The 66275-nt window shown below is 43.1% G+C and overlaps 1 protein-coding gene across 1 annotated transcript; it reads left to right on the forward strand.

Moving 5' to 3' along the window:
* Positions 1–4762: 4762 nt before the first annotated feature.
* LOC147678540 (extracellular calcium-sensing receptor-like) lies at positions 4763–35351 on the forward strand. Its single transcript, XM_086945683.1, has 4 exons — positions 4763–5028; positions 6622–7447; positions 34240–34363; positions 34447–35351. The coding sequence occupies exons 1-4, from the start codon at positions 4835–4837 to the stop codon at positions 35349–35351; spliced, it is 2049 nt and encodes a 682-aa protein (XP_086801809.1). The 5' UTR covers positions 4763–4834.
* The last annotated feature ends 30924 nt before the right edge of the window (positions 35352–66275 follow it).

Raw genomic sequence — 66275 nt, forward strand, 5'->3', positions numbered from 1 at the left:
TTCCGGTCCGGGCACCGGGCTGTCTGCTGGGGACGCTGGGACCACCGGAACATCCATAGGGACCGGGGCCTCGCTAGGACCCCTTTTCTCTCTCTTTTTCTTCCCCTTATTCCCCCCCGGGGTAACGTTCGGCAAGGCAGGCCCCACGACCTTCTTTGGTCTCCCTGAGGGCCCTGCCTGGGCCTCTACCTTCTTCTGGAGGGCCGCTACGCTGCGGCCCAGTTGGTCCATTTTACCAAACTTTCTGTCCATCGCCGACACTCGGTTCACCAGTGTACGGAGCATTCGTTCCATCTCAGAGCTCTTTTCACTCTTCTTTCCAGGCATATCCTCGATCTGTCCTCCTCTCTGCCGAATTCCAGCAGCTCCTCGAATCCCCAGATACGCCTTGCCAACTGAAAGAGAAAGACAACGATTATCACGTTCAAAAAACTGCTGCTTGTTCCCTTGAGGGCTCAGGAGCGACGAGTGGTGCAGCCTTCAGAGCGCAGGAACAAGAGGACGCCTACCTGGACCCCGCGCCTTTTTAACCTGGAGCGAGTAGGCGGGGCGGCGTCCTCCTCCCGCCCAAAGTGCTCGGACTTCCGGGCGGGCGTTTAGGACAACCCTCCTAGGCGGCGGGGGCGTGCTCCAGCCGCGCCACTTTGGGCATACCGGCCAGGGACACGCCCCCCGCCTGCAAAGGCTTCCAGGGCGGGTGGGGCACCCGGCCATAAGTTCGGAGTGACCAAAAGGTCCCCCCTTTCCAAAATCAGTGCTGTTAAAGATGTTCACCTGGGACGTGTCCTGCCCCCTACCCTAATCCTTCTTTTTTTAATAATGGTTATATTAGTTTTTTGTTTAATTGTGAACACAATGCGCCAACTCTACCTGGGCGGCAAGTTCTGGCGCAACTCTTTGCTGACAACAACTGGCTCATTTCTAAATCCCACCACGACAAACCCTGCCTTATAGATTTTCTACTTAATGTGATTCACATGGGCTGGTGAGTTGTTAGATATTGGATTTCTGGTTGCAGAGGTAAACACCCTGATGAAGCAGGAACCACCATCCTAATCAGGGCAACTCAAAAACACACATTAAATTAGCCTGTGCTCACCCTCTGGTAGCTTGGCACAGAGCAGGCAGGCTTACCTTAAGAGGAAAGGTGTAAAGTATTTGTGCACCAATTTAAACATTATGAACGACAAGACAATTGGATGGCTAATATGTGAATACCTGATGCTGAAAAGCTAGTGTGAAGATTCCTGTGATTGTACAGTAATGTCACCTTCCTGGCATTGGATCATTGCCCAGTCCTGACCCCACTAAGGAGACAACAGAAGATGTTCTGCTTTTGGCTGTGATGGACACCTGACTTATCTGGTAGTTCAGGCCAAGACACACTTTCCCTTCCCAACTGCACATCTGTGAGCTGTGGAAGGCACCCCAGTCACCTACACCGCCCGCACCCTCCCAGCAGACAAGAAAGTAGTCCCAGGTCTCTGGGCATTTACCACAGATTGGGTCAATTAACCCTGTGACTAATTATGCAAGATGTCATTGCTACAATGATTCCCACTCTCCCAATGGCATCATGTGTGGTATAAATGAGGCGCGCTAACAATGCAAAGATAGCCAACAGCAGTGTGCACCGACATCACTGCAAGAGGAGGAAATTACAGACGAATGCAAAATTAAAGGAATAGTTTCTCAATTCTGATCCATAAAATCTCTTCACTTTTCTGAGTCCCTATCTATACAATACTGAGTCACTAGCAGCTTTATGTAACATAATCCCTAGTAACTGGGTAGCAATTATGCAACTGTACAACAGTGCCGGGCACTTTGGAGCACTGGGGCTCGGTATACCTGGATCTAGAGGACACAGATGATTGGACAGTGATGAAGTAATGTAAGCCATGGCTTAAGGAATGCAAGAGTATTCCATATCTACAGACCTCTGAGGTGGTAAACAACACACATCATTGACACAGCTTGTGTGACCTTGAGCAAATCTCTCTATTTCATCACCAAAAATGTTTTGATTCACATTTCTCTCTATCAAAATCCACATTCACATAAGGATGCATTTACAGAATTGTTCTGAGCCTGCGTTATGCTAATGTTTCATGCGGTGGGCACACCATAGAAGAATGTCTTGTTACTTAATTTAACAATCAGCACATCCAGGCTTTCCAGATCTTTGTAGCACACATGTCAACACGACGGCCCCAGCCCACCTTCCACAAAGTGCATGTGCAATTCAACACCAGTCACCTCCTAGAGATCTCGGAAGTTCGACCCCGGGAAAGGACCACCTCGGTGATGGAAAGGAGCCGTCTTCAGGCCAGGGCTCTGCCTCTCTGCATCATTGTTTCCTGCCTGATGCCTACTTTTGTTGGCCAACCATCAGGTGACACGTGTCGGCTCCAAGTACCCAGCGTGACAGGAAGCACGAGCGCTGGGGATGTCCTGATTGGTGGCATCTTCCCCATCCACGCTGACCGGCTCTACCCGGAAGTCGTGGCTGCACCCTTCACAGAAAATCCTGCCGCCATCATCTGCCAAGAGTAAGAAATGAGTTGCTTCGGTGAATGTTTTATATGGTTGACCTCATTCAGTGATGTATGTCCAAACATTAGGGTGTGAGATTGTGTGTTCTGCTCCCTGACTTTCCATAAGTGACAATATGAATTAGAAAGGGGCTGAAACTGACATTTTTGGGGGATATTGGCAAACTGATTTAGAGTGTAAAGAAAGTTTCCTCTAAAAACTTGCAAAGTTGTACATTTTCAACAAACGCGAAAACTGGAATTGATAGCTGTCGTTTTCTCTATAGAGATTAAAAGTAATTAACTAAAAGTGTGATATGAACATCCATTAAAAAGATACCACATGCAAGAAAGATGAGAATCAAATATCCTGCAGAATCCCAGCAGAGTGCGACCATCAGTTTCTCCCTGGAACTTATGGGAGGAAAGAAGTTGGTTGTAAAGTGATGTTCTTATGATGCAATGACTGAAACTCATCTCTAAGTAGAAGGCCAGCGCAAACTTGCTCAGGCTGCACCAGGCAGTCTTGAATCAACATCTAATGTTCTTGAGAAAGGTCACACGTGACTGAAAAGTCGGCGTGCCGGGTTGCCTTCCACCACCTCCTTGCACGTTATGTTTCATACTTTCGCATTTGGATAAATAGGAGCTCATTTTAACATCGCTCATCTGATAGTCATGATAAAGACCCCCCCCCCCCGCCTCCTCGGAGAGGGGGGGGGAGCTCATTTGATTAAAGATGGATCTTTGGCATTCTCAGCTTTTTTATTCGGAGCTAGGTCGACAATTTTAGTTGCTTTATCTTGGGCTGTTAAACGTTGGAATGACGTATAGACTAGAAATTGACGAAATTGTACACTCTCTATGACATTCTTTTTACTCTCACAAGGATTTGTAGTTTGTGCACTTTTCTAACTTCTCCTGCATGCAAAGTTAAATTCTCACAGTAAAAGCTATTTACTTTATTTTTATTTGTAGTGCAACTAATTTTTTCCTATGAGTTTTTGACTCACTTCGTAATTAAAATCTCGGGAGATTTTGCGACATTCACAAATTCTTTGAAGAAAAAAAAAACCAAAAACTTTGTACAATTCTACTAAGATAAATTTCTCAAGTCTTTGTGTCTTTACCATGCAGAGATCAGATTGTCAAATTAATGGACAGCTTCATCGTGGTGCTTTATTGACTTATAATGCAAAACATAACAAAATGTCGTTGTCTTAGAAAGGCGTCATAGAAGAGAGTTTTGACAGAAAATGTAATTCTGAGATGCACTTCCGGGTCATTTAAGAGTAGTTTAAATAAATGCATCAGTCCGGCACAAACCCTATTTACTCCTGCACGTGCATGTGAGCTGATGTGTCTCTGAAGTACCAGTCTAAAAAATGCTGGTTCATGCTTCCTCCCAAATAAATAATGCAGAATTTAGTTTATGACACATCGACCATCCGCACCAGTAAAAGAAAACCCTGAAAGGGACATTGGTCAATGGTCTCATGGTGTGTATAGTATAAAAGTGGCATTTGCAAGGAAGTGGCAATGCAAGACGAAATTATGCACCTGGGTGAACTTAATTATTTGCCAAAAATTGGCAAAATATGCATTGTATAGCAGCACACTATTTTGTCATTCTAACACAATATACTCCTGTTTTGTCAAATGTTTCATCCCATTAGTACCAATGTCACACTAAATAGATAATTATCAACAGAAAGGTGACCAACTTAGCTTCGTACAGCATTTGCCTCAGTAACACCATGTGTGGCACCTTTTTGTTATTTTGGTACCATTGGATCGATTTGAGCTAGAGACAGTTTTCTTTAGAGAAATTCGCAAATTAGGCTGTAGACAGCATTGTATGGGGCAAGAGAGGTAAATTGATAATTATGTGGAAAATGCCTTAGGTGCCGAATCACATAATTCTATGCTGTGCCAAATGGCTAAAACCATTGGCAAAGCCAATAGGTCCCAAATGACAGACCAATTGGCTTTGCCAGTGCCTGTTTCAATGGATGCTCCCCAGAAATAAATATATTGAAATAAAAATGCATATTAATTCAACAGCATGAACTATTTTAGTGTATATTTTGCATTCACAGTTTTTTGGCTGCATCTAAGCTTCTCTTTCTTGGCCGCCATGTTATGGCCATGTCTGCCTGACTCCTCCCACTCTATGTTCCAGATTCAGCGCACAGAACTACCAGTGGCTTCGGGCCATGACCTTCGCCATCGAGGAGATTAACAAGAGCCCGAACCTCCTTCCAAACGTCACCCTGGGCTTCTGGATCTATGACTCGTGCATGATGCGCCAGCGGGCGCTGCAAGGCACCTTCTGGCTGCTGGCCGGGCAGAAGGAACCCGTTCCCAACTATCGCTGCCTGCACCACCCGCCACTGGCTGGCATCGTTGGGGATGGAGGTTCCTCCAATTCCATGCTCATAGCACGTGTCCTGGGTCTCATGCGTATGCCCCAATGTAATAATGCACTTTTATCGTATGATGATGTTAATATTATTGACTGTATGTATTGCATTCATTGACTTTTTAAGAATCGTAGAGTCAGAGAGACCAAAAATGATCACGTTTTGATACAAGATAGGAGGCATCTCCCACAGTTGAGAAGAATCATGCAACACAATGCTGTGGAAAAACCTGCAGTGCTGTGCGTAGGAGAAAAGTGTGTTACCTTCTATATACAATGCATCGCATGCTGATGATGTCATCCGCCGTGCACACTCTAATAAAGTTGTGTTGGTGTAACTCTAGGCATGATTTAGCGTTGTGATGAGAAAACGGTGTCTGCAGTAAATTTATACTTGCAGCACATATTCCAGTACAACTGTATTCAGGCAAACAACTGCCCAGGCATCATGCATGTCAAACGTATTAGGCATGGGAAACCCACACAATATCCCTTTGCCCTACTTGCCCCTCTGTTTTCATTTGACAGGAGTATTGCCTGCAAAGCAAAGAGACGCTGATTCGGGTGACTTCAATTGGTCTTGATTTTCGAGGCCTTTCAAGGATGACTGCTGTGTAACCGCCCCGTCGCTCCATCCTTGCATTCATTTTCAAGAGTTTTGCAGTATTCAGCATCATTTCGTTTTACGTTGTGCTTGCATTAACTTTCGATGCACTCGAAAGTTGATTGAAGCCATTGAATGCAATTCTTACTGTTGCATTCCATTGCATTGCGTAGCGTAGGTGACCACACAGCCCATAAATTAATCTGACCCTAAAGCCCCACTCAAACTCCATACAATTGAATCATAGCCCTGAAAACTTGCTACAAATTCTGATCTGAAGGTCTATGCTGACCTCTGCTGTTAAGGTGAAAGTCAAAAGTACTTTGGACCTCTGGAGCCTCATTTATGAGAAATGACGCATCACTGTTTGAAAGCAGCAATGCGTCACTTCTCAGTGCACACTCCTTGCGCCATGATTGATGCGTCATATTTACAGTATGACGCATCATGTTGCAAGGAGTTACAGATACGTCAGTATTTCTGACGTATCTGTAGGCGCAAAAGTGACGCATTGCTGGAGTGTGCCACAAAAGTGAAGCAACTCTAGCAATGTGTACTTTCACATGGGCAAGTCCCATGTCGTTAGTGCCTGCGTCAGTCTTAAGCCTGCCATGAAGCAGCCGTAAGATTTTGACGCATTAGCGGCCAAGTAATGGCACCTTGAACTCTTATAGATTTCACTGCGTCACTTCCATGACCCTTTCTTGCGTCAAAACGCCCCCTTGCATACATTATACCTGGTGCAGGTATAATGTGGCGCAGGGGTTTACAAAGTGATGCATTTACCTATATGCATCACTTTGTAAATATGGCGCAACAAGGCGCAATTGTTACGCCACTGGTGCGTCACAAAAAGTGACGCACCGGCGGCGTAAAAGTGACGCACAGCCTCATAAATGAAGCTCCCGGTATCTGAGACTTAGGGTTCGACATTTTTCAAATCTGGATGTTGATTAATACTCAATTAGTTAAAGACTTTGACCTTAGAGATTATATGCATGTGTTTTGCTGAACTAATAAAAGTAATACATATGAACTATTTTTTGTTTTGGACAGATCAGTTATTTGTCAACAAATGCCCTCCTGAGTGACAGGACTCAATTCCCTTCTTTCTTCCGGACCATCCCTAGCGATGACTTCCAGTCCCGGGGACTGGCCCGGATGGTGTTGCACTTTGGTTGGAACTGGGTGGGTCTCGTGGCTGATGACAATGACTATGGCCAACAGGGCATTCAAGTTGTGAAGCAGGAACTCCTCAATTCTGGGGCTTGTATCGCCTTCTCTGAGAACATTATCCTCAACCAAGCAGACAGGAATGCCTTACACATTGTTCAGGTCATTAGAACCTCCACTGCTGACGCAGTTGTCATCTTCGCTCTTGACACAGGTCTGGCACCACTGCTGAATGAGTTAGCATGGCAGAATGTCACCCGGAAGGTGTGGGTCGCCAGTGAGGGCTGGTCAACATCTACCTTGTTTTCCGTAGAGAAGTACAGAGAGCTCCTTACCGGCACAGTTGGCTTTGCAGTCCACCATGGAGAAATGCCTGGCTTCCAAGAATATTTTACCAGCCTCAATCCTGAAGCATCTCCAGATGACATGTTCATCAGAATGTTTTGGGAAGAAGTGTTTGGGTGCAAGTGGGTCGACTCAAAAGCATCAGAGGCTTCCTTGTGGTTGAACAACTCTCGAAGGTGCACAGGAACCGAAACGCTGAGTGGACTTCCTAGGATCTTCGATGAGACCAATTTACGGATCACCTACAACTCCTACAATGCAGCATATGCACTGGCAATGGCACTGCAAGATCTAAGTTCCTGCAGACAGGAGCACGGCCCCTTCCATCAGGGGACTTGTGCAGATATCATAAATGTACAACCCTGGCAGGTGAGCTCTGCATACAATGTATGGAAAGTCCTTTTTTCCCTCAAAATGTGGCAGTGCATTTTGTTTATTTTTTTATACTATGAAAATGATTTCAATATTGTACCAAAAAATTCCTACATTGTCATATCTGTGTTTTCCTCTGAAAACATCTTTAGCCACAGTGTCTCCTGACACAACAATGCAACCAGAATTACATCTGAGATTGGAATGACTAATTACGCACTGCAAGGATCCCTGTATTAGGTGGATGACATCCTCTTCCTCAATGGTCATTTCATGTCTGGCCATAGGCAGAGTCCAGACTACTCTAACACAACATTGGACTTTGTTTAAGAAAAGTATCCTTGAGAAAAGTGGCCAATCGCAAGGCCAAGCCTTGCCTCTGAGTCTGGACCACAGAATAGTTCTCGACATTCACCAGTAGGTTGCAAGAACTCACCAGCCAGTCATTCAGATATGGGTAGGTAGTCATTTCCTTTGGTCTCAGAAGCAGCCACCTCTATCACCTCCATGATGAAACCCCTGGATGCTGATCCCAGGCCATATATGACAGAACTTTGTACTGGAAATATCTGGTACCCACCAGAAATATGCAAAACCAGCTTTGAGGGAAGCAAATTGGAATGTGAAAAGGAGTCCTTGAGACCTGAGTGCACACACACGGGGCAGCTTTAATAAAGGTTCACGCAACGCAGCAAGACAAGTTGTTTTTCTGCGTTGCTTCAATGGGAGAGAGCACAACTCCATTAAAAAACATGTTCTGATACTGAGTGGAGGTAGAGGTGGAAAGAGGGGGGACTGGCAAAGAGAAATCTGAAATACGTTTCCAGTCACTGAAAGCACCTGCACATTTTCATACATCACTTTTTTAACACCTTAAGAGCGTCGAACATTCAGCGCCCAGTGCTGAACGTTCGAAGAACGAATGCTGGCCCGTCGGCCAACGGTCGTGCTCAGCACTGACAAGGTAGTGCTCGCGACGACCGTTGGCCGACGGCAGCACTTAAGGTGTTAAAATGTGGCCTAAAACTCAACCGCTATCTAGAGCACATTCTCCCTCCATCATGCCGATTGGGACGAATGAGTATATTTTCATTCTTTTACTCTGTATTAGGCATGTAGGTGAAGAGTCCTTTAGAGGAATCTACAGAGCATCTTGCTGGAATTAATGAGAAATGAGTTAGGCAAGATCATCTGTTAGTTCTGGCAGGCTTTATCCCAACCCCTGCATCACAGGGACAGCCAAGCACTATTAACCCCTCCCGTGCTCATGACGAGCTGAGCTCGTCATGACCCGCGCGGTGCTCACACGCAGGGATAATTCCCCTGCTGTGCTGAGCGTTCCACAAAAACAGGCGTGGTCATGACGAGCTCAGCTCATCATGAGCACAGCGCCACTGTGCAGCGTGATGAGTTGAGCTCGTCGCAAGCACTGTGATGCTGCGCGTGCCCCCTCCCCCCAGCACCGTGGGGGGAATTAGCCCCGAGCGAAGTGGTTAACCAGTGACTACAAGTGCATGTCATGTGGGGGTAAAGGTGAACTGCTATGCCTCCTTCACTCTCCAGATAGTATGAGACTTTAAGGCCAAGAACAATGGAAGTAGTGCAGCCTCTGCAGACCCAGTGGCACAGAGGGCCCTCAACCTTTCAGGACCCCTAATTCAGCCACAAGTTAATTAATACTTGTGAAATATGGGACACTTAGGGAATTATTTATGAGGAGGTTTGTTTTGTGTTTGCACCAAGCAAGATGGTACACATGCAACTCAACCCTTAAATTTGATTTCTGAAGCCATGCAAAGCCACTTTGCATGGCCCTGAGTGGCTTCATAAATTGGAGTAATGGAATGCAGCGCAAAGGGCTGCATTGTGTTGGTTACTCTGCCCTGGAAAGGTATCCCATGGACCTGCGTGGGTGTTTCCTCACAAATCCCATGGTTTTTGACCCAGGAATACACCAAAAAGTTACGTAACGAGGAGAAATATCTCCATTTCTCCTTGTTTCTTCCTCCTTCTGTGTGTGCTGCATTTTCCAGCAAACATAAAAAGAAGAATATAGTTCCCAGGATTATTTTTGTGAGGGAGGCGGTACCATACAGGCAGCTGCTCATGGGAAAGGACAGGAATGCGCTGTATTGTCTTAAACACTGCGCATTCCTGTTCTTTCCCTATCATGCAGCGCAGAGCAGCAAGGTGGGTTGCTGAGCTAGCTGCACTGCGTGACTTCTTCATAAATCAGCCCCTCTTCACATTCTGTAGTGGGGCCCCATCGCATCGCGATATGCCACTGAGTGCAGGTGTAGTACAACACAATTATTACTGTCGAAATAAAGGTGTGCATGCCCAGCCTGTGCTGTTAGATCACAACAACATAAGAATACATCAAATGATAAACATAAAACATCAGAGTTGCTTTGTTCTGTTGTGTATTGGTATTTTCTTCTGCCACCTGAAGCGCTGGGACGCCCCTTCGCTGGGGCAGCTGTGCGCTATAAAAATCACAATAACATAACATAACATAACATAACATAACATAACAAAAATCATACAAGCTAAATGAAAAAGAAATGTAAAACAACACAGTGATAAAATGGGTCCCATTTACTTCAATGCATTAAAGGATGTTTGAATTCCTTAAATGACAACAAACCCCAGGATAATTCTGAAAACGAAAAGACTGCAGCATAGCAATGCTTTTGCTAAAATGACTGTCTCTGGACCTCTTGGTCTGGTGGAGGTTTTCATGAGGGTAAGGCAGGGAGGAAGAGCTTAATTAGTGAGTATGTCAGACCACAGCAATAAGTCATTTTGGAATGCAGAGTTACCTTCGAAATGCAGGGTAACCCCTACGGAATTAGGCAGTTCCCGGAAATTGGAGTTACCACACTCATTTCTGTAAGTAATTTGGTGGTAATGGCCATTATCCAGAGGCTTAGGGGTATATATACAATTAAATGACACAGTATGGCGCCACAAGCACTTTTCCTGCACCAAGCTGCATCATTTAAAAAACACAGGGATGCTGCGTATTTAGTGCACCCCTGTCTCTCCCCTGCGCCGGTGCACAAACAGCAGACATGCACCAATTCAGGAACCCATGCACCATATTTTGTAGATCAGAGATTGGAACTAGAGAGGTAGACTGGGGTCGAAATCGTGAATGTCTAAGAAAATATTGACAGACAGAAAATCGACCTACAAAATTATCGACACAGAAATATCGAAGTACAAAATATCGAAGTCCTATCTACATAAAGGTAAGTACAAAAATATCGAAAAAAGATATCCTTGTCAAAAACATCGATGTTAAAAATATTGTTTTTTAAAATGTTTTAATAATAATGTAAAAATAATTAAATAATTAAATAATACATGCAGTTAAAAAATACATAGATATAAATATTAAAACATATTTAAAAAGTAATAACGAATACATATAATGTTAACGTTACATATAAATTAATATATATACTTACTCCACATATTGCAACACTAGGGAAAGCGCTGGATAGTGTCAGGGTAAAAATTACTATTCCCACTCCAGAGAGTGCAACAGTAGGAAAAGCATTGGATAGGATAGGGGTAAAAATGACTATTCCCACTCCAATGAGTGCAATAGTAGGGAAAGCGATGGATAGTGTAGGGGTAAAAAGTACTATTCCCACTCCAGAGAGTGCAACAGTAGGAAAAGCGCTGGATAGCGTAGGGGTAAAAATTACTAATCCCACTCCAGAGAGTGCAACAGTAGGGAAAGAGTTGGATAGCGTAGGGGTAAAAATTACTATTCCATCTCCAGAGAGTGCAACAGGAGGGAAAGCGCTGGATAGCATAGGGGTTAAATTAATATACTTATCAATGAAATAATTTTTTATAAAAAAATAACATATAAATAATTAATTTACAAAAACATTAATAAATACCAATACATTAAAATAAATATTTTCTAAAATACAATTAAATTACATCCCACACTATTCCCCCTTTAACACACAACACACTACACATACAAAAATAGACAATAATTTTAACAATCTATTAATCAATAAATAACAATTAATAATAAATGAATTATAAGTAATATAATAATAAATTAACTAATAATACATATTATTTACCCATTATTAATTAATCACCAATTAATTAATAATTAACAATAAATTAATTAACAATAACAAAAAATAAATATTATTAATACATTAATACAAGTTAATTAACAATAATAATGAATTAAGAATGGATTACTAACAAATACCAATAAATAAAAACAATCTCATTAATTAATTCATTACTTCCCACCCTATTCCCCTATAAATCCACAATCCACTATGCATAAAAATCACATCATAAATTTAATTATCAATTAATCACTTAATACAAATTAATCACCAATTAATTATTAATTAACACTAAATTAATTAACAATAACAATTAATAATACATTAATTATAATTAATACAATTGACTAATTAATAAAAATTAATTAACACTTAATAATTAATTAACAATTATTTAATAATCAATACCAAATAATAAAAACATATTAATTTATGTATTTTTAATTAAATTACTTCCCACCCTATTCTCCTATAAACCGACAACACGCTCTGATACTAAAGCGCAACATTTACTTTAACAAAATTACTAATTTCTAAACATTTATTTTAAAATCTATGAAAATACATAAAAAAATATTTAACATACATATAAAATACTTACTAAAATACATAACATTAAAAGAAAATTCGATATTATTGACAACAATATTTTTGCTTACAATATTATTTACTTTGATATTACTTACTTCGATATTAAAAAACAATATTACTTACCTTGGGGTCGATAGTCTGGTCCACAATATTCTTGACTTCGATATTCTGTCCCTACGATATTAAAAACTCGATATTAATGTAGGTCGATATGTAAAAATTGATATTGTGACTGACCCCCAGAAATCATGGCATTGACAGTAACGTCACCAAAAGGTGCATGAAGAATAACTAAATGATGCAACTCCTATACTCACAATAAAGTACTCAAGATGACAATACAGGAAAACTGAGAAAATGAGGTGAAACTAGGTAGGGATAGAGTTGAAGTGGGATGCGTGGCACCCTAGCACCTTGATCCGTGGTGCAAGGGTGCCTGTGTTGCAGGGATGATTGTGTTTGTGTAGGAAGGGACACCTTCCTACACAAAAACAATCATTGACGGATCCTTGTAAGTCTGGGGCAGTATCAAAATCCATGGGGGTCTAGGGGGAACACCTAAAGCAACAGCGATGACACGCCCCTTCGCTGCAGAGTACTGCATGAAAGAGGTCCATATTTACAAGGCTGTATAAGACCATGCAAAGTGGCTTTGTGTGGCCTTGTAAATATGGGCCAGCACACAGTGCCACCGGAGCGTCAAAAAAAGTGACGCTCCAGTGGCAATATGGGTTTGTAAATTTGCCCCTAGACCTGGTAAAAATGTTTTGTAAAAAACAACGGCTGTGATAATTTTAAATATTACTGTCCAAGTCAGACTTCTGTCTATACCTTCTACTGTCAGACATGCAGAATAAGGTTCCTCCAGGCTTTTAGCAAGGTGGAGGGAGGTTCCAGACCATGCTTGCAAAAGGTTGTGGCTGAAGAGCAGCAGTGCATTCCACAAAAAATAAAATAGAGCTAATCAGGTGGTTACGTGTTTCCCCCCTGAACTGGGTACTGGGAAAGGCATGCCATGCCTTATGCCAGAATACTTTGTAGAAGCTGCTGCCTATGTGCACCTGGATACAAAGTCCTGCTCTGGAAGTCAACTTTAGAGCCAGGCATGACACACCACAAATTTAAAAGTAAGAAGAATGGTGGCAAACTGTCTTTCTTGTCCTTTGTGGACAACATTCACCCTCCATCTTGCAAACACCATGCTTACAAACATTCAGTTGCAATTGATCAGCTGATAGAACATTAATGACAGTGCACCAGCACTGTTTATGAAATATCTCCCTTGCACACACATTGTGGGTAGTATTTATTGTTCCAAAACCAATTTAGATATTGCTCGCACACATGTTAAACATGAAGGGGGCCTCACCTGGCCGAAGCCACTGCACCTTAGTTTACATAGTAAAGTAAGTGTAATCTTCCCTGAGTGCAGTTACAGCATCCCAATATCTACAAAGTGCTGCACCTCTTTGGAACTGCATATAAACTATGGGTCTCCAAACCGGTCCTGGAGGGCCGGATCCATGCCAGATTTTCAAAATCACTACATGTATCTCAATGGGGGTATCCAAAAAATCTGGCATGGATCCGGCCCTCCAGGACCGGTTTGGAGACCCCTGAATAAACGATGAAAGAGACTAACATTTCGACAATTGAGAGTGGAGACTAGGTCCCGCCTCTCTGAGCAAACAAACGTGGGAAACTGGGGAACACCAGTTTCCTAGTTATTAGTACCAGACAAACTGCTAAAAGGAAGAAAAAAAACAGAAAAGCCTTTAGGAAAAAGGATCATGCCACTCGGCGAGAAAAAACAAATCAAGAAAATGTCCTTATCAAACAGATAGTCCTAGACTTTTCCTGTGCAAGACACAGATAGAGATGCTTTCTGGAATTAGAATTGAGCAGTTAAACATTATAGGTAATACAGCATACATGACAGGCAATCAAATATGCAGCAGCTCATCAGAAAAAATCTGCAAAAAACATGAACCAACCATCCATAAGCAACAATCCCTTAGAAAGGACTCATGATAGAGAAAAGCATCAACTCAATGAAGGTGATTCCCAATTCCCCAAACTGAGTCCAAAGACATGTCCCTCATTCAACAGCGATGGGAAGCAAGTAAGTCCAGAATGGTTCCCATGAGTCATCAGGTCTGAAGCTCTGGAAAGAGCAGCAAAGTAAGTATCCAAACATTCTTCACATAAAGTTATATCCTTAACCAATCCTGAAATTTGGGAGCCCGCCAGACCCCCATACCATGGCAACTCTATGTTTACCCACTACAATTCCAGTTGAGATGAGCTTGAGATGAGCTTTTGTAAGGTCTTTGGAATATTTTTAACATGACCTAATTGCACAGTGCCAACAGAAAGCCGGATTCCACGTTGGGTTATGGTCTCCACAGCTTGCAAGAATTGGTCGCAGAATAAGGCAAAGCCCAGACAGTTCCACGTGAAACGTATGAAATCTGCATCCCTTACACCACATCTTTTATCCTTAGTGTCCTCAGTATTCGCAGTATTAGCCTGCTGCAGAAACATATTGTGGTTTAACCTATACCTACGGTTGGGGAAGACCTCTGCAGTCTGCTGACAGCAATATTTCCACATCACATCCGTGACCTCAATGGTTAGGTCCTCAGCCCATTGCATTTACGCCGGGGTGATTTCCCGTCTATCATGGACATAACCACGGAGTACAAGCGCAAGATTAATTTAATGGGACGTGGAGTGGGAAAAAGGAGGAACATTACCAACAATTCCTGTAGTTCCTTAGGAAATGTTTGATAAAGGCTACGGGCAGCATGATAAAGCGTGAAATATGTATTGGTGTCCATGAGTGCGTGCTCTGTGTTCTCCAATTACTCCCATACTGTTTAAAATAATGATTCTAGTCACCCAATATAGTTATATGTTTCTTGAGGGGATCAGTCATCATAGCCAAAGAGCGGTCTATGCAAAGAGGGCCACAGGGTTTGATAAGGATGAATGGGAAGTATATCACTGTAACACTCCACAGTGTACCCAATCTAGACAAAGCCTATGTCATGCATCTCACCGTGTGGATCTCCTGCACTGGTTTTGCAAACCGAAAATAGGGGGCTTCTGGGATAGAAAGTGGGTGTATGTGTACATTACCCAAAGCAATGTGTGGGCCATGCATGCAATTATCAATCCGGAGGTGCAGGAATTGAACCTGGGCTGCAAAACCATCCCTATCATATGGCAGACGGATCACTGAAATAATATCGAGGGACAAAATATCGACTTGCAAAAATATCGTGGACAAAATATCGACAGACAGAATATCGAGTTTGTATCTACAAACAGGTAAGTACAAAAATATCGAGTCCAAAATATCGTTTACAAAAATATAGTTTTAAAAAAAATCGACTTTATTAAAAACAGTGTTAAATTAAATTAATATTACAATTTAATTACTAAAATATACTTAAAATACTTAAATTAACTTATAATAATTAAATAATAAATGAAATTAATAAAAATAAATTTTTACAATCATATTTCTTAAAACTATATATATAGTAACATACTATAATTAAATAAGATACTATTATATTACCGTACGATAGCAAAAGTGTAAAAAATACTATTCCCACTCCAAAGAGTGCAAGCGTAGGGAAATCATTGGATAGCGTAGGGGTTAAAATTACTATTCCCACTCCAGTGGGTGCAACAGTAGGGAAAGCGTTGGATAGCGTAGGGGTTAAAATTACTATTCCCACTCCAGTGAGTGCAACAGTAGGGAAAGTGTTGGATAGCGTAGGGGTTTAAATTACTATTCCCACTCCAGTGGGTGCAACAGTAGGGAAAGCGTTGGATAGCGTAGGGGTTAAAATTTCTATTCCCACTCCAGTGAGTGCAACAGTAGGGAAAGGGTTGGATAGCGTAGGGGTTTAAATTACTATTCCCACTCCAGTGGGTGCAACAGTAGGGAAAGCGTTGGATAGCGTCGGGGTTAAAATTACTATTCCCACTCCAAAGAGTGCAACAGTAGGGAAAGCGTTGGATAGCGCAGGGGTAAAAATTACTATTCCCACTCCAGTGGGTGCAACAGTAGGGAAAGCGTTGGATAGCGTAGGGGTTTAAATTACTATTCCCACTCCAGTGGGTGCAACAGTAGGGAAAGTGTTGGATAGCGTAGGGGTTAAAATTACTATTCCCACTCCAGAGAATACAACAATAGGGAAAGTAAATACTTCATAAATAATTAAAAAATGTATTATTGAATATCTATTAATAATTAATTAAAAATAAATAATATTTGTATACAATATAATAATTAATATTTTATAATTTACTAATTAACAATAATTATTTCTATTGATCACCTATTAATACTAATTAATAAATATATTTACAATTACTTATTTAATAATGAAAAAGTATTTAACAATTATTTGAAATTAAATACATATAAATAAATGTAATTAATTAATTATTTATAATTTAATCACTTCCCACCCAATTTCCCTATAAACTCACAACCCGCTACAAAAATAATTTGTTAAAATGTACATAATTACCAATTAATCAATTAATAAAAATTAATAACCAATTAAAATTTAATTAATTAACTATTATAAATTAATTAACTATTAATTTAAATTTACTATCAATAAATAAATGTACATATTTAATTAATTATAATTAAAATACTTCCCACCCTATTCCCCTATAAACCCACAACCCGCTACAGAATTAAATTACGCAATAATTATAAAAACAAAAATCATTAATAAAAATTAATTATAACATAAATACACACTTTTCACACATATTATACCATAAAAATACACTATAAAAAATTAGATATTATTAAAAAATCGATATTTTTTACTATCTATATTTTTAACAGTCGATATTATATCACTTACCTTAAAAACGATATTTTGGTCATCTATATTCTGTCCTGTCGATATTTTGTCCAGTCTATATTTAAAAGTCGATATTTTGGAGTCGATATTATGTCTGTGCACCACGGCAGACATAACCGACTTCAGCTCAGACGACGATACTTGCCGGTCAAGGTCAATCGAGTCATAAGTGAGTTCAACTGGTTAAAAAAGAACTTACTCAGTGGAATAGGTATTTTCTGAAACATGTTGAGCAGTTTAGGGAGTATTATCATTTTCATCAGGTCTATCTGCAGCCCAAAGAGAGAGGAATATGATCCAATATTCTACTCATCCATGTAGCCCTCAGCTTATGTCCCATAATTCTCTAGAGGACCGTCTGTGGATCTACGAGGTATAGGATGCCTAAGTAGTGGACCGGTCCCATCTGCCACTGTAGCGGGTATGACAAGGAGGTCTATGTGGTAGCTCTCATAAGTGGAACTAGAGTGGACTTTGACCAGTTAATTTGAAAGCCCGCAAGGTGACCAAATTGTATTATCTCACCTTTAATCGGGCCCAGATTAAAGCCAGGATCCTGCACCACCAATAAGGCATCATCTGCATACATGGATAATAATGTATACTATTAGCCCAGATGAATCCCACATTTACAAATGAACTCCCGAAGGAGACATGCCAGGGGCTCAATTTTCAGGGAAAATAGTAGGAGGAAGAGGGGCAGCCCTGACGTGTGCCTCTAATAATCATAAAAGTGGGGGATAGCCCTCCATTGACCCACACTACGGGTCAGTCTAGTGGAGCTGAACTTATCTTGTTATGGACCCACCCAGTCCCATCCTAATCAGCACCCCCAGGGGGAAGGGCCATTCTACAGTTCCAAATGCCTTTGCAGCATCATAAAATGCTGCACAACTTTGAGACTAGGGTCCAGTTGATGCATGAGAGCAAACAATGATCTAAGGTTATTAGCGGTGGAGAGACCTGGAATAAAACCAGATTGATCCGGTCGTACCAGGTGTGTCATAAGGGTCAGCGATCTGTTTGTCCGTATTTTAGCTAAAATCATACTGCCTACATTTATAAGGGAAAGAGGGCAATAGGAATCACATTGCTCCAGGGGCTCGTCAGGCTTAAGAAGCATGATATAATGCTCCTGCCTCGTGGACTGTGGGAGTGTTCCTGCCCTATATGCCTCCTCCTAGACAGCCAGAAGCAAAAGAATGAGTTACTTATTAGCAAATTCTGTATACAATTCAGCAGGGAGTCCATCACTTCCAGGAGCACTCTCACTCCTAAGCTGCTGAATCATGGATGTTATCTCTTCTACTGTGAATGTTTGATTCAGTGTAGTGCATTCCTTGAGCCAAAACATGCCAACTTAGCCCTCTCTAGGTGGGTGTGAATAGCAGGGGCATCACCCTGCAATTTGGAGGTTTATAAATCTATATAGAATGCAGCAAACATGTATTCAATGACATCTGGTGTGTGCAGGTCATGGCCTTCAGATGCCTGTATGTGAGTGATATGACAAGCAGCCCTGTTAGGTCTGAGCAGCGATGCTAGTGTATGCCCCAATCTATATCGCTCTCTGTCTGCCTCAAGAATCGCTTCCATTTTTAATACAAAATCGTCAAGTCTTTTTCTAGAGGTGCTGAGCCCTCTGCCATGGAAAATCTGACCCTCATTAAGACAACAAGAAATATGATTGTACTGAGACTTAGGGAATACAATTGTCCTGTGACACAGGGGGACAAATTAACGAAGACCTCTAAAGCAGAGTGAGACATCTGCCGACATTATTAGCCACACTGACATGGCTTCTTATAACACTAGAAAGAAGATTGAGTCTGTTGATTATATTGCATGTGAGATAAAGGTTTCTCAAGGTCAAGGAAACCCTATTCATTTGGAACTAGCTCTCATCCCAGCCGCCATCCTGTGAAGTGATATCTATGTCTAGAAATGTGTTCTATGTCTAGAAATGTGTTTAAGGCGGAAGCTGCTTTTACGTTGGTGTACATGGTGTGTCACTGGAATGCCTATCTGTGGAAGAGGGAGATGGATCAACCTTAGGCATCATGAGAAGAGAAGAAGAGTTTTGGCCAAGACAGTGGAAAGGAAAAGGTGTAAAGGAATGCACTTGTTTGGGAAGGTGGAACACAGTTTAGCAAAAGGATTTCTAGTATCAGCAGAACAATTATACCCATATTTAGTAGATCAGAGATTGGAACTGGAGGGTGAACAGACAAAATATCGACTCCAAAATATCGACTGGACATAATATCGAGTTTTAAATATAGACTGGACAAAATATCGACTGGACATAATATCGACTACAAAAATATCGTTTTTCAGGTAAGTGAAGTAATATCGACTGTATAAAATATAGATAGCAAAAATATCGAATTTTTAATAATATATAATATTTTATAGTGTATTTTTATGTAATAATATGTGTGAAAAGTGTGCATTAATGTTATAAAATATTTTATTAAATGGATTTTGTTTTTTTAATAATTGTGTTATGTAATTCTGTAGCGGGTTGTGGGTTTATAGGGGAATAGGGTGGGAAGTAATTTAATAATAATTAATTAATTAATATATCTTTGTAAATATTTATAATTAATAATTAATTGATAATTAATAATAATTAGTTAATTAATTAATATAATTTTGTACATATTTTGAATTAGTAATTAATTGGTAATTGATTAATTGTAATTAGTTAATTACATTACTTAGAGTACATTTAAATATATATAATTTTGTGTTATTGTTAAGTAATTAATTGGGAAAAAATAATATTAATTATTAAAATAATTACAGCTAATGTGCTAATATATTTACTTTATTGTTATTGTTAATTAATAATTATTTGGTAATTAAATAATATTGATAAATTTTGGGTAAAGGAGTATTTTTAGGGTTCGGGGTCAGTTTTTAGTTTTTGGGTAAAGGGGCATTTTTAGGGTTCAGGGTCAGTTTTCAGTTTTTGGGTAAAGGGGCATTTTTAGGGTTCAGGGTCAGTTTTCAGTTTTTGGGTAAAGGGGCATTTTTAGGGTTCAGGGTCAGTTTTCAGTTTTTGGGTAAAGGGGCATTTTTAGGGTTCAGGGTCAGTTTTCAGTTTTTGGGTAAAGGGGCATTTTTAGGGTTCAAGGTCAGTTTTCAGTTTTTGGGTAAAGGGGCATTTTTAGGGTTCAGGGTCAGTTTTCAGTTTTTGGGTAAAGGGGCATTTTTAGGGTTCAGGGTCAGTTTTTAGTTTTTGGGTAAAGGGGTATTTTTAGGGTTCAGGGTCAGTTTTGGGTTTTTGGGTAAAGGGGTATATTTTAGGGTTCAGGGTCAACAAATAAGATTGTAAAAAATTATTTTTATTATTTTCATTTATTATTTAATTATTATAATTTAATTTAAGTATTTTTAAGTATATTTTAGTAATTAAAATTTAATATTAATTTAATTTAACACTGTTTTTAATAAAGTCGATATTTTTTACATCTATATTATTGTTAACGATATTTTGTACTCGATATTTTTGTACTTACCTGTTTGTAGATAGAAAGTCGATATTTTGTCTGTCGATATTTTGGCAACAATATTTTTGCAGGTCGATATTTTGGCAGTCTATATTATTTCAGTGATCCGAACTGGAGAGATGGACTGGGGCAAAAATTGAGACACTGACTGTAACGTCACAAAAAGCTGTGTGAAGAATAAATATATGATACAAATTGTATACCCCCGATAAAGTACTCCAGATGCCAATAGATTTGAGCAAATAAGGTAAAGCTAGGTAGGGATCCAGAGTTGAAGTGGGATGTGTGCTGCTCAAGGAACCTGGATCTAAGAAACAGAATCAAACTGAATGTCCAATATTTCCCATAACTTGATATTAGGTGCAAGGAACTTTGAAGCTTGAGAATAGCTGCACTAACGAGGGCATGCACACAGTAGATGTCCATAAAGGGTGACTCCTCTGATAGGTTAGAGGGGGATATCTCTGATTAGGCTAAGGGAAGAATCTGGTTCCAATCCAATTAATTCTGATTCTTTCCTATGCTTTGCAAAACATTAACCAATATGTACTTGAGGGATGGATATAAAGAGGTGTACAGTTTTTTAATCCAGAATCTGGTTCACAATGGAAGTCAAAATTGTTACTTGGTGCCCTGTCTCCAGGAAAACCCACTGAAGTAGAACTCTCAAATAGGCAATCACGGCAGACTTTTTACACCTCAGCGCCTTCTCTGTTGAGCTCAATTGAAGTCAGACAATCTCTCACATCATAACCTGCCAAACTTCTTGCTTTGCTTCTGGGGATTTCACTGCTGCCAACATTGAACACCAATGTGCCTCTTGCACACCCAGCTTTGAGAGCATCAGCTTACCATGAGAAGACCTTGCAAGGAAGGGATGATGGAGTGTGAGAGCTCCTTAAGGGAAGCGGGTGAAAGACTGGCAATGGTCGCACATACTAAAACCATATCTCATCAAGCTCAAATCTTACAAATATTTAGCTATGATCCCATCAATGATCCCTTCCGTTAGTCTTTCTGGGTGTTTTTGTGTAAGCCCCTAGTATAGAGATCTGGGCCTAAACGCATTGTTTAGGGAAGCAGGTTTAAGACTGATTTGCATATGGCTGAGTACAAACTGGAATGGCATGGTGAGCCAAAAAAAAGATGGATTTAAGACCTGATCTCTCTACTGGGGGTGAGTGTTTGACATTGTTCAATGTTCTTTGTGCATGGAGCATTGTGTCAGTCCTTAAGGCTGCCTTCAGGCGAAGAGGGGAATATCACAAATTGGTTGACTCCCCATCTTTCTGTCTACACCTACTTTTGCTCTAACTTGCATTGCTTATTTGTAGAGCTGGTGCACAGGACCTGTTTGCATGGCCAAACTTTGGCAGTGAGAGATGAGGTATTTACAGGCAGGATTTTTAGAGCATTGCAAGGTCCCGTGTCAAGGATGCATCATGAAGCAATGGTTCTGAGGAAGCTGTGAGGCTGGGATACAGAATCATTCATTGCCATCAATGTGGGGCTTGCAACGCTGACCCCAGCGTTGAGGATGTGTAGTGCAGAGGTGGTTCCGAAGAAGCTGTGAGGCTGCAATGCAAAGTTTTGCATCATCTCTTGTGATGCGAAGACCTGCACTCAATCAATCAATCACAGACATTTATAGAGCGCACTACTCAAGGCGCTTGGGGGGGGGGGGGGGGAGTGCTGCTATTGCTCGAATAGCCAGCTTCTTCCTGAAGGAGAGGTGGTCTTGGGTCAGGCGCAGGTCGGGAGGGAGGGAGTTCCAGGTCTTGGCGGCCAGGTAGGAGAAGGACCTTCCTCCTGTTGTCGTTCTTCGGATGCGGGGGACGGCGGCGAGGGCGTGGCTGGCTGATCGGAGATGTCGTTTGGGAGCGTAGAAGTTGATGCGGTTGTTGAGGTAGCTCGGGCCTTGATCGTGTAGGGCTTTGTGTGCGTGGGTGAGGAGGCGGAAGGTGATTCTTTTGTTGACGGGGAGCCAATGCAGGTCTCTCAGATGTCCGGAGATGTGGCTGTGTCGTGGGATGTCGAGGATGAGTCTGGCTGAGGCATTCTGGATCCGCTGGAGTCTCTTCTGGAGCTTGGCGGTGGTTCCGGCGTAGAGGGCGTTGCCGTAGTCCAGTCGGCTGGTGACGAGGGCCTGGGTGACCGTCTTCCTGGTCTCGGTGGGGATCCACCGGAAGATCTTCCGTAGCATGCGCAGGATGTTGAAGCATGACGAGGAGATGGCGTTGACTTGTCTGGTCATGGTGAGGGAGGAGTCCAAGATGAAGCCCAGGTTGCGTGCGTGGTCTGTCGGTTTGGGTGCGCTGCCCAGGGCGGGGGGCCACCAGGAGTCGTCCCAGGCGGAGTATACTTTGGGCGAAGGCAGTTCTGAGGAGACTATGGGCTGTGATGGGATGTCTGGTGTCTGGGATGTGTTGCACTGTGGCAGTTCTGAAGTGAAGCTATGAGGAGATGCATCACACTGAGTCAGTGTTGACCATAGCTGGGCTGGCACAGGACCTTGAGGCCCACTTTTAAAGGTCTGTATTTGGGATTGCACCATTTGGGGGTAGGACTCACAGGATGCAGAGTCCAGGTGCTGGGGCCAAAGTGGTTGAAGCATTTTCTGGCTATGAGTAACTTATCAGAAGGCCAGTCAACTAGTCCATGGAAGAACTCTGGTGGCCCTGGGTTCAAGATGCAAGTCCAGGCCTTTTCTCTCAGGCAGTAGGGCAGCATGGCTGCAGGGCATCAGAGTACCATTCCTTCTTGAAGATCCGCCCAGTAGTCAATCTGAGTCTTCCACAGGTCCAGCAGTTTACTGAAGAGTTGGATTGGAGGGTGTGCTCTCTTTGAAGTAGAAGAAGGTTCTGTAGGTTCCCTTCAAAATGTCCTACCTCCCTGCCTTGGCCCAGCTTGTCGTGGGTCACAAAAGACTAGTGTCAAACCCTTTGTGAGTGTGGTCAGGCAGAGCCTTTGTGATGTGCAACTATGACAGATGACACGTTCTCTGCCTCATCAAGTAATAGATGGCCCATCCTGCCAACACCTATTCCTCTTTGCTTCACTGTCTTGGAGCAATACACAAAAAATATCTGCCAGCTACACAGTCATCTGATTCAGGATACAGTCTGCAGGAACCAAATGGGAAGGACAAGTAAATGTCATATTTCTAAAAGTGGTATTTTCATAACGGTGACTCAAAATCTGACTTTACCATTACACAGGGTTTTGAATGACAATTGTTTTGGACGCCAAACTCAACATTTCTATCTAATCCCAATTGAAAGTTATCATCTAATAAATATAATTAGTTAAACCAATTTTAGCCTATAGGAGAGGCACCCGTAGCAGTAGTGAAACATTATTTTAAGGGTTTTTCACTACCAGAACATGTCAAAGTTAAACATACTGCAGTCTTCCCTATGGTCTGTTTAGGGCCCACATTAGGGGTGACACATATATATTAATATGGAAAGTTTAGGCTAAAGTGGCAGCCTAAGACTGCAGATACAGGCTGCATTAGCAATGTTTGTAAAGGATGTGGAAGGGGTAGCACAAACAGTGCTGCTGGCCATGGATACCTATAGTACCACTTTACTAGTGACTTACAAGTAAATTAAATGTTCCAATTGGGTCTAAGTTAGTTTTTCTATCTTTAAAGCAAAGGCCATAAGCACTTTAGCACTGGTCAGCTACGGTAAAGTGCACAGATTCCTGTGGCCAACAAAAAAGAGATTAGCAAAAATGGAGGTGTAAGTCCAGAAATTTGGGGGAAGATCACCCTAAGGCTGACAGGTCTAACACATATGTACATACGAATATGAGTCATAGTGGTGAGGGGAATACTCCTTCACCACCTCCTCATTATGCTACTCTCAATGGAACTCAATTTGCGCCTTTTGATACATAATGGTAATTATGAATTGCAGGGCAATTTTGTAGTGGAATTTGACTTTGTGTTGCAAAGTCAGTTTCACCGGTTTTAAGAATGCAAAGTCTTTTGTGTGTTAGACCCAAGCCTTACTAGCACATTTTTCTTGGTTGACAATATTTTTATAACAGAGTTTGCGAAATAACAATGCCTAGGCTGAACTTCATTTATTCTACTTCTCGTGGCTTCAGCTCTCATGTCTTTCCGCTAATGCCACCACCTTCTTCTGCTGCCAACCCCAGTTTATTGGGTCCTAGTGTTGATTATTTTCATTTAGACATTGGTATCTCTCTGTAAGCCCGCACATGATAAATATAGGTACTTGCTATTTTTCTGCAGGTTTTCCACTACCTTGACAACATCCGACTTCAATCCAAAGATGGTAAAGCAATCTTTATGGAAGGCAGCAGAAGCCCCTCTGTGCAGTATGACATCATAAACTGGCAGCTGAGCCCTCGGGGCACCCTGAGGCACAAGAAAGTGGGAAGCTATGACTCCAATGCCCCTACACAGCAGACACTTACTGTCAAAAACAGTGATATCCAGTGGTCAACAGGGAAGATCCAGGTATACCATTCAATGGCATTTCTTACTGCTGCATGTTTGCTAAAAGACAAAGTCTTTCACAGTTGTTGATTTAAAATGTGTCCTTGCTTTACATCCTTTACATCTCAAGAAGATAAATATCAAGTCCAAAAGGAATTTCACTTGTCATTGTTTTCTAGGTAGAACTTGAAAAGACTGTGACATAAATCCATCTACTAGACTTCAGACGGTGACCTTGCTGTGTTAATCAGATATCAGACTGCAAGTTCACTCTGCAAACCTAGGATCAGAATTTGACATCAGTCCACATAGCAGACCATAGACTGTGGTGTAATTCACCACTCTATTGATGGACTGTGACATCAATCAAGTCATCAACGTTTATACTGCAATATCACTTAAAGAAACATAACTTCACAAAATGACATCACTTAAGGAAGCAGACAATACTGTGGAACCATTCCAGGCATCAGCCCATAGAGAATGTAACATCTCTCAAGGCACCAGACCACAGTCTACGAAACAGTTTAAGATTGTGATATGCCATTCCAACACCAGACCTCAGACTGTGTCTTTTCTCCAGAGATAATACTCTACAATATTGTCTCAAACTGGGAACCTAATGCCATAATAAGACATCACCCAAGGCACTAGAGATGGTGACACCACCAGACAACAGACCTCAGAGTGTGTCCTGAAAATTCATGGCAGTCTGTGGAATCAATTTCATTTCCAGGCCTCAGACTATCAACATTCCTGGCACTCTGGGAACCTGATGTAAGACTGTGGTATCACTTGTATTTGTCAGTGTGAAGACTGGAATCACGTCAGGCACCAGAGAACCGACTGTGGCATGACCTCTGATATAAAGCACATACTGTGACAACACTCCAGGTTCCAGACCTGAGACACTGATATCATTGTAATAATTTTACAGCAGATTGAGAATTCACTCCTCGAGCCACAGATCAGGACATGACATTGCTAGATGAATCAAATATGAGACTGCAACATCACCACAGAAACAGACATCAGAATAGACCATGAATCTATGAACCTCACCCTACACTGTGGCATCAGTCGAGAATCTTGGCACATTGAGATGGTATGTGTGAAAAAAGCACACAGCTTCTAAGTGGTGTCCAGAAAGTTAGCTATTTCCCTCTTATTTCTCTTTCCTTAATTTATCAAATCGAAGTTCCTCTGTTATTCTAAATGTCTCACAATAAATGAACATAGAGAATAAATGTGCTTTTACTAAAACAACACTACCTGGCACCAACAGTAATTACCTTGAGCTCCTAAAGGACACTAGATAATTTCTGAGGCTATTGTCAGAAACAGGATGGCAAGAAGGATACCTACTTGTAACTATTGATGTAGTCTACCTTTATAGATCAATAAGGCATTAATTGGGCCTGGATGCAACCAGATATTTCATAAAACAGAGAAACATCAAAGAATTGCAGCACTCCTACATGCTGATGGAAATGACCACATTGTGTCCAAGAAATAACTTATTTCTTTTTAATTATCAGAAATACTCCCACATTTGCAGGACAGCCATAGGAGTTTCCTTCTCACTAAGCTATTCCAACCTTACAATGGACAGGTGGGAGAAAACCATAGCTTGGAGAGCGGGGAATGAACAACAAACCACAAAAACAACACCATGGTTAAGAATAATAGACCAACTATTCCTGATATGGAATTGAATGGAACGATACTTTTTGGAGTACTTTGAGATATTATACGACAATAATGTGGGAATCAAATTCATGTGTAACATTAGCAAAATGGATACACAATTCCTAGATGTAACAGTGTATACAGAGGACAAACAAATACAAACCACTCTATATTGAAAGCCAACATCAACAAACAGTATTCTCCACCCCAACTCTCTCAAGAAAAGCATCCCCTATGGAGAATTTATAAGTATCCGACTCCACTACTCCAACGATGAGGGAATGGAGATCAAAATTCACAGAGACAAAACACAGATTCCTACAAAGAGGCTATAAACAAAACATAATTAAACAAGGACAGGAATGAGCAAGACCTCTGACATACTCTCAAACATTAGTCAACAGAGAGAATCAGAATAAAAATAAGAAGAAAGAAGACGCAACCATCAGAATGGTATCAATGCCCAGTAAGGAAAATCAAAGCATCATAAACATCTTCAATAAATATTGAAGTGTGTTACAGAAAAAAAACAGATATTGGAAACAAATTGGGGCCTAGACCCCTTGTGACATATTGGAAGGTGCCCTCACTAAAGAATAAGTTACTAAGGACATCAAGAACACCAATACAATAAGGGTACCAGGGTATATTTATAGACCCCGCATGAACACAGCCCCCAACAACATACTACTATAACAATGAGTGTCCATGGGTCTCATATCTAAAGAATATTCAAACTGTGTGTGGCTGCAAAAGTGCAACAAGAATATCTCTCAAGTATGAAAGATACCCATCAGTTGCTGTCCGGTACCACCCTTGTCATCATCTGGGTCTCCTCACACCAAGGAGATAAAGGTGCGATGTATGGCTTTATGAGCGCAATGATGCAAGGATGTAATGTGCGGTACTGACAGACAGTTAAGCTGATTTGCAGTGTGTGAAAAAATTAAATATAAGTGATCTAAAAATGGAGAGGTTAGAGGCATAACAACTTTAATAATGCCCCTAACATTTCCAATGGATAAAAACAGTGCAGAAAAATGGGGAGCAGTTTAAACATATAGCTGCTACCTTATTACAAGGGTCGACATGTTTCAGCAGATGATGGACGGGGCCGTCCACTGCTTTCTTCAGGACCTAGTTTTCGCTACTGCAATATGTGAAAAAAAGTGAAAATAACAAGGTAAACTTATCACCATGTCACCTGCTATTCCGGGAAATCCGTTAGGTTCCTCCTGTTTTACTGTAACATACAAAAAGCAAAACACATTTTAAAGACACACACAGTGAAAACACATAAAGTTCAGTATTGCACGTAAATACTAAACATATTCCTTAAACTATTTGGGAAAGGTAACCTGTCTAAATAGGGCAACTCTGATCACTAAATTAATAAGGAGTTACTTTACCATGAGCAAACCCAGTAATTGATTACAACAACAACAGATGGGGTTCAATCTCTGTGAAAGATGTAAAGCATGCAGGATTGGGAAAAATATGAAGGCGTTCCGAGACTTTAAAGGAAAAACACTTACTATCAATGAGAGAATTACCTGTGTATGTAGTATATGTAATTGAGTACTCCTGTGGACTATGATATATAGGGTTCACCCGCTGCCCTTTAAAGAAAAGGATCCTGGAGCACATCAGAGCAGTCCAAAATAAAGACATGAACTATGAGATGGCAAAATATATGGCCACACATCCAGAAGAGAGCTGGCAAACCATGCACTATTGCGGAATAGCGATTATACCCAGAAGGGAGAGAGAAGGATACAGAACGCTCACACTAAGACGTTTCGAGATGATGAGATTCATTATAAGATTTAAAACTAACCCCCCATGGGGTTTGAATGGGAATGAAGATCTTCATATTCATTTGTAAATCAAATATTCTTTAAATGTATAACGAGTCAATTTTAGGTATTTGTTAATTGATGATTAATTAGGGGAGAGGATGTGGCCTAACGGCTAGGGCAGTCGACCTCGAAGCTAGGGAACCAGATTCGAATCTCAGCAGGGACTCTCAACATCCTGTGATTCTGGGCAAAACACGTAATCTCCCCTTGCCTACAAAAATGAAAAGGAATGTGTCCATCTGTAACGCAACTACTGCTCATGTAAAGCGCTCTGATAACTTCGGGTCTAGTCCCCGCTATATAAAACTCAAAGAAAAAGTATGAAGTAGGGTTAAGAATGGGATTTACTACCTAGGCCCTGAGTCATAAGCTATACACTATATTTAACTTGACTGCAGGAGTCAGTCTGTGACAATGAGATTCAGCTTTTGTACACTGAGTAAAGAACACAAAAAGTATATAAACCCTCAAACATCCATGCAGGTCCAGTGAGATAGGATATTTGGGTTAATACATATCGTGTGGCCCTAAACCTGAAACGACATGAGAAAAACATAGAACTCACTACATGCCTTTCATGGGAGAAATACAACATTACTTTTTTTCTTCTTTTTTTCTTGTCCTCATACCACCATAGTTTGCAATGCCTAGCCAGCCAGCCAACCTGTACCGCCCCATGCTGTTTGCAATATCTTAAAAGTCCTGCGTACCAGCCCACCCAGTTTCCTGGTTACTAGTTCCACGCAGGTGTAATCATTGGACTCCAAAAACTTTTCAGGATCTGATGGTACGATTCCAAGCATCACATGTGTCAAAGAGTGCACTGTTTTGAAGTCCTATGTCCATTTTGCAAATGAATTTTACCACCTGGAGCCATTTCATCCCTAATGGCGGTACAGTGTCTGTCCATTTCCTACATATGTCTCTCCTGGCGAGAAAAATCAAGTAAAACAATAAGGCCTGCCTATTCTTCAATAAAGTTGAAACCGGGGTTTTCTCCTCCCCATCATTCCAAACATTAAACTAATTTTTATGTTGGGGCAGAGAATTTCATTTATTACTTTCTAAGTCCAATAAAGCTGCAGTGAGGGGCATTCAAAGAACATGTGATGATCGTCTGCACTCAACATTCCACATCTATAGCATCTTGGGGCTACTACTGTTATATATTTAGCCAGTTTCCTCGGTGTCCAATATAATCTGTTAGCTATAAAGAAGTGGTTCCTTTTCAGATTTGCTGGCTTAACCACTGTATACAGCAGTTTAAAAGAAAGTTGCCGCATTGGCCGTGGTTTTGTCAGCTGAATGGCACCTGCCCAGATCTCGTATGATGCTTTCATCTTCTCTTCTTCTGATATCACCAGGGTCTGGTACCAAATGGATACTTCTTTCTTTTTCCTTCAAAGTCCCAGATACCCCCTCCAATCTCTCCCCTATTTTCTTCCCCCCAAGATAACAACTGTAGGTATTTGAACCTTGAGTGGGACCCCCCTGTTTTGGCTGTCAAAATTTCCCATGGGACCACCTATTTTGACATCATAAGATCTCCCCATTGTTCAATCCCTGCTCACTTTACCGGAATGCTGAGTTGATCCTGCAAACATTCTGGCATTCCCGGTGAGTACCACACTGGTGCTCCATCTGAGTAGTACCCCATTCCCTGTATTTTCCTTATCCCTACTCAAAGGGTGAGTACTGCCTTTAGTGTCTTCAATCTGACTTTTTTAGAGTATTTTTTGCACCACATTTATAGAGGAACCCTTTCCTACCCGACTCCTTGACAATCTGCTCCAACAACCCGCCCCATACCATGGAACCCGGTGTTCCTAGGAGGGCTCTACAGTTTTTAAACTGAAAAGCCATGCAGTGTAACCATAAGTCCGGGAGTACCAACCTCCCTTCTGCCAATTTTTATCGTAGTTTTGTCCATGACATCCGTGCCCCCTAGCTGCCCAGTCAAAGCTACAGAACTTAAGCATGGGCAAATTTTGTGAATTCGCGATCCGCGAATTTGCGGATTTGCGAATTCGTCATCCGCAAAATTCGCGAATTTGTGCAAATTTGCGGATTTTTGTTTTTTGCGTGTTCGCGGGTTTTTTGCGTGTTCGCAGGGTTTTTTACGTGTTTGCAGGGTTTTTTGCGTCTTCGCGAGCCGCTTGCATAGCAAAGTTACCCATGCAGTCGTTTATGGGAGAGGGAGAGAGAGATAGATAGATAGATAGATAGATAGATAGATAGATAGATAGATAGATAGATAGATAGATAGATAGATAGATAGATAGAGAAAGAGAGGGAAAGAGAGAGCGAGAGAGAGAACGAGAGAAAGAAAGAGAGGCCGGCTCTCTGAAGGGCCAGATTCCTGAGTTGCCCCTACAGAACATACAGCTTTTTATTTTTAGCAAAATGCATATGAAAATTGTGCTGTAAAGGTCTCTTTTAGTTTAACCCCTCCTGACAACTCAAAATGGGTGTATTTGCCATCCTCTCCCTTCTTCCTGTTTTTTATATCTGTAAGTGCTTCCTGATGAGGTTTAATTCCTTGGACAGGTGCCTCGTTGCCTACTTGTAACTATTCTCTGACCCTGCTTCAAGGGTCAGAGCAGGGTCAGAGAATAGTTGCAAGTAGGCAACGAGGCGCCAGGAAGCAATTAGCAGCAGGTGTCCAAGTTGAAGTTAATTTGTTTGTAACCCTTTTGTAATAGGTTACAAAGAAATTAGGTTCAACTTTTGCACCTGCTGCTGTAACCCTTGCTTGGCCGAAAATTCGTCCCCGCTGATTCGCGGAATTCGCCCGCGAAACGGATTTTACGCCCACCCTTAACAGAACTTGCCCTGTATTTTATCTATCAACCCCATGGGGAAAGAAAGAGGAATACTATTAAAAAGGAATGTCGATTTAGGCAGCAGCACCATTTTTATTAGATTTACTCTACCATTAATTCAAAGTGGGAGATTCTTCCATCTAGAGAGTCTTTTGTTAATAATTTTCATTACCCTTTCAAGATTGTGCTGGGAGATTTTTTCAAATACCTTATTGATACTTATTCCGAGGTATCTTATCTCCCCCTGTTCATTTCCCCTCCAATCAGGAACATTCCAACACATTATCCCTGCTTTTTCATTATTGACTAGCTATTCAGAGAATGCTCCATATTCGTTCACTAAAATCTCCACCCTGGGAAGTGTATCAGCTGGGTCTGCGGGTCTGGGTAAGCATATAGTGTGATTTTCTTTTCATATGTGCCTTCCTTAAAGGCAATGACCTATTCATCCTGACGGAGCATCTGGGTGAAAGGTTTGATATATGTATATCGAACAATAGCGGAGATATGGAGCACCCCCGTCTCATTCCTCTTAGTATCAAGAAGCTCTTTTTAAGCACCGCTTGCCTCTGATTGTTGGTATAGGGCCTTAAGCGTTGTAATGAAAAAGGGCCCATACCCCAAGATTTTCAGCACTGCCCACAGATAGTCCCAGCACACGCGATCAAAAGCTTTGGTGGAGTCCAAGGAGACCACCGCCACTGGTATCAACCTTGATATAGCTATGTCGACACAGCCAATCAGCTGCTGGGTCAGCTCATGCAACTGCCTCCCGGGAATGAAGCCCTTCTTGTCTTCATGTATGAGCTGTGGGGCTAAAATACTGACAAAGATCTTATAGTCTGCATTCAGCAGGGATAGTGGTTGATACGATTCTGCCTTTACGGGATCCTTAGCTGGCTTCAATATCAGGACAATAGTTGCCTCTCTCCATGATTCTGGAACCTATTTTCCCCCCATATATATCAAATTAAACAAATCTTCCCACACAGGCAAAACCTCCTCAATCAGAGTTATGTAAACTTCCGATGGGATGGCATGTAATCCAGCCGGCTTTCCATTTTTTACTCTTTTAATTGCTCCCCTAATCTCTTCATGTGTTATCAGAGCTTCCATCATTATTCTCCCATCCTCATTAAGTACCGGGAGACCTATTGTACTAAGCCAACTTTTGAGCTTTAGAGGATCAGAGATAGTGTCCTCCCCGTATAGTTGGGAAAACAGTGCAACAACATGCTCTTGCAAAGCCTCCCAACTGTCAAGCACCTCCCCTTGATTCCCTCTAAGTTCCTCAATCTGGTCCCTGGTTCTTTCTACTCTAGCCTTCCTGGCCAATAATGTCCCAGTTTTTTCTCCGTATTCAAATTCCTTTTTATTCGCATCTTGCTTTTTTGCTTTACACTTTGCCTCCATCCTTATTTTAAATCTTCATCGAGCCTCCTCTAGACTTTTTTTGAACCTCTCCCTTTCCTCTCCCACATTCATGGAATGCAAAGCTTTCTCCAAGGTACCAACTTTTTTTCTATTTGTATTAGTTCTATTCTTTCTTCTCTACTTTTTGCACATGCTAGACTTTTCAAAACTCCTCGAAGGTAGGCCTTATAGGCATATAAACACATAGAGGGGTGGGGAGAACTAAGCCCAATAAAGACGAAGAGAAAAGGCTAAGAAAAATATATAAGTTTTGAAAAACTGCCCTCATTCTCACACAATGGGTCTGACATGCTTCATCATTGGGTCTGCTTACAAACGCCCCCACATAGCCACGCAGGGGGCGGAGCATAGGGAAGGGGGAACACAAAACACAAAAAGAACAAGGACGAACTGTCTCGTGGATACCTGCTAAGTCCTTTATTCATAGGTTCCACGGTCAGGATTAAAATAAGTGAAGGATGAAAAGTGTTTAGGCAGGAGGTCAAGATCCTAAAACACTACTCCTTAGACTGCGGTGGTCAACATGTTTCGACCGTTTTAAGGTGCCCTCTTTTTCGTGGGTCACGTCGGTCTTCTTCAGGACAGTCTATCTGTCCCAGTCCTTATTTTCCTCTTACCTCAATTTGGCAATTTAAAGGAAACCCACGTGGAGGGAACTTCCACCAGCATGGATTATCATTACGAGTCTATTAACTCATAAGGCTCGTACTGGCGTCAGGCGGGGGGAGTTCCAAAGAACACAACTGTTCCGAAGGAGACTCCAGCACCAATTGTGCCCGCTTTCTAATCGCAAACTATTGGTTGTTCTTTTGACACTTTATCTACCTTATCAGCTGGGTGTTGTAGTGGGGCCTGCACTGCTGGGCTAGCCAAATTCAGGGAAGCGACATTTGTGATTGACCTTCTGAAAGTTGAATCTTCTGCTAGTTTAAGATTCGTTTTTAGAAGATGGTTCATATTGTTTGCCATATTCTTACTTGTTTGTACGTCTTTGGAAAAGTTATAAATTAGGTGGGCTGCGCAGACTACATTAGTGACACATGAAACATTTATTGAAGTGATCATATTAGCAGGTTGTTTAATAATAAATATATATGAAAAACAAAAAATACCCGCATGTCTGGGCCAAATTGTTGTACTTGTAAGAGTGCGATAGTTAGTAGTTGCAGTGGTACTGGCAAGTGGCCGTGCGGACAGTGACAGTAGGTGGTGTAAGCTGCAATGGTATCTTGAGAAATACCTTGAGCCATGGCACTTTTTTTTTTTACAAATTAAGCACTAACTGTACACTTCAAAGAGAGCCTCTCAAAATCCTACCACCCCAGGTTGGAGAAATGTAAACATATGAAATACTCATTAAATTGTGTCTCTTATTTAAATATTTTTTGTTTCCAGGTCCCCCTATCAGTTTGTAGTTTAAGCTGCCGCCCGGGACTTAGAAAAGCTGCCAGACAAGGAGAGCCTGTTTGCTGCTTCCAGTGTGTGCCATGTCCCACTGGAGAGATTTCCAACCACACTGGTTCGTGGAATGAGAGTGTAATTTACAGTAAATTTTAAAATATCTGCGATTTCAACTTATTCTTCTTGTTCTCTTTCCTTCAGAGTCAGCTGAATGCTTCAAGTGTCCATCTGATCACTGGACTGATGAAAGGCATGAGAAATGCATTCCAAAAGTGGAGCAGTTCCTTTCCTATGGTGAACCTTTAGGATTCATCTTAACAGCAACTAGCATTTTCTTATCATGTATTCCCTTTGCAATCCTAGCACTCTTCATCTATTGTTGGAACACACCTATAGTCAAAGCCAACAACCGGTCCCTCAGCTACCTCCTGCTCCTGTCTCTCAGCCTTTGCTTTCTCTGCTCATTGGCTTTCATTGGTTATCCCACAACAGAGAAATGCCTCCTACGTCAACCAGCCTTTGGCATCACTTTTGCTCTTTGTGTTTCTTGCATCTTGTCCAAAACCATCATGGTTGTCATAGCCTTCAATGCCACCAAACCAAACAAAGATTTAAAACGATGGGTTGGGCCCCAGTTTTCATATGCAGTCATTAGTGTCTGTACACTTTTGCAGGTTGTTCTCTGTGCCTTTTGGTTGATTCTCTCCCCTCCTTTCTCAGAACATAACATCCACACTCAGCCTGGAAATATAATAATTGAATGTAATGAGGGGTCATCCATTGCTTTTTGGAGCATGCTGGGATATCTGGGACTTTTGGCCACCATCAGTTTTCTAGTGGCTTTCCTCGCCAGAAAACTACCCGACAGCTTCAATGAGGCTAAATTCATCACTTTCAGCATGCTCGCCTTTCTCAGCGTGTGGCTTACATTCGTTCCTGCCTATCTGAGCACCCGGGACAAGTACATGGTCGCTATGGAGATTTTTGCCATTTTGGCTTCCAGTTCATCCTTGCTTTCCTGTATTTTTTTCCCAAAATGTTACATTATCCTGTTAAAGCCAAAGTCAAATTCCAGAAAATATCTTCTGAGCAAGAGAAAACGATAATCCAAATATTAAAAATTGCATTATTTAATTATAAAAATTTCTGAACAAACAAGCCTGTAGTTCTTCATTAAAATAATTGTAATTTCTATTTTCATACTGTGCTGTGCTGATTATGAAAAGATAACAAAATGTACTTTATAGGTCAGCTGTGTAGATGCTAGTGAATTGAATGTAACAGTTGCTCTTTTTAGATACATGCACTTTTTAGAAAAGTGATAATAAGGTGACAGCAGATTGCCATCAAATATTATGTTTGAAATACTAACAGTCTGATTCATCAATCATATATGCGCTCGCAAAGGGCCAGATTCTGTGAATCTGGCCCTTTGCGAGTGCAATTTTTGCATTTGGGATTCATCATCCCAAATGCAAAAATCGCTATTTAGAAACTCGCAGATTTGTGAGGAATAGCATTTAAGGAATGTCTATTAGAGATTCCTTAAATGCTATTCTTGAAACATTTTAAAATTGCGAAATCGCAAATTTCGGCCGCTATTTACCGCGAGGTCAAACCTCGTGGTAAATAGCGAAAACTTAGAAAAATGCTTTTAAAAACATTTTTCTAAGTTGCATGTTACACACACACATGTCCTAAGGACATGTGTGTGCGCAACACCTGTTTAAATTAGCATTTAAGGGGTGCTACAGGGTGTCCTCTGGACACCCCTGGCACCCTTTAAATCGCTATCTTATTTGCGATTAGCTAATTGCTAATCGCAAATAAGGAATACTCCCCATTCATTCCTATGGGCCTTTTGGCCCATAGGAATGAATGGGGAGTTATTCCTTATTTGCGATTAGCAATTTGCTAATCGCAAATAAGGAATAATTAGGAATCGCTTTTTTTGGGGATATTCCTACATGAATCCCGTTTTGCGAGCCTGTAATAGCGATTCCTTATGAATCGCTATTAGAGACTCGCAAAACGGGTCTTTCATGAATCAGGCTGATAATCCTTTACGCTTTTCATATGACCTCCTTTCAAACTCTTGGCAGTTTGCAGACAAGGTGGTTCAGGAGCAAGACCAGATGATAGGGCATCCCCACTCAACATCAGTCCAGGCACAGACCCAGTCTGTCCGAACTCAACATTCTGACAGTTTAGCCCTGTAGCAATACCATACATGCTTTTTGAAGAACTGTGCGAATCTTTAAGTTCACTTGGTAAATGTTATTGCATGATCTGTACTCATCCGTGTCCTAGGTTTCAAGCAGGATAGCATCTATCAGAAATGGAAAATGCTTGGATCCTTCTCTAAAAATCTAAAATAACAAGAAGCATAGGACTGGCAGAGGATCAGCACAGTGCCATCCACAGCGAGCTAGAAATTGCAAAAGCCTTTCTTTACAGGAAAGTCTTTAAGCAAAAAGGATTACCAAAGTCCATCGCAAATGTTTTATGAATATTCGTCAAACAGCTCCAAAGTTATTTTTCCTGTGGCACCTGTGGAACCTCTGACCTAGCTGCATACAGGTTTACTCTTAGTTATAGATAGGAAAACATTATTTATTAATTCTATACAAACCAAAAGTAAACTACACAAACCTTAGAAATGCTAAATTTATAGTTATACCATAAATTTTTAATTTGTGCACCACCTTCAGTGTAATATAACTCTCACATCTCCATACACAGTGTAGTGAACTCAGTAACCACACTACATTTAATATAATTTGCCACTCTACAATACATTGTGTTCCCAGAAATTATGCAATTTGCAATGTCATAAGTATTGTTATGAACGTGAACCATTGTTTCAGATGGTGTAGGTGATGTAATATGAACCAACCCCCGTGGCCAGACCAGAAAATGCCATTTCCTATGGAAACCTTGCCCTATTTGTAACTATACAGTGGTGAATGTAGGGTTGGTATAGTAAGGTATGGCAATAAAATATTACTTTATGTTAAAGAAAACCCTAGACATTCCCTAAAAAAACAAAGGTTAAAGTGACAGAATAGTTTAATATGGTAATAATATCTTACTTCACATTAGAAAACACATAGAAATTCACTGACACAAATCAAGGGTAAATTGACATTGTAGTTAGGGAAAAATGTTAGTTAAAAATATTATTTTAAACTAAAAAAGAAATGAAATCTACCAGTTATAGTGAAATGAATAAACTAGAACTCACTCTCTCACATGCAATCATTATGACCTCACACATCACGTCACTCATGAAATGTTTTTGACATCATAAATGACATAACTAATGACATCGGAAGTGACATCATTGATGACAACTCTGTGAATGGCTGGGGTACTAATGCACCTACTGCAAGGATCTGTTTTTGAGCTCATTGAGACTCGTTCAAATCCCAGCTCATCCACTTAGCCCTTCAGCGTTTTTAGGTTTATGAGTTGAGCACTAATAAACATCTATTATTTCAGCACCAAGATACACTTAAAATGTTTCACTAACATGCAAGCATTGTTATGTCTAAAGATTCCTGCCTGCCTGTCTAAGATGGATCTCTGTCTCAAGCAAACCACCTTGTTGAGATAATCTCTTCTGCATTCTGTTTTGTTCTGCAGAAGGAAAGCCCAAAAGCAAGGGCTTTCTTTTTGAAGAACAAAATAATCAGTGTCTCTGATGGCAGAGACATTCTACACTTTTCCTACTATGGCTCCAAAGGCATTTCTGGGCTGGAAAATCAGTGGCAGATGTTCCATCCTAATACTGGATGAGTTTAAGCCACTGTGGCTCAGCAGGGGTATAGTAAACAAGCTGCCAGGTCAACATTTTCAGCTTATGAACACAGTGGTTGGTCTACAGGCATACATCTTGTGTTTTAATGGTACAGAAAGTGATATTGTGGCGCCTTCCACAGAGTTGCAAAAGTGATCTATACACTTGGTGTTAATGGGAAATGGGCATTGGATTCCCTGTAAAAACTGGAGCATTATTTCTTTGTAGTCTGTTGCAATATTTGCTTTAATACAAAGTCCAAGATTTCTTTGCATTTGATTTATGGCAAACAGCAGGGGTGATTGAAGTTCTAAATGTAATGGGGAAGTTGGGAGAACCCGACAATGTTTGCAATGTATGAAGTTCAAAGATGGCATACGTTAGCCGTCTTGGCACAGCGATGCTGGCAACACTTGGTGCGCTACAAAGGAACATTTGCCTTTAGGAGAGTGTTTGCAGACCTTTTCTATAAATTCACAAACATTATTTAGAGACTTTTCCAGCTTGTAAATTTCACAAACTCTTTTCTGAGCAAAACCACAATTGTTGCCAAGTTCTTCTGACTTCTCTCACCAATTTATCAAGGATGAGGCAATTAATGTTAGGAGTCGGGCTGATTGGGCTTCTGGCAGTTTAAATAGCCAGTTAACTTCAGGAGTGCGCTGTCCTGGTGCTGTATGCAATATTTTACATGTAAAGATGACACTTATCCAAATTGTTAGGAATTCTCTGGTATATCTACTGTACAACAGCAGAGGCAGCTGAGAATGTCTAAAATTGCCCAGGAGATCCACAAAACTCACATTGGTTTAAAACATTGCACCATTACATTCCTAAGCAGAACCTTATATTAACCAATAGCAGAACACAAGAGAACTACATCACACACCGAAAGAAAGTAAGGACATCCACAGCAGCAGATCCCACGGTTCCTTGTACATCTCCCACCAACCTAAGAAAGAGGAGGCATTTATTGCGAGGAGCTATATTGGCTCCTGGCAGTTTAATTTGTTTATTAACGTCAGCTGTGCGCTGTCTGGGGCTGTGCACAAAATGTGTTTTAAATGTGTCGATTTAGCTGCACTCTTTAAGAATTTCTACCGCATTTCAATTAACTGTTTCATTTGCTGAGTCAATATTTTAAGCAAGCCTTTTCATGACTTTCCACTTAATAATCGTTGGGTTATAAAACTATATACACTTCAAAGTATTTTGAGATTTTTTACCCTTCACCACGAAGATAGGTTTCTCGGAATTTAAAAATATTCTGCAGTTCAATGACCACACACTTATATCTCAACGGTAGTGATTAGAAGTCTCTTCTGTAAATCGCCTGTAGTTCGTGGTGCCTGGTGAAGCCAGATGAAAGTTGATGTACATGAACAAATGCCATTAAAAACACCTGTCATGTTACAGCTTGCATCAATACCATGACCTGGCTCCCCATAGCTTAGCAATCTGATTGCCTAAACTAACAAATGTAAAAACCTCATAAAGCTGGCGCTATTAACTTCTGAAGAAACAGACAATGCTATGCCATTTGTGTGTAAAAGTTTCCCTAAATTTTAAAGTTACAAGTTACAACTGGGTCTCAATGCTGGTCTCCTTCGTCTGTTCTTTGCCTTCACTCTTCAAAGTGAAGGATTGTGTCATCTTCATTTTGTCTTCATTATTTGGTGATGGAAGCTCTGTATGCAGGCTCAGCAAGACTGAACTCCTGTTTCTCTACAAGCATATCCCACTGTCACACAAGATCTTTAAGGCTCCCTTTGAGGTTGATCGCCAAGCAGGTAACCACAATGGAGAGGTATTGGTAAAAGGGTGTACAGAACTCTTTTAAGTGACTCCTCTTCCACACTGATCAGTGTTTGAGGGCGGAGTTATCCCACCCTGTGCAACATTCAAATTTAAAGCAGGAGGAGCTTAATGGCACTGTGCTGCTTTCACTGACACACTGTGATGTCAGCAGGTTGTGCACACAGATCTGTCCAGTGACAATAAAACTGTTTAGGATGAGATGGAAGTTCTTCCCCAGGGCTTTGATATTTCTTTTTGAGAAAGAAAATCCATCTGCACAATAATAATTTTATTCTGCTAAGCAGTAGAACAGCTGTTTACAAACTCTTATTTGTGGTGGTAGTGTGGTGGATGTGAACTCTTCATCCACAGTGCTAAAGCAGTTATGGAGACACTTGACACCTTTCATATGTGTATTACAGTGAAGGTGGCACAGTGGCTAATGTCAGATGTTTCCCTTTTGCCCAGCACTCAAGAAGGAAACTAGAGAGACCTTCACAGCATCCAGTTTTTGAGAGCCATGAAGCGCCTACTAGTTAACCAGATATCCAGGAATCACTAGTAGAAAAGTATTATACTTATCAGAAGCAATGTGTAAAATGAGTTATATCCTTCCCACCAGCTTCTCCACACAAGACAGTGGAATGGTCTGAAGTGCCAATTTTGTTCAATTTGTAGTGCCATTAATTACTTCCATGTCAAGTTTGACTGTTTAGTATCTTAAGTGTATTATAATTTATGAACCACTTTTAAAGGTTCCAATAAAGTCCTTGGTATGAAGTCACTGTTCTCTTGATAATTTACAAGTCCTTGCCTTCAACCTTTAAAATAGTTGTACATATGTTGGAAGAGTTGTAGAGTTGGATTTGTGGAGTTAAAAGCAAAGAATGTCACAGCTGTGTATATTGTTATGTGCTGACAGATAATCAGGCCTGTGAACTTTCCTGGGAAAATATATTTCTAAATTTAGATAATTTTTCTGGTTTTCTGTTCAGATGATCGTTTGGCAATGCTATTTTGGTACCCAGGTATATTCTACGTTAACATCCAAAATTAGCAAATATATACAAAGTTTCCCATTGCTTAAATTACCACAATATGTGACAGTGAAGCAAAATAAAGTTGCTTACTCCAGCTTCTCCCTGGAAAAACAAACATTGCACAAGAAATCTGTGGGTAACCAAGATCAAAATTAGCTTCATAATAACTCATTTGGGGTGAAAACCAACAGCAGTGGAAGGATGTACAAATTCTTGGAGGTAAAATGATGGTCAGGGAAATGTAATGACCTCCAATAATTTTAGCGTAACGGGCAGTCCAAAGAAATATTTTCAAGAACATAATACCTTGCAAATATTGATTATTGAGAACATACTTCACCCTCCAAAAATAGATTTTAGTTCAGATTAACACACACATCAAAATCAGCACAGAGTCTGCATTGGCATCCTAAACAAAGTAATGGGATTAGGGCAGGATCAAAGTGTGAGTTAAAATATTAGGGAGAATTATATAGAATCATGACTGAGGTGCCGATTTTGTTCGATGTGTAGTGCAATTAATTATCTCCATTTATAGTACCCGATTTTAGTATCTGAAGTTTAATGTTATTAATGAACCAATGTAAAGGTTCCAAATAAGTCAGTAGTAGGGCCTATCAATTAGACATCCTTGCCTAGCAGCCGTTAGAAATAGTCACAAATGTCAAGTCAAGTCAATATAAACTTTATTTCGGCAATTACTGCCAAAAAAGCACAATTCCTGAACAACAACACTTCATAAAATTTCCAACAAAATTTAGGGGGATATGAATTGGGAACAAGGTGTTATACATTCTCTATATAGATCATCGCATACATTAGGCAAAGACAAGTAAGGATTAGGGACGACATCTTATCAGAGGAGGGTAGCATATAAATTAGTTCATTAAAAAATGTTTTAAATAGATAAAAGACTAAAAAAGTAATTAAATAAGAAGATAAAACATCAATTAGTCAATTAAAATCAGGGAGAACAGTAGTTAGTAGGCAGCATCATTTCATTCCAGATCCCTAACTTTTCACTAAACGTCTGCGCCTTCACCACATTGCAAACAGAAACTTAGTTCTCGCAACAACAAAAACTGGGTGTGTTTCGTACTTAAATAGCCTAAGAGCCTCACTAAAGTTTCTAATTCCTAAGTTCCTGCAATGTTGTAAGTCCCATGTTGCTCTTGCTGTCTTATAAGAAGGACAGAAAAAGATCACATGCGTCTCTGTTTCTTCCATCTCGTTACACCCAGGACAAAGCAGTTTGTTCGCTCCAGACCAATTATTGGAGAATGCATATAAAGGGAGGGTCCCGTGTCTGAGTTGGAGAAACAGTTTCTTTGCTAGGAAAGGTTGGATAATGTCTAAGGCCGGCTTCAGTTTGTCGAGTGACTTGACATCAAGAAACCGAGTGGTTAAGCTTGATGTCTGTGTCGCTCTAAAAATACACATAAGCTGGTGTACAGAAGTTGCATTAGCTGACCCGGAGTGACCCCCCACTATCAAATTACTGTTCAAAACATTTTGTGCCAGACAGGTTTCAAGATGCAAAAGTTTCTCCTCTATTAGAGAGAGTCTTTCGAAGAGTGGAGCAAAGGATGAAGTAAAAAGGGCACCAGATTTTGCCAAAAGTTCGTCTCCAGCTCGTAGGGGACTAGCCTCTGTTGGATCTAGGTCTGGGAGCCCCATCGAGCAAGTTGGTAATCGAGTCTCTTCCCCTGTTGAAGGTGCTGTGTGCTTCCTCACGTCAGTTCTTGGAAGTTTGTGAATTTGGGGATTTTTAGGATTTTTATTCCTTTGCGGACCCCCTCCCCTTTTCCTCTTTGTCGCTGGTTCAGGAAGTTGAGTCGCAATTTGCTGACAGGGGTTACAGACAGACCTTGTAAGGGGACGGGAAGGTGGACTGCTGACGAGGACTCTGGGAGGAGAAGCAGCAAGCTCAACGATAGGAGCATCATACAATGAAGGGGGGGCTAAGAAACATTGTCTGGAGCCTGTGGTGATAAATGACTTCCTCCTTGCGCTAGAGTAAAATTATCCGGCGTAGCAGTGTGCCGGTGTGGTGACATAGCGTACCTTATGTCACCCAAGGAAGATCGTTTCAACATCAAAGGGCCCTGCGATAGGCGTTGTTCGATCAAGGCGATTTCGTGGGCCAACACCGATGTCGCTCTTATGAGAAATAGGTCCAGTGTACCCACTACTGACCCCCCTGCGGCAGTGTTCCTCCCCTTTCCTCCATTGGTGGCCATCGAAAACGACTAATTGTTCCAACAGTGCAGTCAGCCAGCTAGGCCACAAGAGGTAAATGCCCAATATGAGAACTAATTCACAAGGCTTAGACGACTAAGTACCACTGACCTTATAATATGTTGACATATAAGAGAGGGGGCCCGGCCCGGCCTCTCACGGTCTCGAACGGGCTAAAACGGGCCAGCCCTTGGCCCGGCCTTTTCCCGGCGCACGCCCACGCGTGTCCCGTGGAGCGGGTGCCGAGAGCTGCTAAGTACCGCGTGAGGGCAGAGCCAGTGGTCACAGGTGTGGTGAGCAGAGGGGCTCCTGGGCTTTGCAGGCCTTCCTTCAGTTTCCAAAAGAATTGCCCACACAGAGTCAGCGGCTACAAGTGGCACCAATGTGTCATGGAGTTGGATTTGTAGCAGTAAAAGTAAAGTGTTTCACCACTGGGTGCATTTTTGTGGTCTAACATACTACCAGACCTTTGAACTTTGCTGACAAGAATTAATTCTAAGATGCTGGAAAGGATCAGCTCAGAAAAAGTGTTTTGTTCAGAGGATTAGCTAGGCAGATCAGTTAACAAGGTAATCCATTTGCAAAATGGCCAGTGCAATGTATTCAGAAAAAAATGCCAAATTTGTGGAACAATGTTTGGAACTGCTTGTTGACTCACTCTTGGCAAACTTTGATGTTTAATTTGGTGCACAATTCCATTGTACATATATGCACATTTAAAGCATTATCAATTAGATTATCCTACAAAACATAAATGCCATATCCACTACCAAACACCGCGTAACTGTTGCAAAAAAGGACAGGAACGTGTTGTGGGCATTCATTAGAGTTCAACCCTAATAATGTTGAATTGAATGTGTTAGCTACTATTGACCCTGTTAGTTTGGAAGAACTATATGGAATTCATACCAATCTGAAACGTACAGTCAGGTAAGATTTTTCCCCTTATCCTTTCATGAAATAAATATAGGCACAGGTGAAATTTTTACTATGTGGGTGTAATCTCGTGTAGATTGTGTAAAATTTGTGTTAAAAAAAATCCCCAAATTAACAAATTACTCCATGTGGAGTAGTTAAGAACCACATGCGGAAAACATTTAGTCCAAGCACATGGAATAAATTGAACAATAAGAACACAAGTGGATGCTGTATGAGGTGATTATTTTTTCCCGTTATTTTAGCACAAACTGCATCCTTTCATTCATAATGGACAACGGACACATTTTTTGCTAACATACATCGACAAATGCCAGTCTTGCATTTTGTGTAATTATGCATAGTTTCATGTAATTTTTCAGAAATTGTACGCTGCGCACATTACACGCACCACTATATGACTTTAAACACGTCAAAATCTAAATGACCTTTCCAAAATGCAAATAGTTGTGCCACAAATCTGCTACAGAGTGCAATTCTGATAAATATGTGTATGTTGTAATAAAATTAACAAGTAGCAAAGATATAACTAGTTTCCCCAGCTTAAACTACCCCAAACCTTGTCAGTGAAGTAAAGTAAACTTGCTAACTCAAGCCTCTCCCTGAAGGAAAATACCACCAAAGCTAGCACAAGAACTGTAGGTAAGAGGAATCAAAAGGAGCTTCATAGCAACTATTTGGGGTAAAAACCGACAGCAGTGGTATTCATGGAAGGATCTCCAAATGTTTGGAGGTAAACTGTAGGAGAAGGAGATGTAGTTATGTGCAGTAATTTTGGTGTAATAGGCAGTCTAAAGACAGTTTCTTAAATGAACAGAATAGCAGGCAAATACCTCTCCAGGAGGAAATACTTCAGCTTCCAAAAAAGGTTTTTACTTCATATGAACACACATATCAAAATCAGCATCTAACGATCTCTCATTAAATACAAAGAAGGGTAAAAACAACATTCAGTTCTTGAGCACATTAGAAAAAATGTTTTTTTTTATAGAGTAGGTTCCCTGAAAAAAGTAATCATGTATATGCTCTAAGACAAGGCCAGGGTGGCTTTTTATTCCATTGGATATTTTCCCAGTGGGCTGGAGTAATTGACAGTCGGTTTTAAAAGCCCAGGGCTGCTGCTGGTGCCTCTGTTACTTTCCCCAACTTCTGGATTTTAAATGCAGCATGCACGGGGGCTTCGAGAGAGGGGTGAGAGGAAGAGGGACAGCATGAGAGGCACAAGAAGAAGAGGGCAGAATGAGAGAGAGGGAATGGATAGCTGGCAAATCAAAGATAATGTGAGGTGAGGAAGTGAGCAGGACTGACTCTTTAATTAGAAAAGCACAACACAGTCTGAACCAATATGTGAGCTGAGGCAAGACTAAAAAGACCTGGTCCACTGAACTTCCTTTGTAATGTCTCCAGAAGGATGCATACTCTTCAACCACACCGGACAGGTCACTATGAGAGGCTCTCTTTCATGTAGTTATCCCGGACAATGGGATCACTGTGAGCCATTTACTTTCCTACGGCCAATTGATCCAAGCAGCCCGACTGACTTGGAGAAATGGATTTGTTGAACCTCAAGCTGACATTGCACTGAACATTGTACTGTTGCTATAGGACGGCGAGAAAGCTATCTCACACCTGTGTGGTTCATTCCTGGAATCCATGGGTTGCCCTCTTGCAGACTTGAAGGCAAAATGAGATGAGATGTTAGGGTCAGAAATAAGTTAAGAAAACAGGGAACAATATAATTGCGTTCCTTGAGGAACCAACGATTTAAATTATACAATTTAATTATCTTCACCAGACCTATCTCACACCCACCGTACTCGAAAGGATAGTTGGCACTAACTTCAGCTGTGGCCACAGATGGCACACTGCAAACCCCAGTTACATTCACGTGGTATAGAACTGTCAAGTTGTACATGCATACTGGACTAGAATAATGGAGGACATTAATGAAGCAATGATGGGTCACTTGACTAGGTTCCCCAAAGTATGCTTGCTGGGGAAATTCCTCTGCACTGCAAAAAAGAATTCTGAAGGTAGATTCACAAACCTTCTTGCCTACTGACAAAAGGCAGGTTAACACTGGGGTGGAAAACCATACCCATCCCTTCCAGTTATCATTAGTCAACAGATGTGATCCATTGGGCTTCTGCCAAAAAAAGCGTTCCTCATTGAAAAAGAGAAAGAAAGGCATAAAAGGCTTTCCCTTGGGAATTGGGAATTGTTCCTGGATATGTTTGACAAACAATCTGAGGATAGGCCTCCATGAATCTGTGTCCTCCTCACTCCCACCCTCCAGCATGATGAATAAGATCAGGGCCGGCCTTAGGCATGTGCAAGCTGTGCACCTGCACAGGGCCACCAAACCCCAGGGGCCACCACATCAATATATATCCTTAATATAATAATCCTCTGAGGATGGATACATATTTGTGTGGCGGCCCCTGGCAGGGATTTGGTGGCCTCTGGCTCTATTCCACTTCCAAACACCCTGACCCCCCCCCCTCTTCACTGGCCTCCGCGCTCCGCCCCGCCCAGACCCCCTCTTCCGGGGCCCCCTACCTACGCTCCCTGCCCAGGGCCACCATGAACCTAGAGCCGCCCCTGATAAGATGAGCCACAGTTTACAATGTCTGGCACATTGAGATGCAGTGTCTCAATGCCAGGCGGTGAACTAATGGGCTCATGAAGCCCACAATATCAGAGCTCCCATGAAAGACTAATGTAAAGACAGCAATATAAAAGGATTCACATTATGGGGACCCTTAATGTATTGATGAGATTAAGTTTAAACACCAGGGTATAACTTCCACCCCTGTGCAGGGGGCACCTGCTTCATACCCCTAGACTCTCAACACTAATCATAGATATAACTACACCACATCTCATATAGCCTCGCTGCCCTCAAGAGGGCTTGGACCACATGCAAACCTATCTATTGGCATATAACGTTAGCAACATATTCTTGAATGGAATATATTGTTTATATCAGTGTTTTGATTAATTAAAAATAATGTTTATATATTTGTATTTTACTGAGCTGCTCATTGTTATTGCTGTTCCTTTGCTTGGTTGCTTTGAAATTCATTTTAAACTTGCAGAATAAAATGTAGTTTTTTTAAAGTTTCAGGAACATGTTTCCTATCTGCATGTTTCTCTTCTGTGATTTCCATTTCATAAAATAGCAGAAATGGCTACTTTCTTGCACTGTGTCTCTTCATGTGCACTTTGGGACTCACTTGGCCATGATCTTACTCATCTGCACCTTTCAATTTATTAATTCAAAGCACCAACATCTGTTTCTCTCCCATTTCATGTTTATGTATGAAATTACAACAGAGTTTGAACCAATATCTGAGCTGAGGCGAGACTAAAATGGCCTAGGCCACTTAACGTCCTTTGCAATGTCCCTAGTAGGATGCATACTCCAACTTCACTGGACCTTTCACTTTTTCATGTAGTGAGTCCGGACCATGGGATCACTGCGAGACACTTATTTTCCTATGTCCAGTTTACCCAGGCAGCCTGAGTGACTTGGAGCAATGGATTTGTAAACCTTAAGCTGACCTTGTGCTCAACATTGGGAGGAACCTATGTTGAGATGCTCTTGTGTGTTGCAATAATTAAGGCTGTTGATGCCTGAGCCACAACTGTATTTATATTGATTTCTAAAATGACTTATTGTTTAGTTTGCTTTAAGAGGGCAATTTAATATCCCTTGTATAGTAAAGTCGATTATTATTTATTAATGATTTAGGCATTTATTTTTCTAGCATGATTTCTACCCTGTTGTTTGGTTTGTGTCGTGCACCTTTGTTAGTACACTGTGAGCTCTTTTTCACTTCTCTGAAACTATAAAATGCGCCTTTTCTCAGATGTGTGCCAGACCTTCTACAAGACGGACTCTATAGTTGCTTGCTTCTTTGATTTATAGAACGATCCTTGCTTTCTTTATGAGTTATCTCTATGCCTGACTGTTTTCACTGATGTATTAATACGACTCTCCAGTTACCTATGAACGAGTAGTTTTATATCAGCTCATTACTGACCTATATTTTGATCTATATTTTGATTATGAATAATTCCCTTATGTTGAGACCTCTCATAATTGGCTTTATTTTTCTGGATTGTTGGTGCTGAGTTGAATCTGCCTAACTGGATTTGGCCCTCTGTAATATTTCTTCATTTTGAATAGACATTGTTGGATTTGACTTTATACATTGCCCTGTGAAGGTTTTCCGTGTTTGCTCTGGGGCTCCAGCCCTTTGGGGCTCCCTTGTCTCTGGTCCGGCTCATTTGCCCTTTCAATGTATCAGTGCAGTGCGCCAGCATCACATTTCTCGCACATTTCGGGGCAGATTTATGTTAACTGGCGCATCCCTCGGGATGCGCCAGTTAATGTGCGCCACAGTGCGCCACAGCTACGCCACCCATGGTGTGCCGCATTTATAATGCGGCGCACCATGGTGCAAAAATGGCACAGATGTGTGACGCATCTGTGCCGGAAATGTGGCGCATTGCTGGAGTTGCGTCACAAGCGCGACGCAGCTCCAGCAAGGCTCGGGGTGCCCCATCCACACAATGCTGCATCAAGACCTACGCCTGCTTCAAGCAGGCGCAGGGTTTTGACGCAGCATTGACCAGAAAGTGACTGAGTGAAATCTCATAGATTCCTGCGCAGGCAGGCCCCCCTGCGCAGGAACGCCTCCTTATGGCGCAGGGCTTTACAACGTGACGCATCTCCTAGATGCGTCACGTTGTAAATAGGGTGCATTGTTTGTGCCGCAGTTGCGTCAAATAAAGTGACGCAATTGCGGCGCAAGGGCATCATAAATCTGCCCCTTCATGTTTTTTTCTGAAATGGCATACAATCATACAAATTGTGTTAAAATGAATAAAGATAGTACAACGCACAGAACGTCTCAGTTATTAACAAGTAAATGAACACGCCTTTTGAAGTTACCACCGTAGGTGCTGGTGGATGGCGTGCCCAGGACAGGGGCGCTAGGACCCTGGGGCTCAGGGCAGGAGTAAGGGGACACCGGACACCACATCAGGTCAGGGGAGGGGACAGGGGACACTAGCCAGCAGGACCTCGAGGCGACAGGTCGGGTAACATCTGTGCTGTGATGATAAAGAAATAAAGAAGCTTTGGACTTACTGAGTGTGTCCTGTGTTTCCTGGGGCTGAGGAACACGACAGTGTCTTTTGGTTTTGGGGAGGTATTTCATGGTGGACGACTTGTTGGCCTGCTACAGCGCAGCCAGGATGCTGTAGCCCAGCTCAGACCATGTCTCAGAAGCTTTGACAAATGTTTCCCTCTCTTCCAGTGACAACGCAAGGCACATTCAAGGCCATGATTATAGTCTACAAGGATCTCCGCCTTTCCCAGCTAGTGCCAGGAGGCTAGCGATTGTCCGCCTTTCCCACCAGCACACTGCCCATCACATGCCTTCTAACAACAACTCTGAACTTGTGTCAGGAGGCTAGCGATTGTCCGCCTTTCCCACCAGCACACTGCCCATCACATGCCTTCTAACAACAACTCTGAACTTGTGTCAGGAGGCTAGCGATTGTCCGCCTTTCCCACCAGCACACTGCCCATCACATGCCTTCTAACAACAACTCTGAACTTGTGTCAGGAGGCTAGCGATTGTCCGCCTTTCCCACCAGCACACTGCCCATCACATGCCTTCTAACAACAACTCTGAACTTGTGTCAGGAGGCTAGCGATTGTCCGCCTTTCCCACCAGCACACTGCCCATCACATGCCTTCTAACAACAACTCTGAACTTGTGTCAGGAGGCTAGCGATTGTCCGCCTTTCCCACCAGCACACTGCCCATCACATGCCTTCTAACAACAACTCTGAACTTGTGTCAGGAGGCTAGCGATTGTCCGCCTTTCCCACCAGCACACTGCCCATCACATGCCTTCTAACAACAACTCTGAACTTGTGTCAGGAGGCTAGCGATTGTCCGCCTTTCCCACCAGCACACTGCCCATCACATGCCTTCTAACAACAACTCTGAACTTGTGTCAGGAGGCTAGCGATTGTCCGCCTTTCCCACCAGCACACTGCCCATCACATGCCTTCTAACAACAACTCTGAACTTGTGTCAGGAGGCTAGCGATTGTCCGCCTTTCCCACCAGCACACTGCCCATCACATGCCTTCTAACAACAACTCTGAACTTGTGTCAGGAGGCTAGCGATTGTCCGCCTTTCCCACCAGCACACTGCCCATCACATGCCTTCTAACAACAACTCTGAACTTGTGTCAGGAGGCTAGCGATTGTCCCGCATTTCTGTGGAGTCAATTCTCTCAAAAGTAGGTTCCTGTTCTGAGACTCTGCCTACCACTAAGATGTCTAATCAGGAAACTCCTGACTGCAGTTAAAGGGCGCAAGCAGATGTTAGCCTTGTCAATAGTTTGTTTTGGAACAACAATTTTTAGGGCCAAAGAACTGATCAAAAATCAGGCCCACATCGTACTGTGTCAGTGACTGTAAACTGTGTAGCAGGTTTCACGCTCCTAGTGTCAAACAGTTTCAAAGTTAAGGAAATACGAAACTGTGAAATGCAGGAGGTGTGCAGAGATAGCCTGGATGCTTTGCTCTTGGCCTTTTGGAGGGAATGGTTTCCGATTAGTTTCAGGTCCCGAGGGCTCACATGGGACAGGCTGGACACAAACCTTTTGCGTTAAGTTGATCCTAAGTAAAACGTAACAACTTGGGCATAGGAGGATTTTAGTCGCTGGAATTAAATGTAATTGAAAAATTGCAGGCAATTACTTTAATTAGAGCCTCCATCTGCATGCCACCCTCCTTTCTGCAAACACCGCAGGTGCAGATGCTTTGGAGGCAGGAAGATCATATAAAGCCACCATCAAGGAGGCACATTTTGCAGCCAGATGTGGGCTACAGTAGGTCACTTCTAGAGGGGCTGTGAAAGGCAAACGGAAAGACAGTGATGACAGCAGTGTACTGCCCACGCGGAGGGCAGATCCTGGGGTTTCTCAGCCAATGTTGGGGTTTCACTAGAGAATAACACTCGTAATTCAAGTCTGACTTTCATTTGCACCTTTTCTGTTAAGATTCGGTCCTAGGTAATTTTTGCATCAGTTTTTATCTTCATGGTGGGAGAAGACAAGATTCTGAAACCCTCTAGCTCTGGTACCATGGACCACGTCTTCCTGGCAGCCATTGCAAGCTTCTCAATAGGACCATCCATCCCACCACCCTTCTACCACAAGGTCGCCTTATTCCTGGCTCTGTCGTGCCTGCTGCCGCCCTCGGTTGGCCAGCGGACAACACCAGGGTGCCAGCTCCACCGACCAGCAGTCACCGGGTTCTCCAGAGGTGGGGATATCCTGGTGGGTGGCGTCTTTCCCGTCCACGTGTACCGGGTATATTCTGAAACAGCTGTGACTTTTACAGAACAGCCTGCACCGATCCGCTGTCAAAGGTAAGGGGGGGTGATAGTCTTATTTCCTAAAGGCGTCGCGAGCGGGGGTAGTCGTGGAGCTCACAAGTCAGTACACCGGGGCAAATTATTCATAGGACGTTTTAACCAATGATGGGTAGTATGTTCATATTGCTTCTAATAATTCTAAAACCCTATATGTCATTCAAGTGAAGTCACTCTTTTAGAATTGTTTGGGTGCTCCATGAGAGCCTCAGACCCCTCATGTTGTACATTGTATGTGTATGTACCTATGCAGCTATAATGCAGCTGAGCACATGATAAGCCACACTACAGTTGACTAGTGAAACAGTATCTGGTGCTTTGAATGTGGGAGATGTGTCTTTATGTGGATAAGACGTCCACTGGTGCAGTGGGGCTTTAGTTCCTTCCTGAGTGGAGATGTGAAGATGATGCTACTTGGATTCTCATAGGGATGCAAGTGCGTGATGGAGGAGTAGAAAGCTGCTCGTCCTGGTTTCTTCATGCTTATTTACTTGGACTCTGGGGGGCAGATTTACAAGCCCCTTGCGCCTCTTTTACGCCGCCATTGCGTCATGGTGCGGAGTATTTACAACGTGACGCATCTCCCAGATGTGTCACGTTGTAAAGCCCTGCGCCAGAAGGAGGCGTTCCTGCGCAGGGAGGGCTTTCCTGCGCAGAAACGCCTCCCAAAAGTGGCTGAGTGAAATCTACAAGATTTCCCTAAGTCACTTTTGAGCCAATGCTGTGTCAAAACCCTGCGCCTGCCTGAAGCAGGCGTAAGGATTGACGCGTTTACAAACCCACCTAGACGCGCACTGTGCACTTGGTGTATTACACCTTCACCCTTTTCAAAAAGAAATTTACTTTGTACTCTATTCCAGAAAACAATTATCTTTCATCTCCCTATATTTTAATTTTTTTCAGACTGGCCCCTGATGAAGGTACCATGGTGTACCGAAATGCATAGGGCAGAAAAAGAAAATTGAAATGTTCAAAAAATAATGAAGGAATGTAATAATGTACATGTATGATCGAAAGTCAAATCAAATATCATGATGTATGTGTTGATATGATGTAATAATCAACACTGAGAATAAGTATGCACAGTAAACAATGAGTATCATGCATTAAAAAAGATAATTGTTTTCTGGAATAGAGTACAAAGTAAATTTCTTTTTGAAAAGGGTGAAGGTGTAATACACCAAGTGCACAGTGCGTGTCTAGGTGGGTTTGTAAACCCGCCATAACTTACATTCAGAACAAGGATTGACTACCCTTATTAGACGCAGCACCGGTTCTCAAAAGTGATAAATAAGGTTAACCTACGGAGTGCTCCTCACGCACCCACATAACTAGTAAGGATTGACGCAGCATGTTAGGAATAGGGGCACCCCAGAGCCTTGCTGGAGCTGCGTCGCGCTTGCGGCGCAACTCCAGCAATGCGCCGCTTTTACGGCACAGATGCGTCACGCATCTGTGCCGTTTTTGCCCCATGGTGCGCCGCATTATAAATGCAGCGCATCCAGGTAGGCGGAGCTGCGGCGCACGATAACTGGCACATCCCTGCTGATATGCAGGGATGCAACAGTTATTGTAAATCTGCCCCTGGATGCTCGTTTTCAAGTTGTAAGTGTGCTTGACTGGCCGCATGTCATCAGGGGGTGGTCCACCGCAGAGGGTTGCGTGTTGGATGGAACTGCAAACGACAACGAGTTAGACCTTGAAGATGAGGCTGCTCGGCGGTGCCCCCCTGTGGAATGACCCAGACCTTCATTGAGCCTGACAGCAATGTGCAGGAAGTTCTTTGTTGCAGTCTAAGATGCCTACTGGCAGGGATGCTCTGCCGCCACCGTGCCAGAGTGCCAGGGCTTAAATTGTAGTGCTGAAGACGCTTTTGGAAGCTATGACTCGCTTCTGTTCGGAGTGAGAGCGGGTGCCAGGCTGTCTGTGTTTCTTAAGCACCGTGACCCTTAAATGGGTGTTTTCTTCCAAAGTGGGATTCCTGTGATTGCCTCCCGTTCATGTGTTGGGTGGGATTCCTGTGCCTCCCGTTCATGTGTTGGGTGGGATTCCTGTGATTGCCTCCCGTTCATGTGTTGGGTGGGATTCCTGTGATTGCCTCCCGTTCATGTGTTGGGTGGGATTCCTGTGATTGCCTCCCGTTCATGTGTTGGGTGGGATTCCTGTGATTGCCTCTCGTTCATGTGTTGGGTGGGATTCCTGTGATTGCCTCCCGTTCATGTGTTGGGTGGGATTCCTGTGATTGCCTCCCGTTCATGTGTTGGGTGGGATTCCTGTGATTGCCTCCCGTTCATGTGTTGGGTGGGATTCCTGTGATTGCCTCTCGTTCATGTGTTGGGTGGGATTCCTGTGATTGCCTCCCGTTCATGTGTTGGGTGGGATTCCTGTGATTGCCTCCCGTTCATGTGTTGGGTGGGATTCCTGTGATTGCCTCCCGTTCATGTGTTGGGTGGGATTCCTGTGATTGCCTCCCGTTCATGTGTTGGGTGGGATTCCTGTGATTGCCTCCCGTTCATGTGTTGGGTGGGATTCTCCCGGATCCCCTGAAGCCCCTGCGGGGACTCATCATTCGAAGTCTTCAGTCCGTCCAGCTCCTTATGTGCCCCAACCTCCGGGTCTGAATGATTAGGAGGTCATGTTTCAGGTGTTTTTTGATGTACATGCTCGATGAGATCTTCAGATTTCGCTGCTGGCCATCAGTCTACTGGTGTATAATTGCTCCCGTCACCCTGGAGCACGCCATGCAGAAATTGAAGATGGATGAACAATGAATGAGGAAATCTAGCACTGGACATGTCCGAAAGATAAATTTAATCCATCATTCAGTTAGCACTGAATACTTTTTTTCCAGGGTCGTATATTTTTGTCACTGGAGAAGCGCATTGCCGGTGTCCTTCCCTTTCCCATCCACAAAACACATGCAATCCTGGCCTTTCCAGGCGCCCGCCCTGCGAGATTTAATAGCACGTCCATTCACACCATTGTTGAATAAATGCACATAAAGTATGCTATTCGATCACCTAAGTTTCATTTAGCTGAGCAAATAGAATAAATTGTGCCCTTCATCAACATATATTCTAAGCAGCGTATTTATGAAGAAGTAATGCAGTGCAGCGCTGCAAGTCACCTTGATGCGCTGCATTGCGCTGCGCTGCGCTGAGTGACAGAGAAAAGGCAGGAATGCGCCTTATTTAAGGCAAGATAGCACATTTCTGCCATTTCACCCGCATTGGTACCCTTTTGACAGCCTAGCCCCATACAGGCACCCCTGCACCAGGGTGCAATGGTGCCTGTGTTGCATGCAGGATTGTTTATGTACAGGAAGGTGCACCTTCCTGAGCAAAAAGGAAACAAGGAGCAAGAGATATTTGTCCTCGTTCCTCCTTCCTCGGGAAGGCGGAACTTTTTGGTGCTTTTCCAGGTTTGACAATTCTGATAAACCTGGGACTGCGCTAAAAACCATGGGCCTCATTTATGAGTCTGTGCGTCACTTTTACGTCGCCGGTGCGTCACTTTTTGTGATGCACCAGTGGCGTAAAAAATGCGCCTTGTTGCGCCATATTTACAAAGTGACGCATCTAGGTAGATGCGTCACTTTGTAAACCCCTGCGCCACATTATACCTGTGCCAGGTGTAATGTATGCAAGGGGGGCGTATTGGCGCAAGGAATGGTCGTAGAAGTGACGCAGTGAAATCTATGAGATTTCACTGCGTCACTTTTAGGACGCCGTTGCGTCAAAATCTTGCGCCTGCCTCACAGCAGGCGTAAGACTGACGCAGGCCCTTTCACATGGGGCTTGCCCCATGTGAAAGGAAGCATTGCTGGAGTTGCGTCACTTTTGTGACACACTACAGCAATGTGTCACTTTTGGGCCATACAGATACGTCAGAAATACTGACGTATCTGTAACTCCTTGCGACATGATGCGTCATATTTTAAATATGATGCATCAATCATGTCGCAAGGAGTGCGCACTGAGAAGTGACGCATCGCTGCTTTCACGCAGAGATGCGTCATTTCTCATAAATGAGGCCCCATGGGAGCTGCGTGGAACACCCAGGCAATGCCCATGGAATGGCTGCCAAGGGCAGAGTGCAACGCAGCCATTTGCACTGTGTTTCCTTAGTCCAGATTAATGAGGCCACTCAGGACACTGCAAATTATATCGCGATTTGGGTTTGCATCGCTTTTGCACCACGTTGTGTGGTGTAAGTGTGACACAAACCCCTTCAGAAATATGCCCCTCAGTTTATATTTGTTAGAATTTTTCTGTACAATAAATGAACTTTGATATCTTTTATATCAGAGGTCTCCAAGGCAGGTCCAGGAGAGCCAGCTGTTTGCTAGACTTTAGTAAATGCAATGGGGTTGACTTAATGACTTGTGGCTCTGTATTTGAGAGTGAGATCATCCCCCTCACATGAATAGGTGACGTTACAGCACATGCTATTTACATTGCATGCCGTTGCAAGTAAGTAAGTAAGTAAACTGAGCTCGTAAAGCACCTGGTTACACTAACAGTGAGTCCCTGCGCTAGTGTGTCGACTCACATACATCCCAAGGCGACCCACCCCACATACTAAGACTTTAAAGGCAGCCTGTAGGGAAAACATAGGTTTTTAATTCTTTACGGAATACCATTTCCGAGGCTTCCAGCCGCAGCTTAGGGGGCAGTCCATTCCACAATCGCAACGCAAACTTTCACGCCGACTTTCTGTCGGGGCGCTGGAAGTTGGAATAGATTAATTCTCTATTCTAACTCCAGTGTGTTCAACAGTAGGGAAGGTGTTGGAGTTAAATCCAACACCTTCTACCTACTGCTGCACACCTTTAGCGTTGCAACGACATGCGATGTAAAGGCATGCACTGCAACAGTTTTGTTGTAAAGGCTGTCTCCCCCCTCACACAGGTGTCAGCATTCCTTTCACAATCAGGATCTGGGGCAAGTGAAGGACCAGCCATGGGGCCAGGTAGCGTTCCTGCAGGTTCAGGTAACATCTGTTTGCAGGGCCTGGTGCAGAATTGGCTAAAGCGCCCCCTGTCGGAATCTGTGTTAGATCTAATTGTTGCAGGCTGGATTCTCCTGATCATCCATCCAAGATCTAAAAATGGAGTACCTTTGGGTTTGCTAACAATAAAAATCTACTGTTCAGTGCCACACACCTGTTAGCTGAAAGGAAGTAGTGGAGTGCACCCCCTGCTCTGTTATGCATTGTCTTCTATGAGCCACATGCTTTAATAAGGGTAGCATTCAGGGCACAAGTTGGGGTACACGCAAGCACACTGCATCCACCCACTCATTTCACACGGTGGACGCTGTCCTCCCTGCCAAGAAGTTGGGTCCCACAGAAATATGTTGAACTTGTCCCGGTCTAAATACTTTTTGAAATTGATCGACTGGTGCACAGCTGTTTAGGACCTGACAGTGAAATGTTGCTGTGTTTTTTTTAGGTGCTCCTAAGGTGTCGTCTTCTACCATAAAGACGAGTACTTGAAAATCACTGGTAGTGCTGTCAATTGAAAATTGATGGCCTCCCTTCGGGCACACTTGTATCGGGGTAATTATCCTCCGTATATCGTTGAAAAAAATCTTTATTCTGATAATTACGGGAGGCCATCAATTTTCAATTGACAGCACTACCAGTGAACTTGTCCCGGTGTCACGACACGTTCTGCAGTGCATGTACGTTGTCTGTTTTCGATTCCCAGCAGCAACGTACAGGCAGCGAGGGAGCTTTTTTTCACCTTCAGCTGGGCTGAAGTTAAGGGAGCATCAGACCTCCTTTTGTTTGAATATCCTGACTGGAGGCGGCCTGCAACCTCACACCTAAATGTAAATGCCACGGAGGGGAAACAAAGACACACAGCTTGTTATCCCTTCACATGTACTTAAGGGAGGCATGTTTTTGCATTTGTTCAGTCCCTGTATATAAGAGATGCATGCACTGTAAGAATGTCAGGTGTGTTGGGCTGTCCGATTATTTACGTAAATAACAATTTGCAACCCAATGCAGGGTGCGGAGCTCTTTGCGTAACATACACTTTATTAATTGACAATACATCATGTGCATGTGGAAATCAATGTACAAGATGAGTTGCATGAGACAGTGAGGGTTACAAGGTGTAGGAGTCACATGTCCTTCATATCTCACTGTGGTCTATTAGAAGGATTGCAATTTAGGAACTGCAGGCAACAAAAGGATCCCTGTGTTAAAAGCAGTAAACCACTTCTTTTTTAGAGTTTTATGTAGTGTGAACTAGACTCAAGACATCAGGTATCTGGAGCACCAGTTTCGTTACATGAGGTCACATTCATTTTTGTTAGGCACAGGGAGATCAAGGTTTTTGCGAGCACAAACAGTGCGAGTCGCAAAAATCATCTGTTTGGGATCGCAAAAGGCCATTTTGTGATACATGAAAGTGCTGGGGATGCGCAATTTAGGAAATTGCAATTTCTTGCGATTTCCTAAATTACGATCGCATTTAAGGAATATCAATTTGCAATTTCTTAAATGCAATGCAATGCAAGAAGCAGTTTAAAATAACAATTTTGCTATTTAGGGCCGCAAATTACCGAGCAATTAAACTGGTCGTCAATTTGCAAAAACTCTGAAAAATGCACTTTAGTGCATTTTTCAAAGTTTCAGGTTACACACACACATGCGCTTGGGGCATGTGTGTGTGCAACATCGGTGCACACCACCATTTCAGGGGTGCAGCAGGGTGTCCTTTTGACACCCTTGCATCCTTGAAATTGCACCTGCAATTTGCGAGTACCAATTGCTAATCGCAGATTGCGCGTGCAATTTCCCATTCATCCCATTCATTCCTATTGGCCTGTAGGCCCATAGGAATGAATGAGAAGCCATTCCTTCATTTCGACTCGCAATTTGCGAGTCGCAATTAAGGAATGTTTAGGAATCCTATTTTTATAGCGATTCCTACATGCATAGGCTTTGGCGAGTCTTTAATTGGGATTCCTTAATAATCACAATTAAGGACTCGCAAAATCACACCTTGATGCATGTGCCCCTAAGTGATTTGCCAGAATCACAGGATGTTGAGCACCATTGCCGACATTCAAACCCGGTTCCCCAGCTTCGAGGTAGACCACTCTAGGCGTAAGGTTACATCTTCTCCCCACTTTGTACTATCTACATAAATTAAAAAGCTGTCATCTGCGTGTTAGATGATGTGATTTTCAGGAGACACATTTACCTTCTCTACTTCTTTGATTCAAATCTGAGACTTCACAAAACACAGATGCATTAACCTCCAGAGTCACCTCACCATTATTTCTATTCCTTGAGATTTACTGGGCACCTTCACAGCAGGTGCCTTAACCCAATCAAATATTTTAAAATGTAGACTTTGCAACCAATTAATCATAACAGATCTACTACCATGCTTCTCCTTGACGCCAATTTCTTTGTGGCAGCGCTAAAAAAAAAATAATGTATTAGATGAGATCCAGATATTGCGTCGGGATTGCACCACTTGTTTTGGCACAACCCCAACGCCACATCTCATTTGCATGTTCAGCACCTATCTATGGGAAAAGGAGGTGAGCCTGGCACAGATGTGAGTGCTTCCACCTGAGAAGACTGGATGTGCTGGGGCGTGCACCACATCACCCCCTGGGAGGCGCGTGAGAACATTTCTCACCAGTAACCATTGAGTGTGCTCAGTTCAGTTTCTTTATATCCTTTATGAGTTTCTAAATGCATCGAAATGAAACTCATTTCCATTGTTAGTATTAGTCCTGAAACTCTGGCATCTACGTTGGACACTCTGGTTTCAATGGAGGTTTCATCCTGCCACCGGTATCTGTTCAGCTGCCTGATTATGTTTCCAATGTCCACATTTTAACCCCTTGGGCGCGGCCGCGATTCTGCGCCTGTGCGGCCGTTTTAAAGAGTGGGCAGGTTCATGACAGCACCCAGACTTCATCAGCAGACGCCCACCGTGATGCATGACGGCTGGGGGCCGTCATCAGCATGGAAGGGGTTAAGCCGATCTCCATGTTAGGCATCTTCAGTTCCCTGTCAGCCAAGTCACCACTCAGGCACTTCAATAAAAGGTACACAATTTATTAACTGGTCAGTGGTGATCCTAATGAGAGTCTTCTATGTTTTTCTATGGTAATTAGGGTTGAGCAAAGATTACCCACTTCCCTGAGGTGAAGTCACCTGTCCTCTCTGCTGGGCTTTGCACCCCAGTCGGATTTCCCACCTATGATGTCCAGCAAATACTGCTGGCCGGAAAATAGCTAAAAGGTCTGTGCAGTGCTTAATTTGTAAACTAATAAGTACCGGTGCCCAAAGGGCTGCTTAGACGCCCGCAAACAACGCTTTTAAGAGTCACATCGCCGAATGCGATTGGCACTATTAAATATCACAGCGCTGAATGCCAAGTCTGCATAGTCCAGTTTCCAACTCCGACTTCTTAAATTCACTGCCAGATTCTCGCTGTCCATTTATAATGAACTCTTGCAGGTTCCTGCTTTAACTCTTTTTGTATCATTTCTCGTCCTCCTTTTTTACAGTTTTTTGTGTTTTTCCCTGTCTGGCTCTCGCAAATGTGTAATGTGGATACATAAGGTCCCCAAAAATAAGTCGCAGTGGCCCCACCGGCAACCGCTGCCTCAAATTAAGCACTGGATCTGAAGCAGGGGACATGGTATGGGACCAAGCATGAAACTGGGGTTCTGAGGATGCTAATCCTATGATGGAGAGAATGCACTCTCACAGGGGTTAAGGCAAAGTGTAATGGTAGATGGGGCTGTGATGATGGAGTGGTGGGAAGATGCATGCATCCCTTGCGGCAGCTGGAACAGTTTTTCACTACTGAGAACACTCCCTGATTCTTCACACTTTTAAAAGCTTTTGAGCTTCACACTTCCTTGTTGTGAGTCGAACTTGAAACTCATATACCTATTTGAGGGAGAATTAAAAAGAATGCTGTTTTACCTTGGTACATCAAATGTACCCAGTGATGTGATCCCATTTCCGTTTTTGTCAAGTTGGCATTTTATTTGGTTTGCACCAACCAGGGATTGCTTAGGAGGCTGGTTGGGATGCGAAAGAAGTGGTTAACAGTAGTGTCTATGTAAGGCAGGCTTGCTTCACCTTCGAGGATCCATGTTCACATTTCCTCCCCATCAGTCAGAATTACACAACATAAAGACAAATTCCCATTGTGATGTAAAAGAGTCAGCAGTGCTAATCGTCTGAATGCAGCAGTTTCTCAGAACTTAGAGGATATTCCATTGCAACTCAACTCAACTCAATTTAAATCAGTACAAGTCTTAGCATATAAAAGTTCAGGTCGGTTTCAGCCAATCACCAAAAAAGTATTTACAACAAGGGGTGGTGAGGGACAGAGTCTCTGAATTAAGCAGAAAGCTCTCACCCAGTCAAGAGATCAGGGCTAGATCCAACACCGTTTTTTAGCTCACTGCACCATCCCAGTTTCAGAACCTGACTGTATGCAAATTAGTCTGTTCCTGTCCCAGTGCATGATAAGAACAGGGCAAACCAAACTACAAAAGCCAATTCTTACACTGGGAAGGAAACAAGCTCCCGGGGACCGGTTTCTGGCATTACAGCCGTCTTCGGCCCGGTTTGCTTGAATCCTGCTGGTGCAATGAGCAAGGGTCTCACATCTGAGAATACCCTTCCACGCTTAGGGTGGACAAAAATATTTACAACAAGGGGTGATGAGGGACAGAGTCTCTGAATTAAGCAGAAAGCTCTCACCCAGTCAAGAGATCAGGGCTAGATCCAACACCGTTTTTTAGCTCACTGCACCATCCCAGTTTCAGAACCTGACTGTATGCAAATTAGTCTGTTCCTGTCCCAGTGCATGATGGGAACAGGGCAAACCAAACTACAAAAGCCAATTCTTACACTGGGAAGGAAACAAGCTCCCGGGGACCGGTTTCTGGCATTACAGCCGTCTTCGGCCCGGTTTGCTTGAATCCTGATGGTGCAATGAGCAAGGGTCTCACATCTGAGAATACCCTTCCACGCTTAGGGTGGACAAAAATATTTACAACAAGGGGTGGTGAGGGACAGAGTCTCTGAATTAAGCAGAAAGCTCTCACCCAGTCAAGAGATCAGGGCTAGATCCAACACCGTTTTTTAGCTCACTGCACCATCCCAGTTTCAGAACCTGACTGTATGCAAATTAGTCTGTTCCTGTCCCAGTGCATGATGGGAACAGGGCAAACCAAACTACAAAAGCCAATTCTTACACTGGGAAGGAAACAAGCTCCCGGGGACCGGTTTCTGGCATTACAGCCGTCTTCGGCCCGGTTTGCTTGAATCCTGATGGTGCAATGAGCAAGGGTCTCACATCTGAGAATACCCTTCCACGCTTAGGGTGGACAAAAATATTTACAACAAGGGGTGGTGAGGGACAGAGTCTCTGAATTAAGCAGAAAGCTCTCACCCAGTCAAGAGATCAGGGCTAGATCCAACACCGTTTTTTAGCTCACTGCACCATCCCAGTTTCAGAACCTGACTGTATGCAAATTAGTCTGTTCCTGTCCCAGTGCATGATGGGAACAGGGCAAACCAAACTACAAAAGCCAATTCCTACACTGGGAAGGAAACAAGCTCCCGGGGACCGGTTTCTGGCATTACTGCCGTCTTCGGCCCGGTTTGCTTGAATCCTGATGGTGCAATGAGCAAGGGTCTCACATCTGAGAATACCCTTCCACGCTTAGGGTGGACAAAAATATTTACAACAAGGGGTGGTGAGGGACAGAGTCTCTGAATTAAGCAGAAAGCTCTCACCCAGTCAAGAGATCAGGGCTAGATCCAACACCGTTTTTTAGCTCACTGCACCATCCCAGTTTCAGAACCTGACTGTATGCAAATTAGTCTGTTCCTGTCCCAGTGCATGATGGGAACAGGGCAAACCAAACTACAAAAGCCAATTCTTACACTGGGAAGGAAACAAGCTCCCGGGGACCGGTTTCTGGCATTACAGCCGTCTTTGGCCCGGTTTGCTTGAATCCTGATGGTGCAATGAGCAAGGGTCTCACATCTGAGAATACCCTTCCACGCTTAGGGTGGACAAAAATATTTACAACAAGGGGTGGTGAGGGACAGAGTCTCTGAATTAAGCAGAAAGCTCTCACCCAGTCAAGAGATCAGGGCTAGATCCAACACCGTTTTTTAGCTCACTGCACCATCCCAGTTTCAGAACCTGACTGTATGCAAATTAGTCTGTTCCTGTTCCAGTGCATGATGGGAACAGGGCAAACCAAACTACAAAAGCCAATTCTTACACTGGGAAGGAAACAAGCTCCCGGGGACCGGTTTCTGGCATTACAGCCGTCTTCGGCCCGGTTTGCTTGAATCCTGATGGTGCAATGAGCAAGGGTCTCACATCTGAGAATACCCTTCCACGCTTAGGGTGGACAAAAATATTTACAACAAGGGGTGTGGCAGGGTATACTCAGACATGAGTCCCTTTCTCACTGCTCCATCAGGATTCAAGCAAGCCGGGCCGAAGAAGGCTGAAATGCCAGAAACCGGTCCCCGGTAGCTTGTCTCCTTTCTGGTGAAGAATTGGCTTGGTAGTTTAGTCTGCCCTGTTCCCATGATGCACTGGGCCAGGGACAGACTGATTTGCATATAGCCAGATTCTGAGCTGGGATGGGGCAGTGAGATAAATAACGGTGATGGATCAAGCCCTGATCTTTGGACTGGGTAAGAGTGGTCTGTTTAACTCAGACACTCTGTTCATCACCACCCCCTTTTCTAAATCGTTTTTGGCCACTATAGGTGTGGCAGGGTATACTCAGACATGAGTCCCTTTCTCACTGCTCCATCAGGATTCAAGCAAGCCGGGCCGAAGAAGGCTGAAATGCCAGAAACCGGTCCCCGGTAGCTTGTCTCCTTTCTGGTGAAGAATTGGCTTGGTAGTTTAGTCTGCCCTGTTCCCATGATGCACTGGGCCAGGGACAGACTGATTTGCATATAGCCAGGTTCTGAGCTGGGATGGGGCAGTGAGATAAATAATGGTGATGGATCAAGCCCTGATCTTTGGACTGGGTAAGAGTGGTCTGTTTAACTCAGACACTCTGTTCATCACCACCCCCTTTTCTAAATCGTTTTTGGCCACTATAGGTGTGGCAGGGTATACTCAGACATGAGTCCCTTTCTCACTGCTCCATCAGGATTCAAGCAAGCCGGGCCGAAGAAGGCTGAAATGCCAGAAACCGGTCCCCGGTAGCTTGTCTCCTTTCTGGTGAAGAATTGGCTTGGTAGTTTAGTCTGCCCTGTTCCCATGATGCACTGGGCCAGGGACAGACTGATTTGCATATAGCCAGGTTCTGAGCTGGGATGGGGCAGTGAGATAAATAACGGTGATGGATCAAGCCCTGATCTTTGGACTGGGTAAGAGTGGTCTGTTTAACTCAGACCCTCTGTTCATCACCACCCCCTTTTCTAAATCGTAATCACCAAAAAAGGGCACAGATGTGCAGACCACTTGTAACAGGTTTTCCTGCTGTACAAAAGAACTAAAGTTTAACACCACACAAAACCATTATATAAACATGAAATAATAAACATGTCATAAACATAAGCATGACATAAACATGAATGTACACATGTCATAAACACGTCATAAACATAATAATGAAGTCACATAAACTTTGACCTCTTCAGAAAGAGTGATCACTGAAGGCTGATGATGAGAATGCATCTTTGCGAGAAGGTGGTTCTGACCATCTAATATGCATGGATTTTTCGCTTTTTGATCAACTGGTTTTTAACCTTTTACTGTAGGAGAGTCTCATAACCTGTGACTCACCCATGGTAAACTCATGGTAAAATGGACGGCGCATGTTTACCACCAGTATCCCCCTTTTTAAATAAGGCTGCTGCAATGCAGCCAGGGTAAGGGGCACTGTTAGACCCGGGCCTTTTTGGCCGGTTCACCCCTGAACTTTTTGCTTTTGATGGTGACCTGGCTTTCATGATTTCTGGCTTGGCGCACTTTTTCCCTGTGTCCCAGGGTAAAGTGCGTGCATGTAGTGAGGTTGGCCTGCCCTCCCATAGGAATGCATGGGGAATGTATGTGACCATGTTAGTTCCTGATGCGTGGGAAGTGCAGGCTCGAGTTGGTATGTGCGTACTCGTGAAGTTGAATGCTGCGCAATGATGTGTGCGGCGTGAATGTGTCTAGTGTGGAAGGGTCACTTCTAGACATGGGTGTGTGTGTGCAGAGAGTGTGCTGGCATGTGATTGGCTGGAGCTGGCTGGTGAGCCTGGCTCCAGGAGTCTGGATGGGTCTGCCCCGGTGGTGAGTGGAGAGATTAGCATGCTGATGTGAGGGAAGGGTGCACCTGGGACCTGAATAGGGCTGGGCTTTCCCCACACAATGCTGGCTCCGCCCCCTGTGGTGCGACTGATGACCCTAGTCTAACTAGTGAATAGGAAGGGTGGCTGAGCACATCAAGATTGCTCCAAAACCAGCTGCGACTGGTTTCTCTCCCACCCTGCACCCAGACAAAGGTTTTCACTGTATAAAAAGGGGCTGTGTCCCCTTACAAAATGTTCTCTTGCTGATTCCAATTTGAGGGGGGGCCTGCTGCTGCTGCTGGGCCCCAGGAGGAACCACCACTGGGACTGCCTCCCTGCTTGGAGGGACCTGTGAGCTGGCCTGCCTGGGTCCAGCCTTTGCCCCCCCCTACTTCCTACAGGACGTTGCCTGGACTTTTGATTCTGTTTCTTACAGCGCTGGGAGCACTGTATTCGTCCAACTAGCGCTGGGGAGCGCTCTCTTTGCCTTACTGTTTGAAGCAGGTGCCCACCCTGGCAGAGTTGCTACCCTCGAGGGATTCCCCGGCGTGGGGGTCCCCCTTTTTCACTGACTTGCGGCACGGGTGCCCACCCACATTGCCTGCTGCATATTGTGCCCTGGTCTACGGCGCGGGAGCCGACCCCGCTCATTGCCGTGATTTGGCCGTGTTTTATAGGCCCCTGGCAGGTGCCCACCCTGCCGGGAGCCTCGTGCTAATTACAAAGGGAGCCTACCCCGTACTGCCAAGAAATCCTTGCGCTGCCTCCGCAGCGCGCCCCGGAGCCTGGAGGCTCGTCCAAGGGGCCGCGCTGCCATTGGCTATCCTGAATAGCGCGACCCGGAAGTGGTTTTCGCTGAACCGGAAGTCGACGGGAGCCCACCCCGCACTCCGGTGTAAGAAGGGAAGTGCCGGCGAAGGAGAGTCTGGGCTGGACACGCAGAGAGCCCCGCGGCCAGTATCGGCTGTGGAGAGGAGGCGGAGGGGGCCCGAGGCACAGAGCCGGTGCCTGCCCCTGCCGCAGAAAGAGGAGACGCGCTGCTCGCCTCCCAAGGAGAGACCCGGTGAGTGAAGACCCGGGTGGGTGGTTGCTGGAAGGTGCGGGCTCTTCGCACCAAGCCCCGAGTGGCCCGACAGTCAGTGGGCCACTCCCACGAAGCTCTCCAGTGCAGAGGGAGAGAGGGGGCATTTGGTTGTTTCGAGTCCCCTGCGGGAGACTCCAACACGGGGCATTATTGTTTTAGAGCCCTGAGAGGGCTCCGGGGGCCAGCGTCTTTTCGAGTCCAAGAGCAGGACTCCCAAGTCTGGCCAGCATCATTGTTTAGAGCCTAGAAGGCTCTGGGGGCATTTTGTTTATTTCGAGTCCCCAGAGGGGGACTCCAACGTTGGGGCCACATTGCTGCAGAGCCCACAAGGCTCCAAGGGGGCCATTTTGG

The sequence above is a fragment of the Lissotriton vulgaris genome, chromosome 12, assembly GCF_964263255.1.
Source record: "Lissotriton vulgaris chromosome 12, aLisVul1.2, whole genome shotgun sequence".
Taxonomy (NCBI): domain Eukaryota; kingdom Metazoa; phylum Chordata; class Amphibia; order Caudata; family Salamandridae; genus Lissotriton; species Lissotriton vulgaris.

Bases quoted from the DNA above. Each gene is read 5' to 3' on its own strand.
- LOC147678540 (XM_086945683.1), top strand. From the start codon at position 4,835: ATGATGCGCCAGCGGGCGCTGCAAGGCACCTTCTGGCTGCTGGCCGGG. The intron at 5,029-6,621 runs GTATGATGATGT...TGGACAGATCAG, and splicing joins TGTAATAATGCACTTTTATC to TTATTTGTCAACAAATGCCC. The intron at 7,448-34,239 runs GTGAGCTCTGCA...TTTTGTTTCCAG, and splicing joins TAAATGTACAACCCTGGCAG to GTCCCCCTATCAGTTTGTAG.